Raw genomic sequence first — 59,222 nt, 5'->3', positions numbered from 1 at the left:
AAATTGTTAACACCTGACATTTTCGACAGCAAGTCTTTTGCTGCTGATTTTTGCGCTTGTGGCTCGAGCTTCTTCAAGAGCTTGTCAAGTTGTTTCTCTGTCGCTTTATCCAGCAACTCAGGCGTCCACTGCTTTTTTCCCAGAGAGTTGACGAGACTCAAGTTTTGCTTGACTTTTTCCCGCTTTCTCATTGCTGGTGACGGTGTGTCTAAGACGTCTAAAATTTCATTCAGTTCTGACATAACTTTTATTAGAGAGGAAAACTTGCAGTAGACGTACAAAAAACTTACGTACAACATTACCAACAAGAGTTCAAGTATCATTTTTATTAATGCATTTTCGTGATCAAGGCCAAGCTGAATGCAAACAGACTGTTTGAAACAGAAAATTTTGACATTTTGAAAACACTGAGACTATGTGTGTGAGATGCAAATAAATTTTTGAAGCATCCTGCGAGACTCAAAACATCCGTGGTTTAACATGGTCGGGATGCCACACTTTGGTGAGCAATTCTTGCTTGCAAACCGCCCCAGGACTGCTTCCATGTGCAAAGGTGAACCCACCTTGAGCTTGAAGTCGCTTGTCATCATCAACACTCAGCGCAATTTTGTTCAGCTTTTCGGTGAAAATCTCGTGTTTTCGACTGGTAAATCTCAGTTGCGTGCGATACAAATTTTGACAGGTCTGCAGGCTGTTCAAATAGTCTGCGAACGTGATCTGTTTCTTGACGACACACTTTTTTGTACCTTTTGCCTTCTTTTGCACGTATCCTTCGAGTGTCTTGTACGCATACATTTTTGACCTCAATGCAACAAATTCGATCATGATTTTGCCATCAAGTTCATCCTTCATTAAGCACAATTTTTTCTTGTTTTTGCCAATAGGCAAGGGACGTTTGTCTTCGGGACTGTAATTCGATGTGTCAAACCTTGATTCAACGTCACCTGCGATATCTTTATAGACATCGTCTGTTTTGATGTGGTAGACGAAACTATCTGTGTCCATGTAGCAAAGCTCTGCGCCTGCACCAAACTTCGGCTTGATGTAGTCGTAGTGAAACTCATACATCGTGAGTTTGCTCAAGTCCAAGATGGAGAGGCCGAGGTAGACAGGTTTGTTCATGACGACCTTCACTTTGTTCATTTCCATTGCCACAAATTTCTTGTCAAATCTTGATGTGCTGTGATAGTTTGGAGCTGATGCGAGCTTCTTGCGCCTCCATTCCGTTGTCACCAGTTTTATGTCACGGTGCTTGCGAACGTTCTCCATGGTCTTGCCAAAGACGCTATTATTCATCAGCTTAAAAATGTCTTTCTCAAAGTCATTTTTGGCATCCTTTCGCAGCTTTGTGTTCATGTCAATGTAGGGTTTCAGCCAAGCACTTTGCTTGAACTCAATGACTCGGTGCACCTTGGTGAGAACCAATCCATGCTGCAGTGCCTGCCGCAATTTGCGAATGTGCAGCACGTATTTTTCCTTGTCAAACACATTGCACGTCAACTTTTCACAGTCGTTGTTCAGACGCATCTTTTCAGGCAAGAATGGAAGGTTGTTGTGGAGTTTGTGCAGCTTCGGGTAGTGGACATCCACTTCAAGAAAATAGCCATCATCTCCATTTTTATAATTTTCTATAAAAGCTTGAGTAAAATTTTCGAGGTCTTCACGCCACTTAAAGCCGTGTGTTGGCAGCTTTTGTGACATGGCACCTCCGTACAGATTGTTGGCATCGATGTACAGCAGATACGAGATCAACAGGTTGACATCAAACAATTCCCCCATGTACGGATTGTTCGCCTTAGCATGGCGTTTGATTGCTTGGCAAATACCACCTCTGAGCCCCTTTTCAACCATCAGTAGCATGTCGATGTCTGTGAGAAGCTCGAGCACTTAACCAGTCACTTTTAGAGCTGCTTGCCATGCGAGGCCTGGAGCAGTGTAAAAATACGCTGGATCAAGCTCGTAGATGTTTTGACAAGTGTCTCGAAAATTTTCAAAAACGTCTGCTAAAAGAAGCGTGTCGCTCATCACGTAGAGATCGTGGTACTCTCCAAGGTTTTTGATGTTGAAAGCCTTCCACACCTTTTGAGCATGCTTGTAGTCGTTTTCGGTGATGTTTTCAAGGTTCAAGCTGTTGTAAAATTGTGCTTTTGGAGGAAGTGCTGTCTCTTCAAAACGCTCCCACGCATCCATGTATTCGTAGGGGTAAACACCCTTACGCAGCAAAAGTCTAAAGTGCTCGTCATTGCCCTTTGCATGCTTGAATGTGTTGGAAAATTTCTTCTTTATGGGATGCTCATTCAGTTCCACCGTCTTGTAAGAGCAGTAACAGGTTTGGCACTTGAATTGCGCCTTGTACTCTGAGTCAATCTCGATGAGTTCCATGTTTGATTTGCAGTCGTTGCAGCTGACACTTTCACTGTTGGTTCCAGCTAAATTATCCACAAGGCTTGACAGTGAGCTTTGCATAAACCTGCAGCTGTCGATGAACTTGATTTTGCAGGTCGTGTTGATTTCCACTTCTTTCATTTGGTTGGTTTTCTTGTTCTTCTTCATCTGCTTCAGCGGTTCGCCGTCTTTTCCTTGAAATGTGACGGATTGCTTGATGGAGAAGCTGATGTATTTTTCGCTGTTTTCACCCAGACATTCAAACTCGTGGCTTTTGAATTCCCTGGCCAGTTGCCTGATGATGATGTGATCGTCATACCGTGAGCGATTGTGCATGACCACCGGAATCTCGTTGGTGATGCGATATTTTAGGTTGCACGAACTGTGTGCAGCTCCTCGATACTGACCAGTGTAGTGATAGTGATCTCGAACTTTGCGCATTGTGATGTCTTTGTTGTTCTTCTTGAAAAGCCCATTGCAAATGAAGCATCTTTTTGCAGACTTGTGGGCTTCTTTCTCTTCGTGTGTCAACGGGATCATCTTCTTCTGTGGATGTCTGATAGCTCTATTGACTTGATCTCTCAGTCCCTTGCAAAACCTTTCCATGCAGTCTTTTCCACGATAGCAGTCGGATGATTCTTCAACTTCTCCATGTGCAAATTTGGTTATGAAGGCATATCCTGAAGCCACATGCTTGCTGACGTCTCTGGTGTGTGATTTTTCAGGGTCTCCATCACAACCTTGAACAGGTTCCAAGATACATTCTGTGTCTGCATAGATGACAAATGGCATTCTGAGCGACTTTTGCCCATCTTCGTGTTTGAGGACTGTTCCTTCTTTGGGCATGACAATCTCGCAAAAATCATGGTCCATGCACACTTTCATGTGATTGTCTCGTGTCTCTTGACTGCGGAATCCGTGCATGCAGTTTCGACAGTAGTGATCACCTTGATGTCTAGATGATAAGCCGCGCATGAGCGCAGAGTATCTTTTAATGGCAACGTAGTGCTTTTTCCCTCTTCGTTGAATGATTAGCACATCTGCCACCTTTTTACGTGTCGTGTTGTGTTTCGAAACATATACCTGTCTGACCTGAAAATCTTCTTCAGAAAAGTGGACATTCAACGCCACGTTGGGGTTTTGCCTTTCAAACTTTTTCCAGTGTGCGCTTGATGCCACTCCAATTGTACTGTTTAACAAACGGTTCGAGCTTCGAGATGCGTTGAGGATCGTTTTTGATTTCGTTGTGGTGCAGTGCTGCAATGACGGCCCATTTGAAGCACTGCTCGTCTTCATTTTTGGGATTGATGATGCAGTGCTTTTTTTGCAGCCATTCGGGTGTCTTGAACCATGATCTACCTCTCATAAGGTCAATCATGTGGCAGTGATACGTCATTTCCGTGATTCGCTTGAAGATGTAGTCGCTTTTTTTGAGTTTCTCCGATGTCAATTCAAAGCGTTTTAGCAGGCTTTTATACATCTCTTCGATCAATTCTTCGATGTCACTTTCTTCCATAATTGTGACAGCTTCACTCCATATTGGTTTTGTGAACTTGTCGGAAGGATTTTCCTTGTGCACAAACTCCACCACGAGATTCAGTTGAATCTTCCAATTCTGTCTAGTGTTTTGCAAGTCTGTGATGACTTTCTCCACATGTTGTTTCTGTTGATCCAGGTACTGTTCAATACTCACCAGTTGACCTTCTGGTGTTCCTTCACTTCGGAAATGTCGATAATTACCATCAAATCCACCTTCCGTTTCAACAGCACTGTGATCCACTTCTTCCACTTGTTCTTCTTCCACAGCAGCGTCTTCGACAGTCTTCCTCAAGGCTTGACCGTAACCAAGCCTCTCCTTAGCCTTGTGGTATAATAAAGAAGCAGTTTCACGCACACTCTGCAGTCTCTCTGCGAGTGCATCGCGTGTTGCTGCCACTGGTGCAGATACAGCCTCATAGAGACTGCTAATCATGCTTCTCAAGTAAGAAGTCATTTTATTATATGTTGGAAAATTTTCTAACGCACTGGACATTTTATTTTATGTTGTGACCCCAACCAGGGTGATAACATTGCGTTCGTACGAGAGTACTGCAGCACAGCGGTAATTGCCCGCGGTATTGACCCTTTGCGCAGAGGATCAATATAGCGAGGAAACAGTGCTGCGCTAGACCCTTGAAATTAGGGTTTGACTCAAAAAACGGTGAGTGCGCCAGAGAGCTCCACTTTCATTGTGTGTGGATAAAAGTATATCACATTTGATATTCGTGCGCATTTTAAAACATTCGTGTTTCCGTTACGGGACGCCGCTTACGCGGACACACAGACAGACGACGTCTATTATTAAAGAGAAGTTGCTAGTCCGTGGAAGAATTCACGGGGTTGCCCGTCCTTTAAATTAACCCGTTGCAACAAAGTGGACAAAAATATATCGCATTTGGTGTTCGTGCGCATTTTAAAAATTTCGTGTTTCCGTTACAGGACCCGGCTTTCGCGGACACACAGGCAGAATACGGCTAATCTCGGATCCGGCTTAATCACTGACGGTAATTTTCTGCGCATGCCCGATTTACTGGAGTGAAAACAAACTCTCTCGGAGCAGTTTAAAATAGTGAGGTGTCTTACCACTGGACGACAAACACAGATGTGGCTATAAAAAATAGTCGGTTTGACTTTTAAAGTCATGTCACTGACTGTGTTGAGATACCTGTTGTTTTCTGGCCTTTCGACACAAGGGAAAATACCATGAACCTTTTGGGACTCTTTTGTGAATCCAGCACGAACAGCAGTCTCAATTTTAAATAACAAAGTCCCTATGTGACTAAATGACTCATAAAGCCCAGCCATACATGTGCAGTGGGCAGAAAGAACATTAACATTTTTATGTCCACAATGATCCAGGGTATGTGAGGATCCTCATTTACTCTTTGAGAAGGCATAACTTCTGCCTTCAGTGAAATAAATGGCCATGTTTTGTCTTTCTTAAGTCAAGTAACCATAACGGAGCACAAAAACATATTTTTACATATTTTGTATATATTTTGTAAATACATGTTTTTATTCTTCTACAAAAGGTATGTTTAAACTGTCACAAAATTCTTTCATTGTAACTTCATATGCGTCTTCCCGTATTTCTCCCATTATATCACCAGGAGCAACTTCTCGAATGAAGTCCAAAACTGTTTTAGGGTAAGCATACTGGGCCTCACACGGACCCATCTCTTTTCTGTACATACATCTTGCCCATAAACAATAATGAAAATAACGAATTTGTTTATTTATTTTCCTCTTTTTTTCCTCGAAGAAATAGAGTCTTCTAGGCTGCTAACAAAGAGTGTGCCATTATAACTAGAAAAGTTAACAAAATAATTTTAATAAAAAATAAATAAAAAAAATTATGATATATTTATAGCTACTTACCCACAGTCACTCATCTCCGTTAACATACTTCTTTTTTTTCTTTCAAGTACAGGTTTTTCGTGATTTTTGCTTCTAGAGTTTGTTTTTGTTTTACCCATACTCAACTGTGTATAATTGCGAATGTGAGCGAACACGTGCAGCATAAACAGAAGATGTGAAAAAAACCTGTTAACAAATAGTCGTTACCATAGTGATCAATTATTATGCAGAAGTATAAGATTTCTGTGAGAAACTTAAAAGGTCTTTTTTACAGTGTTAAATTTTTAAGAGAGTATCACTTACGTTTTAAATCTCTTAGAGAGCACGCTTAGCGTGAAGAGGAATGTTTGATCTAAAAAAGCTTATTTTTTATTTCTTGAGAATGAGTAGAACGCAAGTTATGGTGAGTTTTCTGACAATTAGTCTGATAGCTCTATTGACTTGATCTCTCAGTCCCTTGCAAAACCTTTCCATGCAGTCTTTTCCACGATAGCAGTCGGATGATTCTTCAACTTCTCCATGTGCAAATTTGGTTATGAAGGCATATCCTGAAGCCACATGCTTGCTGACGTCTCTGGTGTGTGATTTTTCAGGGTCTCCATCACAACCTTGAACAGGTTCCAAGATACATTCTGTGTCTGCATAGATGACAAATGGCATTCTGAGCGACTTTTGCCCATCTTCGTGTTTGAGGACTGTTCCTTCTTTGGGCATGACAATCTCGCAAAAATCATGGTCCATGCACACTTTCATGTGATTGTCTCGTGTCTCTTGACTGCGGAATCCGTGCATGCAGTTTCGACAGTAGTGATCACCTTGATGTCTAGATGATAAGCCGCGCATGAGCGCAGAGTATCTTTTAATGGCAACGTAGTGCTTTTTCCCTCTTCGTTGAATGATTAGCACATCTGCCACCTTTTTACGTGTCGTGTTGTGTTTCGAAACATATACCTGTCTGACCTGAAAATCTTCTTCAGAAAAGTGGACATTCAACGCCACGTTGGGGTTTTGCCTTTCAAACTTTTTCCAGTGTGCGCTTGATGCCACTCCAATTGTACTGTTTAACAAACGGTTCGAGCTTCGAGATGCGTTGAGGATCGTTTTTGATTTCGTTGTGGTGCAGTGCTGCAATGACGGCCCATTTGAAGCACTGCTCGTCTTCATTTTTGGGATTGATGATGCAGTGCTTTTTTTGCAGCCATTCGGGTGTCTTGAACCATGATCTACCTCTCATAAGGTCAATCATGTGGCAGTGATACGTCATTTCCGTGATTCGCTTGAAGATGTAGTCGCTTTTTTTGAGTTTCTCCGATGTCAATTCAAAGCGTTTTAGCAGGCTTTTATACATCTCTTCGATCAATTCTTCGATGTCACTTTCTTCCATAATTGTGACAGCTTCACTCCATATTGGTTTTGTGAACTTGTCGGAAGGATTTTCCTTGTGCACAAACTCCACCACGAGATTCAGTTGAATCTTCCAATTCTGTCTAGTGTTTTGCAAGTCTGTGATGACTTTCTCCACATGTTGTTTCTGTTGATCCAGGTACTGTTCAATACTCACCAGTTGACCTTCTGGTGTTCCTTCACTTCGGAAATGTCGATAATTACCATCAAATCCACCTTCCGTTTCAACAGCACTGTGATCCACTTCTTCCACTTGTTCTTCTTCCACAGCAGCGTCTTCGACAGTCTTCCTCAAGGCTTGACCGTAACCAAGCCTCTCCTTAGCCTTGTGGTATAATAAAGAAGCAGTTTCACGCACACTCTGCAGTCTCTCTGCGAGTGCATCGCGTGTTGCTGCCACTGGTGCAGATACAGCCTCATAGAGACTGCTAATCATGCTTCTCAAGTAAGAAGTCATTTTATTATATGTTGGAAAATTTTCTAACGCACTGGACATTTTATTTTATGTTGTGACCCCAACCAGGGTGATAACATTGCGTTCGTACGAGAGTACTGCAGCACAGCGGTAATTGCCCGCGGTATTGACCCTTTGCGCAGAGGATCAATATAGCGAGGAAACAGTGCTGCGCTAGACCCTTGAAATTAGGGTTTGACTCAAAAAACGGTGAGTGCGCCAGAGAGCTCCACTTTCATTGTGTGTGGATAAAAGTATATCACATTTGATATTCGTGCGCATTTTAAAACATTCGTGTTTCCGTTACGGGACGCCGCTTACGCGGACACACAGACAGACGACGTCTATTATTAAAGAGAAGTTGCTAGCCCGTGGAAGAATTCACGGGGTTGCCCGTCCTTTAAATTAACCCGTTGCAACAAAGTGGACAAAAATATATCGCATTTGGTGTTCGTGCGCATTTTAAAAATTTCGTGTTTCCGTTACAGGACCCAGCTTTCGCGGACACACAGGCAGAATACGGCTAATCTCGGATCCGGCTTAATCACTGACGGTAATTTTCTGCGCATGCCCGATTTACTGGAGTGAAAACAAACTCTCTCGGAGCAGTTTAAAATAGTGAGGTGTCTTACCACTGGACGACAAACACAGATGTGGCTATAAAAAATAGCCGGTTTGACTTTTAAAGTCATGTCACTGACTGTGTTGAGATACCTGTTGTTTTCTGGCCTTTCGACACAAGGGAAAATACCATGAACCTTTTGGGACTCTTTTGTGAATCCAGCACGAACAGCAGTCTCAATTTTAAAGGGGAACTCCAGTAAAAATCACTTTTTTCTTTTTTGTTTTATACGTACTCAGAAAAGCATAAGAAATCAAAAAAAACTTACTTCACTTGTTTTCCTTATTTAAAATCGTTGTACTAGCCTTCGCATATTCAATTTTTTTCTTATAAAAAAACAGACAGGCGCGATTTCATTTAGGACTGGACCCGATTATAAACAATGACATCACATCGTGCAGAAAGTTTAAGCGAGCGCAGAGAACGTTCATGTTAAGACCTCTGGCTTACATTTAAATCGCTTTTTGTATGTAAATTACGTTTAAATCTTTAAAAAATGGTTAGTTGCTCTGCGTTTGGATGTACCAATCGATCAGAAAAGTGTAAAGAAGTCAGTTTTCACAGAATCCCGTCTGTGAAAAAGAAAGAACTCAGACAAAAATGGCTAAACAAAATACGTCGTACAGGTGATCTACCAAGCGATCGAAGTTTTTATATTTGTTCGTCGCACTTCACAGATAGTTCTTTTAAAAGGGATCTCCAGGTAATAATCTTCCATATTAAAATATTGCCACTTCGTAAAAATGCCATTTTAGCTAGTCAACGCGATCAAAGTTTCTCATTTCTTCTTCATTTCATTATTTGTACTTATATCCACAACACAACCAAATAACGTTTTCTACATATTTATATTATAAAAGAACATTATACCAATTTCCAATACAAAGTTATCTAGTTAGACATGTATCTTTCGTAGCGCTCGTAAGTTTCTATTCTTTGTTTTTCAAAAAAGAAGCTTTTTGATGGAAGGACCTGCCGAATATTTTCAGGGGGTAAATGTGCCCATTTTATTAGCATCATTTCATCGGCGCTACTTCTAATCTTTGTTTATTTAGGCTGAACTTACTGGTATCAAAAGAAAGAGACAGCTGACCGAGGATGCTGTTCCAACAATTTTTTCTTTTAGTAAGCCTGAAAATTCAAGAGAATCGACATCAAAAAGATTGGAAACTTTCGCTAAAAAACAAGTGTGTTTTTAAAATTTATGCTATTGCCAAAATGTGAGTTGTGCCTGTCTTTTTTCTTGGAAGTTATTCTGATCATTTTTTTTCTAGTGTGTTGCAAAGGCTTTAAGTGTGGAGGATGATGTTGACCTTGAAGTATACGCTGAACAAGAAATAATTTCATTGGTTAAGGAACAAGGCGTTAGTGCAATTGTGGAAACGGTAGAGAAATCGGTTGGTGCCAATACTTTTACCAGGTCCGTTAGAACACAATGTGATCCCTTAGAGGCAATTCATCCTGAGATACAACCAACGAAGGATGTTTTAAAAGTGAAATTTACTCTTCCGCACGGACGATGTAAGTCTACTAACACCGACCTATCCTTTCCTCCGCAAGCTGACGTGACATTCTTGCTGAATGCAAATATGGAAAGTGATCATGATATCGTCTCTGGTGATGAGTGCCCTTCTGATGATTCTTTATACTCACCGCAATTACAAATTCACATCGACGACAGTTATGATGAAAATATCAGCGAAGAAGAGTCTTTTGACACTGCTGAATGTAACCCAGGGCTCAAAAGCGACGCACAATTTCTTGTTTTCTGGTCTTGTCTGTTGACATTATTTCAAGTTTGTTTCACGTGTTTACAAAAAACGTGCATTACTCGTGTGGTAAAACGTGGAACTCTTATCATTGTTACTAGTATTTGTCCAAATAAACATGTTTTCAGCTGGCAGTCTCAACCTATCGTAAATGGAAGAGCAGCAGGGAACTTATTACTTTCTGCAGCCATATTGTATTCCGGAAACACATACGCCCGCATTGCCGAAATGATGAGTATTTTGAGGCTTCAGTTTATCTCTAAGTCCACCTTCTATGATATTCAAAGGTCCGTTCTTTTTCCAAAATTAAACACTTTTTATAAAAAATATCGAAATAACATTTATTCTGAGTGCGCTGCGAAAGAAGGGAATTTGATTGGTGATGGGCGAAGTGACTCTCCAGGTTACAGTGCAAAGTATGGTACGTACACTCTAATGAGCGTAGACATCAATAAAATCATCGACTTTCAAGTTGTTCATGTTAGAACTGCAGGGAATTCTAGTCGAATGGAGAAGTGGGGATTAGTAACGCTACTAAATAAGCTGCGTGACCACAAAGTGACAGTTTCAGCATTAACAACAGATCGCCATGTTCAAATCCGCGCATTCATGAAGAAAGAACATCCTGAGATAAACCACCAGTTCGACGTTTGGCACTTTGGAAAAAGCTTGAAAAAAAGCTTGACTGCTGCTGCGAAGCGCAAAGAATGTCTTGAGCTGATACCTTGGATCAAATCCATTATAAATCATTTATGGTGGTGCTGCGCTTCATGCGACAAAAATGAAAACGTTTTACGTGAAAGGTGGCTTAGCATTCTTTATCATATTCGTGGAATCCACTCTTGGCAAGGCAATGAATATTTCCATGAATGTGCGCACCCCACATTAGACCAGCAACGCAAATGGTTAAAGTTGAATTCACCTGCATATGAAGCAGTGGAGACTATTGTGCAAAATAAAAAAACTCTTGCCGACATGAACTATTTGGCGCACTTTTGCCATACGGGAAGCCTAGAGGTATTCCATTCTTTGCTTACCAAATATTGCCCGAAACGTATTCATTTCAGCATGGAAGGTATGATCGCGCGCACGCAGCTGGCTGTCCTTGATTTTAACTCGGGGACTAATTGTGAACAGGCTGTTACCAAAAAAGGAGTACTCCGCTATAAACAAGTCTTTTCACGAGTAACACAATCCTGGGTCGTAAAAAAAATTACCGAGAAGAAAGAAAAGGCGTATTTAGCAGAATTAATGACGGCTACTTTGGAACCAATCGACAACGAAAAAGATAAGTTACCACAAACAGGAGAAATTGCTGAAAGAATAACAGAGGTTGAAAAACCCGACAAAAGCGATGCCATTAAAGCCATCAGGACAAGATTTAAAACGTGACTTTTTTATTTTTTTATTTTTATTCAACTTTCTTTGAATAAAACATATTTTTCATATTCTGCCGGATATTTTCTTCGAATTGCCCATACTACACAAGAAGGAATCACTCTTCTCACCCCTTTTCCCAATCGACTGTGTATCCACCAAGTGAACTGTTTATAACCAGCGTAACGATAAGATCTATATAGAAAAATAAGGGAGGCATTATTGTCAGTTTTTTACCTTCTTTTTCTCGGACAAAAGAAGGGCTTGGAAACGAGGTTGAGCTACTTACTCATTTTTTAATTCTAAAGTGTCTCCTCTCAAATCATGCAATGCAGATAACGCAGTTTCTAAAACAGCTTTTGTCAAAACAACCACTTGAAAATCAGCAGCTTCTGTAACGCATTTATGACCTATGATAAGAGTGATTTTCAATTATACAATATTTATACCCCCGTTTTACTAACTTATCATTTCCACACGAACCTTATTCGATCTTTCGATCACGCATTTCAATGTTCTCCATCACGGAGAAAATGTAACATTACATAAGATTTCTTTGCATTTGTGTGCAAAAAAAAGCGCATGCGGAGGAATTAGATTGTTGAACCGTGAAATAAAAATAAATTGGCTTGTGAAGTAAAAAAAAAGTGATGAAAGATTATTTTATTGAAGCAAAAGATAAAGTTTTTGACGAAAAGAATGTAAAAGAAAAGCGATGAAATATATTTTTTATTTGTTTAAAAAGGAAAATTTCGCTTAGAAAAAAATTATATTTGCAGTATATATCCTACCTACCTTGGAAAAACTCATCAGGAATTTCGTTTGACTCGACACAGCACACGCTTTCAGTATCGGTTTCCATTGCTCTACAATTTCCACATTCACACCAATTTGCATTACCCGTACGTGGCTCTGCATCAGTAAAAGAAACCTCGTCATTTTCTACACCGTTACTAACTTCTTCCTCGTCAGACACAAGAGGTTCAAATTCGTATGGCTGTAGCTTTGTAAAGTCTTTTTCATGAAGAGAATTATCCGATTCTGAGCTTTCTAAGTTATATTCTTCGTCATTATTACAAGACATCTTATCAACGAACAATGTAAACAGTAAGTAAACAAAACTTTTAGAAGGCGTGCTGCTGAGCTCACGGACTTTTTGCACGATGTGACGTATGCTAATTTATTCGGACCTAGTCCTCTCGACTTTACGCGACCTTGCAAATTTATTTGAAATTGAAGATGTTTACGGACGCGATTAAGGTATAAATAAAGATTTTTAACGATTGTAAAAGGTTTATTTTGACATATTTATGTATTGTCTTATAAAAATAACATTTTTTTCAAATATTTTTTTTTCACTGGAGTGCCCCTTTAAATAACAAAGTCCCTATGTGACTAAATGACTCATAAAGCCCAGCCATACATGTGCAGTGGGCAGAAAGAACATTAACATTTTTATGTCCACAATGATCCAGGGTATGTGAGGATCCTCATTTACTCTTTGAGAAGGCATAACTTCTGCCTTCAGTGAAATAAATGGCCATGTTTTGTCTTTCTTAAGTCAAGTAACCATAACGGAGCACAAAAACATATTTTTACATATTTTGTATATATTTTGTAAATACATGTTTTTATTCTTCTACAAAAGGTATGTTTAAACTGTCACAAAATTCTTTCATTGTAACTTCATATGCGTCTTCCCGTATTTCTCCCGTTATATCACCAGGAGCAACTTCTCGAATGAAGTCCAAAACTGTTTTAGGGTAAGCATACTGGGCCTCACACGGACCCATCTCTTTTCTGTACATACATCTTGCCCATAAACAATAATGAAAATAACGAATTTGTTTATTTATTTTCCTCTTTTTTTCCTCGAAGAAATAGAGTCTTCTAGGCTGCTAACAAAGAGTGTGCCATTATAACTAGAAAAGTTAACAAAATAATTTTAATAAAAAATAAATAAAAAAAATTATGATATATTTATAGCTACTTACCCACAGTCACTCATCTCCGTTAACATACTTCTTTTTTTTCTTTCAAGTACAGGTTTTTCGTGATTTTTGCTTCTAGAGTTTGTTTTTGTTTTACCCATACTCAACTGTGTATAATTGCGAATGTGAGCGAACACGTGCAGCATAAACAGAAGATGTGAAAAAAACCTGTTAACAAATAGTCCTTACCATAGTGATCAATTATTATGCAGAAGTATAAGATTTCTGTGAGAAACTTAAAAGGTCTTTTTTACAGTGTTAAATTTTTAAGAGAGTATCACTTACGTTTTAAATCTCTTAGAGAGCACGCTTAGCGTGAAGAGGAATGTTTGATCTAAAAAAGCTTATTTTTTATTTCTTGAGAATGAATAGAACGCAAGTTATGGTGAGTTTTCTGACAATTAGAGATAAAAAATTGTGAAAATTTTTAATACTAAATAACTCCAAAACTCAAAAACATTATGAAAAAATTAAAAAAGCGTTTTTAGATCAATATCTTGTGATCACAAAAAAGCAAACAGCAAACTTGAGAAATTAGTAGTTTTGTAAAAGAGATCGCATTTGTAGGAGAGGGGTCTTTTTTTTCCGTGTCTATTAAACTTTCAAATTTTATTTTTTCTTAATAGTTTTTATACCATTATATAGGTAATCATACAGGCCTTCTAAAAATATATACATTAATATATCAAAATAAAGTTTGGGTGAATTATTAGCATTTTAAAATATCACACCTTTTTTGTATACTCACGCCTTAATTTATGAGTAGAAAGGTCAAACGAAAAACGCAAAATCATGGCTGAGAGAAGAAGTGTAATATTGTTGATCACAATTATATCGCCAAGTTTAAATATACAGCATCTCTTCTGTGGCAGTTTATAATGGCGTGCATTTTTAAAACACTTTCTCGTATAAAAACATAAGAACCATAATTTATTGTCGAATAATAATTGAACTCGCATAAATTTAGAAAGACATTTCGTTTTATTAAAATAAAACACTTTGTCCCACATATAACTCCATATTTTTAAGAAATGTCTTTGGGACGTCGCGTGTTTAATGAGGTATTCCATACATATTGAACTTGTGTACTTTGCGCATTGCTGTCGGACAGAGAAGCTAGGAATAGCTTGCTTGATTCGCACCTATAAAGCTAGAGGCAGTAAACATACATTTTGAGACCAGCGCTGTTTCCGACGTTCTGCGATAAGTCGGGAACGAAGTTTCTTTTCGGATTCTGCACTACAATGTAACCCGATTTTTCGGGTTATGCGCATGCGCATGAGAATAGTATAAATGCACGTGTTGTATCCTCGGCCAAGCCTCGGTCTTTGGTCGCGTGGAAAGCATCGCAAACTTTAACTGTCATTAATATTAATTGATGCAATTTTCGTTTTATGTACCGCACCGGCGCAAATAATCAAGAAAATGTCGGCGTGAAGAAGAACAGACGGACATCGACAACTGTAAAGTGACTAGCTTCACGGTTTTCTTTCTTGGAAAATACGCACAAAAGATGCAATCCACATTTGGCCGTGGATACCGAGAAAGTTTTTAATCCAATTGCTGGTCACAAGTCGGTCGATGTCAAGTGCAAAGATCTGTGATGAATATGAAATATGTTTTATAAAATATGTCATGCGATGTACCACTCTACCAATACCTCTAAATATAACAAGTTACTCCAATACTGTTGTTTTTTCTGTTCTAATTTATTGTTAGGAAGATGTGAAAAGAACAAAACGTGTCTCAACTTATTGTCTTATTGAATTAGACCTGGTTTCTATCTTTTCCTAATATTTTATTAATATTCTTGTAACATATCTTGTTTTTAGCTCGTTAAAAATGTCTCTATTTTTTCCTAAAACCTTTAAAAATAAGTCACGTTGGATTAAATGATAAAAAACATTTTAGGTGCGTGCCTAGTGTGATGTAGTTTAGTGTGATGCCTTTTTCCCGCCATATTTGCTGCATTTGTTTTTACGGTTTTGTTGTGATCTAAGAAAGTTATTGTTTTCTTAGCCAATAGAATTTCTCATGTTTAATTTATTCTTAGAATTCTATTGTGTTTGTTGCTAGACGTAACCAAAATAAATGTTTTTTATATTTTTGCTTTTCAGGAGATTTTCAACTTCTAACGATGATTGTCGAACCAAGATGGAAGTTAGTTCATAGTAAATATGAATCAAAAAGTTTAGGAAAAACTGATAAAGATAAAAAAAAGTTAAAGAACTATAGAACACTATGGAAAACTCATTTTGAGAACATCATTCTTTCTGATCTCACGGAAAGAAATTTTGAAGAAAGCAGAATTTTTGACGATGTTTTAGAAGTTTTTATGCCTGATGAAGCCAATTTTAAGTGCAATGAATGTGGAAAAAACTGGATGTCGGCTAAAGCATTGCTTATATTTAGCATTTACCTGGATGGTAAAGTTTTAACCATAGAAAAAGAAGAAATCGGTCAGAAATGCAATCACTGTAGAAATCATTACGAACTTCCTATGTTTAATCTTCAGCTCATGCAAGACATCTTAGAAGAATTGTTGACTATAATTTTAGAGCAGTTGTATGGTATACTTGATCATGGTATGGTCATAAACTTTGCACCAAGAAGAAAAGGTAGAAATGGGAATGGACCGCACGTTAAGAACCTATGTGAAGCTTGCCAGAATGGTATTTCGCATATGAAAAGTAAAAGAAGGCGGCGTCGAGGAAGAAAAGAAGAAAGTGACCTTGCCTCGGGTATAGCAACCTTGCAGTTAGAAGAAGACTAGCTGAATCAAATATTGCTGGTTGTCTCTGTTCAAAGAATAAATATCAAATAAATACTGTTTCAGTCACCTATAAATTGATTTTCATATAAAATATAAATGTGTAAATATGTATACCGTATTCTCCCCGATTGTACAGCAACGCGTCAAATAATTGAACTTCAAAATTTTAGGTGGGAATATAGCGAGAATTTTTTTTTCTTATTTCTATATTGACTTGTGTGTTTACCCACGAATATATGCAGCAATGTGGGACTATTAGAGAGGCAGGAATGAATTTTAAAATCAAATAAATGTGAAAGTATAAGTAGAGAGGTGGTAATATCAGAGAATACGGTATGTGAGTTGCAAAATACCTAAAGATGGATAAATATATAGTTATATACCTGGTAGTGATCTTTTTTTATGGGGGAAATGATACTCCTTTAAAAATATATATATATATAAACATTTTCACTGCTATAGATTTGCATGGTAATTTCTTCACAAAACGTCACAAGTTTGACCACTATAGAGGCAGTTGTACTTAGTGTATAAATTTGAATATTTACAAATTTTAGAGATGTGCATATTATACATGGATAGCCTCACAAATTTCGAGGGATATGCCCTGTTTATTATTTCCAAGAGGGGTCATTTTGAGCTATGCAGACCCAATTAGGATCTGCACTCTACCAGACAACTCCTTGCAACATCCAACGGCCCACACAGTGTGCCATCTCCTGCATTTCCTTCACATGGCTGGGGTTAACCCGGGGCTATGGTAACATTCAATTGCCCATATTAAATACAAGGTGCGAGAGTCATAATAACCACTAAGCTAGAACACTATCACAGTTTTAACTAATTTTGGCCAACAAGCCAACCTATATCGAACATAGCCAAGGAGCCAATAAACCAACATTAGCCAACAACGAATATTACGTTTTAGTTGCTATAGCTACCCCCATGATTACAGCAAATTAATTTCAGACGGGCCAACAAATCCAAAATCAAAATCTTAAAGTCTCCTATTATTAAAATTTTAATTATTTTGCTGATGAGCAGCGTATACATAAAAATTACTGAATCGGATTTGCCTGAGAGTAACATGTCTATTTAATCATAGTAATACTCCCTTATATGAATGCAAATCAAGCAAAAAGAATTTGAGAAATGCTAGTTAACTGTCTATACCCAACTTGCTAATATAGCTAGCTATAGCTAACGAAGTCTATTCACGGTATTGGTGGCATGCTGTTGTGGGAAACTAGCTAGCTAGCTATTATAGGTATCTAGCCTGGCTATAGGACACAAGCTTTCAGCTTTTATAAATATTAATTTGAATGAAATATTTCTAGCCACTACCTGCTGGTTCTTGTTCACTCTCAACGCCTTCTCTACTAAGCGACCTAACATATTGTCTGAACAGAAATCCTTTTCCTTTATCTTGCTTGGAAGGCATCTCACCAGAACTCAGCTGTCCTTCACAATTGGCCTTTCAGTTTCTAAAACACCATGTGCTTTTGTTAAGAAACACTCGGAACACCAGGTGGTTTGTTGATTTTTTGTTCTGTGGTCTGTAAAATATACACTAAGGTAGAAAAAAATGTTGTGTTTTAAGGTCAGTGGATTCGCATCAAGTAAATAAACTGAGCAGGAATTTTTTTTCAAAAACCTGGGAATCAAGTAAAAACCCGGGTTTTCATGAATATGAAAACTCAGGTTTTCGCTTATAACTCGAGTTCCCAGCAAGCAAGAACACAGGTCTTCTTTAATAAATGTGACAGATGGCTGCCATAGCTAAATATTCATCTTCCCTTAAGTTCAACACGTGTCAGCATGTGCTGAAGTTACATATTATTAGAATCTATTCAATTTTTTTAAAAGAACATTCGGTATTTCTTTGAAGTTGCACTTTTGGGCGAAAACTCAGAGAGATAAATATCAAAACTTTTTGATAATTGTCGCTCTGACTATCGCACTGAAATTGGGCGATAAGAGCAAAAAAAGTGTCGCTCTGCAATTTTCACCACTGCGAAAAAAGATCAATGGGTCACAAAACCCCGAGAGATAAGAGGAATTCGCACTGATGGTAATCCAGCTTAAAGCCATATTCAGCAGAACTAATTAATTATTCATGAATTTTAATTTAAAGAGGAATTGTTGAGGCTAAATAATTTTGGTGAAAGATAATGTATTATAGCTATAAAATCGTGGCAAGTGTGTTATAAAAGAAAAGTTACCTTTCCTAACTGATTATGTAAAAAATAATTTGCTGCCACTTTTAAAGATATTTTCCAAGCTGTTTTTCAGGGAAAAAGAGAAAATAAATAAATTTTGTTTTTATTGTTCATCAATTTTTAGGTTTATTATTTTTCTTTTAAAATTGTTTTTATAGAGAAATGAAGTTTATGTAAGTTAGCTATAATTTACAGTTTCAATAATAATCAAAAATTGAATTTTAAAATTTTAGAATATTCAATGATTTTGTTCCCCTATATTACTCAGTCCTCTTCAAAGTTTAGATTATTGCTAATGGCGGAAATCTTTAAGCCACAGGGCTTCTTGTTCCTTTTGCGTCGTACTATAAGAGTGCCAAGTTCGACTTAATTTCGACAAGTCATTGAAAAGTATTTCCACAAAACCGGACCGAATAGGGGTAACAGGAGAATTCTGAGCGAGAAGGAAATTTTGTGGGAAATAAACTTAGCGTATAACTTACCAATCAGATTTTTTACATAGCGAAAATTAGCAAGAATTTTATTTTTGTAAAAACCACTAAATCCGCTAAATTTTCTTTCCTTAAAGAAATTCGCTTTTTTCAAGGTATCGCAGGTTTTCAATAAAATGCAGTGTCATCTAAAAAGACTTCCCAGAATGCAGTGCCGGGTAAACCTTGGGTTTTATTATCTTTAGCAAGACAAAATATGAATTGAACAAAAATAGAAAATTTACTCAAGTCTAAGACTGACATTTTAGTGAAAAAAAATTATATATCTATATAAAAATATAATGATAAATAGAAATTGGTAATATGACATGTTAATATATCAATACCCATAGATCAGTATAAGCCAAACATTACATTCAAACAGAAAAAGTATAGTGTCGGGGAAATAAATTACATAAATTGTCGTGATCTGATTGGCTAATTTCCTCTAATTATCTCCTCATCTAATACATACCCAAATATAGATTCGATTACTGCTCGTCGATGACAGCTGTAGCTGTCGAAACGTAGCTTAGAATAAACTCGCTTGTTGTTTTTGTTCAAGACATGATAATTATATATTATTCAATAACATATCCTATATATAAAAAACGTTGGCCATTTTACATCCAACACTAAGCCTTCAAAAAACCATGAGATCATATTTTACGGAACGGAATATCTTAGCATTTATAAAACACCCATAAAGAATGCTAGACTTTATTACGCCACCGCGAAAAAATAAAAACAATACACACGCAACAAGTACGCCATCTTTGTCATATCTCTCATTTGCTTTCCACGAACCAAGCCACCCACAATAACGCATGTATCAACAAGACTCTAAGAATGTTTCTACAGAGAAGAATGTTGCCATATTGCTATCGTTCCATCTGCGCCACCTGTTGTAAGAAGTTGTTTCTTCAAGTTGTACGACAAACTATGAACAGCACCTAGACGTTGGAAAATATATCAATACAAGTCGGTTACCCGGGGAAAAGCCCACGGTGTCGCCGATCTTTATATATCGCATTTAGTGTTTTCGTAACACGACATTTTTCTCGCAGAGAGAGAGAGAGACAGACAGACAAAAAACAGCTATTATTATACAGACGTTGAGGAAAGAAACTTTTCGAGAATACGACAATATTTCCATAGTTTATTAAATCTCGGAGGAAAAAAGTGTCTTTCTTCCAAGATAACATTTGTCTATTATACAGCATTGCGTGCGTCTGGCTACTTGCAATACCATTGTGCGTGACCTCAATCTTATTACGTCAGAGATGCCTGTAGCATCACACCCACCATGCGCCCGCTTACAATCTTTTCAACGAAGTATACGGAATGATCAAGTTTTTAGGTGCAAAAACGATCAAGAAAAAACAAAAGTGAGAAAAGTTTTTTTAGTTATCGCGCCGGAATAAACTTCACGGTTAAACAATTTTAACGCGACAGTTTTTTCTGAAAATACAGGAAAACAATTTCCAAATGTCGCCTACTGCCTTTTTTTGATATCTTTTTCCATTGATGCGCCATTTTAACGATGTGAGTCAAGGGCTTTTCGTCTGTAAATTTGTTACATTTAAGTTGGAATAAATAGCGATAGTGTAAAAGTTTCGGTACGTGAAAAAAGCCATTTAGCATTATGGGTAAAAACCTAACCGATTTGACTTTGCTTATTTTCGAGCTAGACACACGTAATCTGGAAGCACACACTAGATAAACCGTGCCGAGAAATCTCACAGATGTATAGCCTACTTTACTTATCCTCGAGTAAGCATTTTATTAATTAGTCCAGTGGCGGTTTTATCTATTATAACAACAAGCGCAGTAGACAGGATAGACACTCAAGAGTTTGAAACGTCACAAAATAATTTTTTTAAAACAGCGCATTTGAACTAACTGTGCTGAAAATGGCGGGAACAATTAGCACGTGTTACATAAACACTTTTTTTGTTTTCATTTTCTTCGTACAAAATTACGTCATACCGTGGTGAGATTGAAGTCGTGTCAAACATTTGTCCTTCATCAGATCCCATACGATAACGTCACCAGATTCTCCACCTGCAACAACAATATGGCCATCCCAGCATGCACATCTAAAATCAAAGCAGTGCGGCTTGAACATGGACATCACCGGATAAATTACATTCCTAATTGTGTTTCTTTAATTTTCGCGCATTTAATTTCCATTCTTGTACTGGCCAGATTTGTGTACGGTGGTCTTCAATCACAACTGAGGTAAAAACTCGATTCTCAATGAAATTCTGGTGGAAATTTTAACATGAGATATGAGTGGAAAATTCACGCTTGGCTGAAACTTGCCTGGAAAAGGTTTTATTCGGCGCTTTGTCGTTGTAACGCAAAATGCGCAGGCTCATTTTGCGAGCGCAAGAATATGAAATTGATTTCCATTAGTAAATTAATAAAGATTAGCGCGCAGGAAGATTTTAAACAAAAAGAAAAACCTCTGCAAAATTTTCGATCTGACATTGCTAAATCTCTTACCTGAAAGAAAACCCAGAAAAGAGGTCTGGAATTAAAAAGAAAAGGAAACCAAATAATGTCGAAGAATTGGTTAGAGAAAAAAGTTTGATGCTGTCGGGAAATTAAATGTCATTCTACTTTACTGTTTTGAATATGCAAACAAACAATAAACAGAAATATTTTTTCCTTCATTTTGATTGGTCAAAATATTAAAGCGAAGGCAATCTAGGCGAAAAAGTCGGATTAGTTTAATATCGCGCGCAAAAGTATACCAGCTTGAGACAAGTTAAGCAAATAAAGTTTCGTGGAAAAAAGGATTAAACCAAGGTTTCCATTCATTTTGCAATTAGGTTAAGGATATTTAGAAGAATTTAATGAAAATGTAACTTAGAATCTCGAGAATCAAGGAATTGAACAAGAAGGACAAATTGGATTGATCAATATGAATATTTTGGATTATATTCCAGAGAAGAAAACTCATTAAAAAAATTAAGTTTCACAACTGGATGTTTCCTAAAACATTTAAGGGACCTTAAGATTTTTTACAAGAAATCGGGGAATTTTAGGATCTTTGCGAGGTGTAGGAACCCTGAAATTAGCTGGTGATTTATTCCACGAACAACCGAATATAAGAATGATATTTTTAAGGCATTATTAGTAGATAGTCTTACCTTATTCCCTCGCCTAAACATTTGCAATACACTTCAACCTCTGTGTTAACATCAATCACTCTTATATGCTCGTCCAAACTGCACGTTAAAATTCGGCTACCGTCTAAATAGTGAAAATAATTTGTAAAAATGGAAACAAAGCGGTGTGAGGAAAACGTTGAATTTTGGGGTAGCCAATTGAAACAGTAAATCAGAATACAAAAACGAAAAACACCTAACAAAGTTGTGAATCAACAAACGATTAAGCCTGTTTCACACTGCTGAAGCAACAAACGCTTAAGCCTGTTTCAAACTGCTGAATCAACAAAGTTGACAATCATCAAATTAGCTATGACGGTAGAAAGACTCCTTTGTTTTTGTAAGGAACCCAATTCATTGCTTTACTTCAGCGTTCTGGTTTTCTAAGTTGGTGTATGGAGTCTAACACCTATGGTAAAAATTATAGTATAAAACGTACCTGGACTGAATAACACTTCTGTAACAGAGTCAGTATGCACTAAAAATTAAAAGGTTACGTAATCACAAGAATCTAAACTCGGATTGGCGGACATTAAATTATGCATTCACACTTAGTTTTTAATTGGCTTAACACTATTCGGTCCGGGGTTTTTCGAACATACTATGACCGGGGGGGGGGGGGGGGGGGCGGATTCCAATAATACAAGCATGCGCAATAACGTAAAATAACCCCTGAATCGACGTAAAAATATGCTCCGGGGCTTCTCTCGAAAAGTTAAGTAAACGTTTTTAGGAATCTATTTTATTAAATATAAATATGAAAAAAAAAATGAATAATTTCTTATAGTTGACAGTTCACAGTTGACAGAAAATAGTAGTGATTTTATATTTATGTGGACGATCCCGTTGATTTCGAGGGATGTACCCTCTCAATTCTTTCAGGAAAAAAAAGAACGTTCTAAGTGTATGAAGCTCCAATTTTAGCTATCGAAACCTTTGAGATTTCTATCCAGCTAGAAACCGGCCTGTTGTGGGGATCGAAACCACGACTCCTTGGACACGAGTCAAGCGCTTTACCTACTGAGCTAACGGTTCGAAATTAGTTCGTAGTTTTTATCTACTATCTTTTACTCGTCTTCTTTTAAAAAAGTTTCGTGGCACACCTATGTTTTTTGTTCATTGAATCCATTTTACTGTGAATATATTTTCCCTCGAGCGGGAAATTCAAACTTGAGCAAAAAAATGCTTCCCAGCTTTTTCGCTCGTGCGGTATATACAGTTGCATGAAAACCTCTCTTAAAGTGTGCATGGTGGAGAGTGTTAAATCAATATTCACAATTAAATATTTAATTTCCTTGTTTTTAGGAAATATATTCTAAATCTACCAATTGTTTTTACTTAAGTTTCACACTGGACGATTCTACTTATCCAAGGGTTTTACATCACACATTTTATTTCCAGATAGTTCCTCTTGAATGCCGTCTTAAGCAAAGTAAAAAAGCAAAAAAGCTGAATTCGTACCAAAAAACTTTTACTCTGATGGCATAGTTTAGCAATTTTATTTCCGATACCAACCCAGTAGAAATATTCTTAGAACAAAAAAGGCAAGAAAATTTTTGTCTCTCCAAGGCTCATTCGCACAGAAACTTCATCATATAAACCAACCTTTCGACGAGTTACGTCATTAGACAATTTAACATTTTTTATTTAGCCTGGGAATGGAGTAATAACTAGACGGCGACATCTGAGCACGTGTGATGAGTTTCGTTGCTTTTCTTACAAGATCAAAGCTAGCTTTTGTTGCGAACCGGTTGGCTTCACCAGAGTTGTTTTTACACGTGTGTATTGTTTTTGTATTCACTGTGTCAAATGTTATTTTTCTGACTTCATTTTAAAAATGTTGCGCAAACATTAGTATCGTACAAAGTTTAAACGTTATTAACACGTCACAATTAACAACGACGTTATGACGGCACAGAAAATAGTGTTCCGATGTCAGATTGATGTGTAATTAACGTATAATAATTCGGGGGAAACACGTAATGTTTTTATATTTTTTTATTTTTATCGAGCACCCGCGAGTTTATTCCACACGCCAAACGTGTCATTTCGATTGCTTGTGCACATTTCTCTACTGTTCTACGCTCAATAGATCTATTGTTTTTTACCAAAATCCCAGCCTTATATTCTTATAAAGCATATTCTTACACAAGAAAAGCGTGTACCAGTTGATACATTCGTTGCTTCTACTTACTGCAGGTTAAATTTTAAGGCATTACATTACTAGTGTACATACCCCCTGATAATCGAGTTGCCGCACATCTCTACATGTATCTTAAATAGTTAAAGTCAGGGGGCAGAATTTAATTCCATAACTCTATCAATAGACTAAATATCGCTTACATGAATGTTGGAAAACCAGCATTAGTAAATCAGCATTCCATAGTGTAACTGTACCTGAAAAGTAAAGCATAGAATACACTATCAAAAATCCCACTATAAAAAATTCATACTAAGGATATAATGGAGGCAAATAGCAAATTAATTATTACATTGGTGTGGATAATTACGAGATATTTGCAAAGTCTTAAAATATAGATGAATGTCTTTATATAACGGAATTACTGCAAAGATAACTGACGATTGCCACATTGACGCTAAAAATCACAACAAGTTGACTCTGTCACTCAACAAATTTGATTCTGATTTAACATTTTTTAAAAGTAAAACGGTAGTTTTTTTCGTTTCTGCGTTTCAAGCTCGAGTTAACACTCAACCTAAAATATACTTCCTCTGAGATTAACGCCCAGCTAAAATATACTCCCTTTGGAATTAACGCCCAGCTAAAATATACTTCCTCCGGAATTAACGACCAGGTAAAGCTAAACTACAAAGTACCTTACCAAACGCCACCTTATTCAAATAAATATTTTCTGAATACAGCTTTAGTATATATGCGATGCAAGTAAAATATCTCTAGAAACGAATCCCCCCACCCACACGTTTCCTTGAGCACACGCCCAGATAAAAAAAAGGTCGCACAATTAAACAGGGCGTCCGTTTTTTAGCATTCACGATATGCTAACTAAAAATTCAAAGTTTCATGTACACACAGCAACATCTTTTGTATACACTCCGAAATAGTTAAAACGGCAGAAGTAAACCTCACGCAGGAAAAGAATTTCTAAGCTGTGCAAAAAAAACACATTCCAGTGGCAAAATATTTATGTTATGAAGGAAAACAGAGAAATGAATGGCCACTGCAAAACTCTAACAGCAGGGTACTACTAACGCTAATCTCCTAAACAATTAGAGTATAATGCGCTTAATTAACCCTGTACGTATTTTTAAGGCTAAGCTCCTTTCTAAGCCTAGCCTTTGTATATCTTCCAGTAGACAAATCGACCTAAGAACCGCTTAAAATCGCAAGAGAAAAAAGACTCTTTATAAAAAAAATTTCATTCTCTGCGCAGGAGCACACAAAGGGTGACATGAATGCCACAAATTAGGCGCAAATAAAACTCCACCGCAGACGTTTTTTTGTTAGCAGTGTTTGCTAGCCTAAAGAATGCATGTCTTATTAATGTGAGATAGTTAAATAAGAAGTTGATTGAAAGTGGATTATATATTATCTCAAAGCAATGCGAATTACCTAGCAGAGGGAGGAGCAAGCATTTCACTCGCTATTTACACTAATCTATATTTATTAATTCTAAATATTTTAGCAAAATTTTACCATAGTATAAAGTTTGTGTGGAATGTCTCACGAAGGTTTCATGGTACATTTTACAGTACGGTTTGTTCGTTTGTTTGTTCTTCTGTTGTGCGGGGTAATATAGGACCTATTAACGTTATCAACCTGTTCTTACTGGGAAATTAAAGCCATGTTCCTTGCGTTGACCTTATTGTGTTTCGGTCATGTAATAATTCCATACTTTCGTAAAGTATAATTTTTTTAAAATAATATATATTAGTTACTAATATGTTCGTCTTCACAGAATTTATAGAATCTTTTTGTTGAAACAACTTTTGAAAGATGATTAAAATTTGACTTCAAAGTTGGCTGTTTGAAACGTTCTCATAAAAGAAACTAATATATTTTTTTTTTCTAGTTCTAATAATCTTTTGCGATTTTTTTTGTTTCCTTCGTAAACTTACTTTTCGTATAGGTGGTAGAATAAAAATTTGAAAGATTTTTTCTGTTTGCTATTCAATTTTTATTTTAAGCAACATTTGTTCCTTCACACGCGATTAATTTGAAATGTAAAAACACGCAAATAAACAAATAGATAAGTAGAACCAACAAAGAGTGAAAAAAAGGAAAAAGAAGGCTTTTAAAGAAAAGAAAACAATTGCAGGTTTTTTTATACTTGCATGAAAATATAAATGTTGTTGAGCTCAAGCAAGATGAAGGTTTTTTATAGCTAGTGCATGGTTAACGTTGTAAATACCTTTTTTATATTTTTATTTACAGGTCGATTCAAGCCGTTCTTTGTCAGCATGCAACACGAGGGGAAAATTAAAAATTGTGATTTTTAGGGAAAAAAAGGTTGCATGGCCTGCGAGCTGGATAAAAACTTCTGATATCATAAAGAAATTCACGATGAGCCATCGTTGGAATATTTAAGCTTTTCTTTACGAGTCTTTATAATTATTTATAATTAAACTCTGAACTGCGAGAAAGTCTTTGGAAATTTAAATCTTTTTTTTTAGGTTAACGTCTACAAACGAATAATCATTAGGTATTTTTTTTGACGTTTCGTGAATACAAAGCCTTGCAAATCTCAGAATGTCAACTCTGAAGGCTAATGTGTTTCTTAAACCTCTTAATCTTCCAAATGTACTAAGAAGATAAATAGATTTTTTCTTTTCTAATTATGGATAGGTGCAACAGCGCGAGCTAAAAAAAAAGTGTTAATTATCTTGGCTCCCTTTTCGGTTATTTGCGTTAAAACCGCTTAAACCATATAGGCGTACGCCTTTTCGCCCGGAGGTGCAGATAGCAACATCGCGTACAATAACCTACCTTATAGGTAAAAAACAGTCGGCAAAAAGTGACTAAATTTTGCCTTAGTGACTAATATTTTTTGCCAACTAAAATTTTCTTCGACTTTTTCATTACCGACCAAACTATTTTGCCGACATTTTTTTTCCGAATTAACTTTTTTCCGACCACCTTTTTGCCGTTTTTCTTTCTTCTTGTTAATTTTTATCAGTTTTATGCAATTATTCTTTGTTAGTGACTAAATTCTAAAATTTTGTCAACAAAAAGTGACTAAATACAAAAATTTAGTCGGCAAAAAGTGTCTAAATTTTGTCCAAGTAACTAATATTTTTGCTGACTTTTTATTTTTGCCGACAAATTTTTTTTGCCGACTTTTTTTTAACGATAAGGTAACTGTCTATACAAATAAACAAACAATTATACACAAGACATTAAAGATGGTACTCTCACAGTTGGGTAACAAAAAAACACATTTCGTCATTCAAGTGTTAATGATAATGACACGTGTAAAAGTCGGCACTAAGAAGATGTGTGAACACCACATAACAAGTCAGCATTAGTATTCAGAAAAGTTCGGCTCTGCTTATTTCATTATTAACTTGTTTACTAAAACCGATTTCTGTGCGCAAGAAAAAAAGATTTCATTTGATATAGATATTTAGTGTTAAGCTCTTGTGTCGGTCTTGTGATTTTTAACGTTTCCCGAGTTGTCTTGTTTAGCCGCACATTCTTATTATGCAAAAATGTTTTAGAAGACATAGAAAACCGTTGACATTCGCCAGTGCGTTTCCAAATGCAATGTGAAGGCTAAATACACATGATGGACTCCTGAAATGGTTATCGAAATATTGCCTTGCTTTAACATAGCAACTCATTGAATACTGCAGAGCTCCTTTTCGACAATGTAACGATAAGAGAAGAAACTACCTCACGTAAAGAGACTATATATATGCATCAATATATATTCACATACGTATTTGATTTTAGCAAACAAACGAAACATGACTAACACGAGTGCTGTGCAACAACTTCACAAATCCACCACATGTCGTCTGGACAACTACAGTATAATCTACATGTCCATCTATTGTTTCATCATCGCAACAGGGATTATCGGAAACAGCACCGTCCTTTACATATTTCGCCCGTACACGAAACGAGCTCGTAAGAGTTACGAGGTTTTAATATGGTACTTGAGTTTATTCGACGTGATATCGTGCGTTATCGCGATAAACGAAGTTTACGAGAATTTAACGTGCCACGAAGACTGGCCGTTTGGATGGTTCGGCTGCAAAACTATATATTCGTGCTACTACATATCGATAAATATTTCTATTTGTATACTACTGATCATAACATTGGATCGATATCGCTGTATCGTAACGCCGTTTCGAAAGAAACTTACGCCAACGTTTATTCACACATCCGTGTTCGTATCGATAATTATATCGTTCGCATTACAATGGTACCAGTTCAAAGCGCTACACATTAAACCTCACGGCGTATACAACCACGAACGATGCGTACAGAATAAAGGGGTATACACGTATACCGTACCGCGTGTAGCAACTTTACTGTTTCGTGACTTAATCTACATTACGGTGTTTTCGACAACAACTTTAACGGTGTATCGCTCTTTTCAGAGGCGTAAAAGACGTAGCTTGACTTATCAAAAGTGCGATAAAAACAAAGGACAAAACAAAAATATATTTTTCATGTTGTTTATCATGGGATGCACGTTCGCTGTACTGGTTCTACCATACGACATATGGGACTGCGCTATGTTGATTTCACGGATGCTTCCTCAATCCCATCACATCAACATGACGTAAGTTCATTCTCGTGTTGTTTTATGTTCCAGAATTTATATCCTGTGTAGAACTGCTGAAGACTGTAACGAGCGTGATAACAAGGACTTCATATCACCTGTCTTTATAATTATCTCAGACTGGTCTTCCATAAAATTACGCTGCTTATCATGTCATTCACATATTTAATTGTTCACACATTCATTTATTTATTTATTTTATTAATTTTTTTTATTAACTCATTCATTCAATAATTTTCTTACTCATTTACTCACTTTTTTATCCATTACTTTATTTATTTACTCGTTAACTGATTCATTTATACACCGTTTTTATTCATTCATTCATTTATTCCATAATTCTCATTTTTCTCGCTTTTTAGAACTGGATTGCAACACATGGACACCGCACTATCCATGCTCCAAATGTGCAACAGTGTCTCCAACTGTTTCATATACGCAAAAATGCATCGACACTTCAAATCACAAATCGTCAAGCATTTTTACAAAGAAGCAGAAAAAAATCCCCAATTACTAACGCAACCTAGTGTGGGCAACAGAAACAGCCAAAATACCGAAATTGAAAGTTGTTTCTACTAGCTGCAGGGCCACATTCATGAATTATAGATGAGTCGCCCACAGCTGTGCGTACTTAACATCGTTTCATCGGATGGCTCAAGTACTAAGCTCATTATTTATTCATTACATCTATTGCAGCTGAATCTATAGCTAAGGTTTAATTCTAGGTAAATCCATTTGGTATCTTTACAGATTTTAGAACTCATCTATCAAGGTAGAGTTCTACGACAAGAAAGAATCGACGTTTTAGCAATAATATTGTTTCACGCCGGTTCCATGAATTAGCTTCAGCAATTGTGAATACAGTGGTGTTGGTCTCCTTCGTACACAACCGTGTCGAATTCTATGATGCTCTTCCAGAAAAAAACTTTTTAAAAACAGCATAAAAAACCCTTTTTAGATATCCATCTGAAGTTGAGAAACGCGATTTAATTTGACAAAGTAAAATCTATGCTTCTTCTTTAGGGAAGTTTTTATCAAATAGGATAATTATTAAACAACTTTTAGTCCAATGTTTGTAACTTTTTGTTAGTCCCGTTTTAAACGGTTGCAAACTACCCCTTACCGTGATGAGCCCGGGCGTTTGAATTTTACCTTAGATTGGGCACTTACTCGCCACCTGTGCAATATATTAAGTGAAAATTTATTATTTTCACACAACATCCAAAATTTCCTTAAAAGAAAGTACGTTTCTTGATACCTTGTTACACGATAAACGGATGTCGTGTGTTCACATCTTTGGCTACCAGAAAGTGGAGGGCGCGTGTAGTGTTTTGAACAAATGGGCGTGCCTAATCAAGAAGGGCGTTGGAAAATATTTTTGTCACTTTTTCCTTTTTTTATTTCTTTATCAAAACAAGCACGAAACAAAATACTTAACTTCGGGAAATATTGACAAAAATTTTGCGGAATTTTTTTTTTGCGAATTTGGTCACCAAAAAAATACTTTCATTGTTTATTATTGCGAATGCGATATCGAGTCAATGTTTTGCGATCTTTTGTGTTTGCATGAAAGCGCTTTCCAAGACAAACTTGGGTGAGCAATAAAGAAATGAAGTTTTGGTCTATATTGCAGGATTTGGGCTACGAAAATTTTTCACGGGACCTATTATTTGCGAATAGGCTAAATTTCGCCTCGCAATAATTAATGCTTTATGAAATTAGCCTGCGAATGACAAATGCGATTTTGTACAGATACGATACAATTACTTTCGAAAAATTAGATCTATTTAAACTCGTGTTTGCGGTGTTTGAAAAATTCGTAAAAGTTTATTACTGTAAAGAGTAAGGTCAATCGTGGACCGCAAATTTGCCAATTAGAAATAATGTATTGCCGTTATAAGACAAAATGTATGAAAAGTAGTCAGGTATAGATTTTTTAGTTTTTTTTTGCAAAAATTCTGATTTCGTAGAACCGCGAAGATTTTCTCCCGCAAAATGCAAAAATTTTACGGTGCAGCTAATTCGCAAAAAATTTCTTCTGCAAACACTTTCTTTTATAACAGTATTCTTCAGTATTTTATAAACACCACTATAAGGAGAGTGTTGGAAACGGCATAAATCAACTTTTTAGTAAAGCAACAAATAAATAAGGTAATTCTTGTTGCAAGCGCATACTTTGACATAAAATCGAGATTTTTAAGCACCCGCCATTATGGAATACATTACGCTTTTTTATCAAGTTTTATTTTGTCAGGAATTTCGCAGGTTCGAGTGAAGAGATCCACACAACAGTCTCTGACCAGCAAATATTTAAAGAAGCAAAATTAAAGAAGCAAGAATGTTTTGTACAGCCTAAATTCTTAAAAACATCTAGGAGAAGTTGTTAAGTTCAGTTTGCTACAATTTCTAAAAACAACAAAAACAATATTTTCATGCTAAGTAAAGGGAAAACCTTTCTGGTTTTCTTTTTGTTTGCTCCTGATCGCCCTTTCTTCGCGCTGTTTACAAGAGTTTAAAGAAAAATTCTTGACGCGTTGCATTAACACGTGACTTACTAAATAAACCCACTAAATAGACCAGACATATAAAAGAGGCACAGGCTTCATAGAAGTTCTATAAAAAATGATCTTGATCATTAGCCTTCAAAATAAAAGATTTTCCATTACACAATTAAACTTAAGTTTGGTGTCTAACTAGAACTAACTTAATAATTTAGATATAAACAAAGATCTTTTCTTTCGCATTATCAGAAAAAATAGATAACTTAACCAAAATTTTACCACCACCAACAACAAAACGTTTTAAAGGTAACAAGAAACCCTGGGGGCTCTAAGAATTTCCGCGCGCTACCAAAATATTTGATGAAAACCTGCTAATTCGTTGTGTTATTGTGCCAAACATTCGAAGGGGTTTGGTGCATGAACCTCTGAAGATAAAGCACACCAGTGACATTATATCTTACAACAAACGCAAACAAAACGAAACGTGTCATTAAACTCACATTTTAAAAGAAATTGCTAACAAAAAATACAGCCCATCATTCATGGTTGAAAGTCTTGCGATTGAAACGTTTATGGTCTTAAACGGCATTAGTTGACAAAAATCAAAATTTTGATGTGACCAACATTTTCAGCATACTTTTTTTATTAACTGTGTCAATTGTTGTCGAAAATAAAGCAGTTTTAATTTTCGGATAAATTTTGGCCTAAAATGACATTTCAGGTGGCAAAAAATCAAAATTTTGATGCCACCATCATGTTCAGTATACTTTTTTATTAACTGTGCCAAATTTTGTCGAAAATAAAGTAGTTTAAATTTTTGGACCAATTTTGGCCTAAAATGACATTTCAGGTGGCAAAAAACCAAAATTTTGATGTCACCATCATGTTCAGCATACTTTATTTGTTAACTGTGCCAAATTTTGTTGAAAATAAAGTAGTTCTAATTTTTGGACCAATTTTGGCCTAAAATGACATTTAGGTGACAAAAATCAAAATTATTATGTCACCATTATGTTCAGCATACTTTTTTTGTTAACTGTGCCAAATTTTGTCGAAAACAAATACCAATTTTAGCCTGAAACGTCAATACGAGACTTCCCAGTAGTTAAGGAGCTTGGGTACGAAGTTTACATCTGTGACGGAGCAACGTGAAATCCCAGGGTCGATTTTTTCTCAAAAAATGCTCCGAAAGAAAAAAACGACGGTTTTAAAGAATTTCCTATGCCTTCGGGCGGGGAAATTCAAAAATCATGCTTTAACCTTTTACTGACCATTAAATAAAAAAATATTTCTTGACATCTCTGACTACTTGATTAAGAGTATGATTCTCAAAAGCTATAGACCCTAAAAAGTCATGTATGTCATTTTGAGATCTTACGTACCTATGTAGCACGAAAAGAAATTCAGAACAAAATTCTTTCTTACCATCTTTTGTTCCTGACACAAACAGCTTCACAGAATCGTCAACAAATAAATCACAACACAAAACTTCTGTGTCGTGGTCAACCTCACCCTGCAGTAGATAAAATTTTCGCATAAATTTACATTTTCAGGATGGGGATAATTTTAGTGTTTTGTTTTTTGATAGGGAGTTTTCGAAAGGTTTTTTCGTCACTAAAAGAGAATAAGCCGACAAAATAAGACGAACAAATGAGAATGTGAACCAACTCACCAGCAACGATAGAGGCGACTTCTTATTTGAAGCATCTCGACTCCAAATCTACAAGAAACGTATAAGTTTATAACTCGCAAATTCATTACACCTAAAATACCCAGTTCAACGAATTTATGACAACAAATGTAGTACACTTCTATCGCAGAACTTTGGCATTTTTAGGTTTAGTACTTTCGCTATAGCGAGAAATTCTTCCCTTTTCTCCCGCTGATATAATAGCTGAATCGCTCACCAGATGCAAAGGCTTCCCTAAGATAACCAATCTAGCTATTAGATAAAGAATGCAATACATGTTTGCCCCTGTGTCAACTAGTATGTCGGGGTCCATTTTCGCCGCATCAGGAAAAAGGATTATTGTTTTCTTGTACATTTAAGCAGAAATGACATTCGACTAATTTCCAACACTCGTCTTTAGGCTCATAGACATGACATTGTTGCCTTAGATGGCCACATAAATATTCACATAAATGCACTTCATATTACCACCCCCAAGACAGCACTCAAACGTAACTAAACAGAACCAGTTCGAGTTTGATGTACTCACCTTGACAGTAGAATCCCACGATGAAGATATGAGCGTATCTTTCTTCAAACGTAAACAGGTCACTAGGAAAACAAACACATAAAAGATCAGAAAAATAAACGTAGAAATAACAATTGCCACAGTCACAGCAAGGTGTCACTATCTCTTTCGTGCTTTAACAGCATAAGGAAATGACAAAATAGTGTTCGCAAGTAAGAGGATTACTCTCAAACTACTGCATACAATTAATTAGAATAAAAGATAGGTTGAAACGACACGCCCTATTCTTGTCTTTTGGTGAGGTGGGGATGTTTTGTGGGTTGTTTTTGATGTTTAGGGTTGAAGACATTTTTTTCTATCAGTGTTTCATTTTTTCTTGTGTGACATTTAACAAAGAATAAATTTTTAGAAATCATACTATGGTCTGGTGTACTTTTTTTGTTCTCACATCTCTTGCCCTCACGTGTAAATTCTGCGAAGATTTTTTTTTATTTAGCGCTGTGGCTTTTTTAATCCATAACTTTTTGAAAGTATTTTATTTAGGATCCACTGCAAGTTTAAATCATGCCTAGCCAATTAAAATTTTCTTTTGGGATTTTCGGTTTCAGATTGCTGTATATATAAATACTTCTCTGAAATACGTTAGATAATCCCGGGCTGTGTCACCTGGCTAAAAACTTATTTTCTGTCTTAGATTTTCTAACAACTGTAAACTTGCAACAAGAATGTCTTTTTATTGATATTTAGTTGCAACATTTTATTCGCAGGTTCAACAAATTTCAGGAAGATTGGTCAAAATTCTCAAATTTCAAAAGTCGTAACGACACAAAAAAGTCCAGTAATAATAAGAAACCCTTAATCAATTATCAAAGTAAGACATCGTCGCTATAAAAATAATATTTTACTTATCTAAAAATAAGTTTGAAACACCTACCAGCATCGTAGTGCGCATGCGTACCATCAATCACCCGTGAAAATTCGATAGAATATGTATATCTATAAAAAATAAGTTAACAAAATACCAACATTATTTGCTGATAATCCTTTCGCGAGTCCCACTACAAAATAAAAAAAACCAAGCAAGCAATAAGTAAACCAACGAACAAACATAGTAAAAAACAAACAAACAAAAACAAACAAACAAACACACAAACAAACAAACAAACAAATAAAACAAACAAACACACACACAAATAAACAAATAAACAAAAAAAAACAAGTTTATTTTTTCATCTATAAGTCAAACTTACATTTGATTATCCCAACAGCCAATCAAAATATGTTTCTCGTCATCAACCAGCTGACAACAAGATAAAGCCTGAAAAGAAATACGTGCACGATATACATTGCAGTAAATGATGTCAACATAAAAATCCTTAAATCCTTTAAACATTTTAAAGAAAACAATATTATTAGTTGGGCCCTATGTTGCCCAATTCTCCTACGAATTGGAAGAAAAGCGAAAAAACAGCTTTAAACCTTGTATTCTGCTTTCGGAAAGCCTTTACGGGAATTAAGAATTCAAAAATGGCGCTATTCTAGCGGCGGACTTTGAAAATTTAAAAATACTTTGTATGAAAGAAGCATTTATTTTTGTGGACTACAATTTCAGCAAGTGAGGTAGCAAAACTATTGCAAAAGATAGAATCCTGTAGTATTTAGAAAAATGTAAAATAATATATTTAGAAAATTCTTCTGCTGTAAGTTACTAGCTAAAAGTAACACCATTCTCGACTGCCTACCATATCACAGTGTAGCTGCTAAGTATTTGATCTCTTATACTTGTAAAATAGAGGAGAAAGTTATTGATTACCAAGAAAAAATAAATCAGAGGCTCTTATTCGATCAAGGATGGTGTGGTCTTTAATATTTACAAATTTACAAATTTGGAGATTCTGGTTACTCGCATATTTCCTTTTCAAACATTTTCCATAATAATTTAAAGTTTTTTTCAATATGTTGATCATTCGTGCTAAGTTTGATGTTTTGCTATAAAATGAACCAAATCAGTCCTTTCGCCATTTTGTTATGGTAATTTTTGTTCGTTTGTTAATCTTGCAACAAAATCTTGCAACAGAATTGCAACAAAACAGCTTTTTAGGTGTGCAAAGGTATTTTCTTGTCGAAATCTTTTTTTAGCTGTTCAAGAAATTTTAAACATGGTATCTTAACTCCTACATTAGTAAAGTTTATGTATTCCCAACAGTATGTACAATAATCCTGTTTCAATATCCATTTTTATTACGCAAAATACAGAGACAAAATATGCATACTAACATGAAAACCAGGTTAGTTTGGAGACAATTTTAATTTCCCAGTGATGCACATGCAGTTTTTTTACTATTTTATACTATACTATACTAGGTTATATTCATTATTATTTCTCAAATTAACAAGTGAACTAATTATGGGCGATTTGTGAAAGAAATAGAAAATAACATTTACTTATTACAAATTGGGTACCAATCAGAAATAAAAAAAACGTCCCATTGCATTTACATTCTCTAGCAAAATAGTTCGCCATATTCAGCCAGCGCATTTGTAGATATAACCCCTGAATCTTGTCCTATGTTATTTCGTTCTGCAAATGTAGCTAGTCAATTCTTTTTTTGTTTCAGAAAAAAAGCCCTAAGGATATTTTAGATTTTATAATAATTTTTTTTTATTTATATTTTGTTTCAACTATTACAACAAGTTTTCAGCATATCTTTTTATACATTGTCGTTTTATTTTCGTCAATAAAAGTGATATAAGTTTCTATTCTATCATTTTAGTCGCTAAATTCCAACCTGTTAAGGCTGTTTTATTTAAGTTAGATAATACTCGGTTAATAATATCTACACTTATCTAGTTTCAACACCTGAAAAGTTAACTTTCACTTCCTCAAAACAAAGATCGTGCAATAAAAAGCTAGGCTACTTCGTGAAAAATGTGCACAAGGAGAAGTATAAAAAAAAATATGTTGGTTGCTACTCTAGCTGCAGAACTGATTTCGATAAGGAAAGTTGGTTCATATTCATAAAAAATGGCCTAAAATGACGGATCTTACTTATACCTTAATGAAAATATGGGAAGTTAGCTGCTCTATTTTCATCTAGGTAAGGTACATCATTATAGCAGACATTGCAATAAAAAGGAGAATGAAATAAAACATAGGCAAAATGTTTTTACAGCTCTTAGAGCTAGGTTCTCACTTGGGTTAAAGTGACTAGAAAAAACTGCCCTAAAATATCAACCCACGTTAACTTCTAGTGAGTACCAAGCTTTAATGAAAATCGTAAAAAGACAGTAAGTACATACCATATTTGAGAGGTTCATACTTCTAATTTGTTCTTCTTTTTGTACTGAGTACATTTTAAGTTGTGTGTCTAAAAAAATTATTGTACGTCATCAAGCTGATTGTTAAATCAAAATCAAAGCAATTATTTTGATCAATAGGATAGACCAGATGAAAAATAAACAGAGTAAAAAAGGTTTTAGAACTTTATTATCCCCAAAAAATTTTTCCAAGTAGAATCATATTGTTTAGAATGTGAGGGCTAGCACAAAACAACGTTTTTAGGAACAAACAACAAAAACTACCATCACAAACATCTAATCACGGAATACAATTTTCTGATGCAAATCTAAGAAAATAATACCGTCCATACCTTGAGATACAGACAGTATGAAATCTTCATTTTCTGAGATAGCCATGCCATCCACTGGCCTGAAAGAAATGATGTAATTGGAAATAATGTAGTTGGGGCCAATGGGATTATACAATGACTTGAGTCAAGGGAAACCGATGAAACAAAAAAAAAAACCCTTTGAGTTGATCTAACAAAAAACAAGCAATTTCATACCACAGCAGAGGAAGGAAGAATAAACTTGCTTGTTAATGACACGATGTTTATATTATTCAAAGAACCCCATTTTCAATTTGTTGTATCACATTGAATCTTATCGCGACATTTTTTAAAATTTAACGACACGCTTGTTGTATCACATTGAATCTTATCGCGACATTTTTTAAAATTTAACGACACGCTCACCTAGACCAACAACCAACTTGTGTCGTAAAAAATCACCATCATAATCTGGCGACGCCTTCAAAGGAGAAACTAGAAAGAACTATAAACGTAATATAGTAAGAAGAAATACTTACCCCTTGTGAAGTTTAGCAGAAGATTTGAGTATTGTGTTGGCCACCCATTGCAATGAGTTTCCAGTTACTTCGACCACAGCTAGACCGTCTAATTTTGCTGCAACAACAATGAATTAAAGTTTATAGAAGCAAGAACAGTTTAACAAGAAGAATATAATACATAAATTAACAGTTACAACACCTTGTCATATATATACAGGTTTTTTAAATGCTTTATATTATCTGATTTTCTGTGACTTTTTTTTAACATTTATCTGGTATTAAAGGGGATAAAAACTTTTTTGAAGAAAAATCAGTAATGACAGAGGCGAGATATTTTTTCCAGGGGTAAAGTATCTAAAATTTCATTCCTTTATAAGTCATACATAAATAGAGAGTGTATATGGAGTTTTTTAAGTCTTTATATAGAACTTGAATATTTAGTGAAGTATTGTATTTATTATTTGGTACAGACTGGAATTTGACAAAAAGTACCGTCTTTCACCTGTGACGTCATACTGAAAGTGATGATGCTATGGCTGAAAATTTATTTGCAATTTTATTAGGATGAAACTAACCACTGGCCAAGTTTTACGTTCTAACTCTCAGCTGTTTTACTACCCCCTCCCCCCACTTCCCGCGTTTACCGAGCTAAAAAAACCTGGCCTTAATAGAGTTAACAAAGAGCAACAATACAAAACGTTTTACAAGAGTCGTCCCAACACTACATCTAAACGCCAGAGGATTACAAAGACCGTTTAACACTTACAGTCCAGCTCAGCAATAGGAATACTTTCAGGGTATGTTTCGTCATCAATTGGTGCATGTTGAGTTGGTAGTGGAAGTACTGCTGTTTTATCCTAAATAAAATGAACACGTTAAAAGTGATTGCGAAGGAGAGAGAAAATAAGTAAATTGAACACAAAAGCATCAAAAACAAAGGTAAAAAAAAACTTTAATATTAGGTGACGAATTTAAGTTACGGCGAGGGGAATATTAATATATAATAAAATAAGAAGCGAACATGGAATTTTATACAATCACGTAAATGTTTGAGTAAGAATAACCCAAGTACCTCAATGACAACGTCACAAATTATTTTCAACAATGTTTAGAATTATTTTAAAATATAAGTTCATTTGTCACTATTTTTATAACTTCACTAACGTTAATTTTACATCAACAACATTAATGTTACGACATGAACAACATTAATGTTACGACATCAACAACATTAATTTTACGCCATCAACAACATTAATGTTACGACATCAACAACATTAATGTTACGACATCAACAACATTAATGTTACGCCAACAACAACGTTAATGTTAATTCATCATCATCGTTTGCATTCACATGTAGAAGTACAGAGAAGACAAAAATCACAAGAAACTTACTTGACGTTTCGGATGTGGCTTCGTAAACAACTGCTTTGGTGTCTGTCCAAACTCAAGGATCTGTGCCTCATAGCATTTTCGTTCATTTTCATTTTCGATGCTAAATCAATAAAAATAATAAAACATGTCAACAATGATAACATGTAATGAATTGCTATTGTTTTGGATAATCCTTCACAAAGAATAACTTTTTTTAAGAAGCTCCTATTGAAAGGGATACCGGGAACAATATATCTAATTTTTGGTTGTGTATAGTTGTGCCACTGAAATTACTACAGGAATGAATTAGTATGTCACATCCTTAAAGCAATGACTGATGCTTCGTTCCCAACAAATGACAAAAACAACTCCACTCTTTTTTTCATATGCTTTTTCATAAGTCTTACGCTCAATATTCTTAAGACATTGCCAATTTGAGTTTAAAATATACCTAAAGCCTAATTCCAAAACTAATTTTCATGGTCTTGTATTGCATCGGATATGACCTCTGCAGTGGACTCTTCTCCCCTCATTATACTTGTTGCCATGGTTACATTGTTGTACATTATAAGATTATTTTATTCAAAATGTTCCTTTTTCTTATCATTAGCCTCATTTATTTTTTCTTATGTGCTCCTTTGTGTAACAGTATCCTTCCCGCACTTGATTTGGAAAGAAATAAAAGAAAGAGAGAAAAATCCTCAGGCTTGCAAATATGCTTATTAAATGCTTATTTCTTTTAAGAATCTGAGATTAAGTGTATGATTATAAGCTTTATGTTTATAAAAAAAAGGGTGCACGCATTTTATACCTTCTTAATATAACAGCAAAGTTTTCTATAGGTTGATTTTCCTGCATTAACATTACACAATATGCGTAAACCATTTTACACAGGGGTAACTGCGATTCCGGGACTAAATTGCATAATCCTTGTTTGCACTATTTTAAGTCCCCCATTAAATGAGATTGAAATTGGTGGAGCAGAATAATTGCAAAAGAAATTTAAATTTAGAAATTTTAAATTTTATAATATTTCCGTTTATGAACCAAAGTTTCCATGATTCTTTCCTTAATGCGTAACAGTTGCACATTTTACAAAAATGATTGAAAGAATTAGTATGATCTAAGACACAAGAAGAGCATATATCTCAGCATATGAATTTTTACAATAGTTTCCCTAATTTTTTCGAATTCTCCAACACCCATCCTTACCTTACTCTCCAGAACGCGAAAAGATATACCAACAATATTTTAACTTTTTGATTCACAAAAAACATCAAATTTAATAGGAGCAACTTCTTAGCAAAAACAGGGTACAAGTTAAGAAAAAAAATTAAAAAACCCAAAAACTTTAAAAAAAAGTACTGATTGATTGCAAAAAAAAAAAAAGCACGATTTTGCGAATCCATAACACTTCAAACCAAAACGTTTTAATAGTAATTCTACCAACCTGTCTAAATCGATTGCTCCTTCATATGTTAAGTAATAATAGACTGAAAAAATAAAATAATATTACACAACAAATAGTAAAGAACATAATTTTAGGACATATAATTTTCCTGATGCAATTTTAAAATAAATTCAAAAAGAAATAAACAAATTCTTTTATTTTTACTAATTACCATTATCTGCTTTCCATGCTTCTTCACCAGTCTGCTTGTAACCAAAGATTAAATCGATCCAGTTGTGAATTTCTTGTGACACAAAATCACATTCTAACGCCTGCCTACACTTAGCAATGAAATCTGCTGCTCCTGAAGTGAAATCATAAAGTAGAAAATAAATAAATAAATAAATAAATAAATAAATAAATAAATAAATAAATAAATAAATAAATAAATAAATAAATAAATAAATAAATAAATAAATAAATAAATAAATAAATAAATAAATAAATAAATAAATAAATAAATAAATAAATAAATAAATAAATAAATAAATAAATAAATAAATAACAAAGAAAATGCTTTGAATGTATTTTTAACAAGTATGAAAGGCCTGCTGAATTTTGGTTTGGGACCATCCAATGTAACTTCTACATGGAGACTTTCACATGTACTGAATTAATTCCCTGCTCAGGGTTTCTTCTCTTCTTTGCGATAAACCCTTTAAAAGAGCCTGGATTAGAGTGATAGAATGAAATAAACAACCAAAAAATAAAATCTGTTTTTTTTTTCGCAATTTCCAAAATTAAGGTAATGGATTACTTACTTACTCCAACTTATTCTTGCTGATATGAGATTGTATTTCTACTCTGAAATGTCCTCATATTTTTCTAACTGATTTGATTAAAAAAAAATCTTCATAACAAAGGACGATAGGAATATTGATTATCATAGCTAATATTGTTATTATATTTCATTTTTATGAAAAAATTGACATTTGACATAAATTTTTATTTCAGCATTTTCTCGTATCTTTAAATCCAAACAAACCTCAATGGAGATAAATGCAAATCATATATTTACATAAAAAAGGGGTTAGGTATTTTTGTTCCAACACAATCCTTAAATTCAAACAAAACTGAACTGCGATAAAAGAAATTGACATAACTTAAAAAAAGTAGGAGTACAATATAACAATTTGAATAGATGGGTGTATTTCATATTCTTGTTCCAACACAGCTTTCACTCCATCCTAATATAGTCCTTCACCAGAATAATTACAACCAGGAATAATATACGAACAAAGAGATTGGAAATTGATATTTGTTATAAGACAGAAAAAAGAAACACATAAGTTGAACAGAATTAGCCTTACCATTAGCCCATGGTGGAAGGTGAACATCATTTACGCGGTTACCATCTTGTTTTACACCCAAATGTAAATTGTGTGAGTTGCAAAGAAAATTCCCATCAGAATTGTAAAATTCTGGAATCAACTATAAAAGTAAAAATAAAATACTTATTTATTAAAATATTTACGAAAATAACAACTAACGTATTCTTTTTGATTTTTAAAATGGCAATCTTGCATTCTTTCAAAGAAATTTCAATCAGGAAATCTTTCCAAAAGTAAACAATAAAATATTAAAAATTATCCCTACAGTTCTAAGCAGATTACAATTATCTTTTTTAACCTAATGAAAGTTCGAGTCATACACAGTGTATTTTTTTTTACTAATTAAATTGTCCGAAATTAAAGATAACATCATCACCATCATCATCATCACCCTCGGCTTAACGTCCGTTTTTTCATGCTAGCATGGGTTGAATGAGGTATATTAATGACCCTCTTCGAATCTGATCTAGACTGTGTTAGATCTAAACTCAACCTCCTCTGTATCAAATCTGTCCTATAACCTTTTCATCACTGGAGTAATATTTTATAATATTTTTTTTTTTTTAATTTTGCTACTTTCAAAAAGTCAATTTTCCCAGCAAAGATATTTGCTTGCAAATTTCTGATTATCAAGTATCCACGATTTATCTTAGTTGGCTTTTTATTAAAACCTCAATTTCAAAAAATTACTCTATTATTTCAACTTACTTCTTTAAAATCGGAATGTCCTGTACAGCAGTTATTCCAAGTTGGCAACAAACTGTAAAGTAAACACAGAGTGTAAAGTTTCATGTCGATTGAAGGCTTAAAACCTTACTTGTACTGAATGTTGGCAGAGAAAATAATTGTAGGATTTAATTTTTGGAATTCTCAAAAATCTAATACTACCATGGCATTTATATTTTTGGGATAATATGTTAATGAAAGGATTTAAAAACAAAATATTTTCTGAAAGTTTTTTAAGATACATGTACAACAAGTGCACAAGAGTAAGAAATAGTAGAGAATACTGAAAAGAGTAAACTTTTTGGAAAATTTAGGAATGCAGAGCAATTGCCATTTTTTTCATTTGTTCTTTTTTTTGCACTAAAATAAAATTCTTGAACAAAAGAAATGCCCCCTGTTATCAAAGATTTGTTTTCTTGTGTTTGAAAAAAAATTAAAATAACAATTTTATTTCGAGACTTCTAAATGACTTTTGCCTCAATTCATTTCATTTAAATCCCCATCCAGCAAAAAGGGTTAAAATTTGATTGTAAAGAAAAATAATTAAACTGATAAATTTGGCCACAATCTCTTAAATTTTGTGTACAAGTTTACATGTATTAATTTTGCTCTACAATTAATTCTTTTGTAAATATACATAGGGACAAGGGAACTATGGTTATACCTGTTGAACAATCTGTCAGCTTTATCAAATTTTCCGTTCTGTAAACACAACATGAATTCTGGTGCTAAAAAAAAAAGCATAAAAAATGTGGTTTTCTAAACAGCTTTCTAAAGTTTAGAATAAAAAGTGTTTAAAAAATGGGGTCCACTGAAAACATACAAAACACAATACTTAGAGTCCAAATCTTGATATAACATCTCATATACAGTGTGAATACAGAATAAAACTAGATTTTGTAAATTAAGACTTTTTCTTTGTAGATAGAGTATAAATAATGATTTAAAACAAAAAGCGATAAAAAATTGTATAGTATGAAACAACAAGAAATATTTGAAATCTGTTCTCAGCAAAGAATGCCCACGCGAATGTGCAATGATAAGAGTTATCTAAATCAGCTTCTTATGCATTTCTTAGTCTATTAAAAACTAAAACTATTTTAGACTTACCTACTCTCACAAGGTAATATAATACAAAGCCTGGTGTGGAATAATGTGAGCCATACAGAAATTTCGGTTCAGGCATTCCTTTACATCGTTCCTAAGGAAAATCAAGATTGTTTTGTTGTTTCAGTTCTTTTTCGTTTACCCTAAGAAATTATAATTCAGTTAGAAAAAATAACTACTTTTAATTGCTGCAACCGTTCTTTTCCAAGTGCTCCAATTGGTTTTGAAAGATCACGTAATGTATCTGGATTATCAAGATCTAGAGCAAAAAGGATATATAAACTGTATGTAAAGTCAACCTAAAAACCAGAAAAATATTGAACAGCCTTTACAACAAATGATTTTTTGGTCCTAATTAGTTATATCATTTTCCTTTTTTTACATGTTCCTGTCGACACGAAATTGTTACACTCACCTAATGTTTCGCTAGTGTAATCTTTTATGATCCAAGGAAAGACAGGGTATTGTGTTAAATCATTAAAACTTCGATCTGCTTTGCTAAGAATTAAATAAGTCAATAGTATTATCACAAAATAAGATTTTTCTCTGTTTACTCTGAGAATTTAATCTAAAAAATAAGTATTTGACACAAGGTCATCTATGTTTTTTTGAAAGTTTGCAAATCTTGATTTATAGTTTTAAACATGAATGCAGGATGTAATGAATACGTGGCTATCTTGCAAAAAATTGAATGTCTTTGCAAAAAGATGTCTATTAGTATCAAAATGTATCAATATCTTTTTTAACTGGGAAGGAAATTTTATGCAAGTGAAATGTTGCGATATTACTGATAAACTTTTAAACTTCGTGCTAACTTTAATATAGCTGGCCTAAAACAGCCTTATCGGCAAAAATTTCCCAATGTGACATGTCATTTGCATGCTTTATGCCAACAAACTTGTGTTTCATGTTGGCCATTTACATTTGGTTTTGTTATCGCATGCATTTTGCATATCGCATTTTGTTATCACATTAAAATAAGACAGAAAATTTGAGCAAACTTTGTAACTTCAAGTTACATCCAACTTTTTCCCAATGTAAATCAAGAAAGGCTGTAATACCACTTTATATACCAGTATTGTACAAGAGTCTTGAAAACATTTACAACCAACATACCTGTTCAGATACATCAAATAATCAAAATTTGACAATACACCGTTTTGCCATTTTAATGTCATATTTTCTTGTTTATCCTCAACTAACTGCAGTTCTAAAGAAGATTTATAGGTTCTTAAGAAATACCATGGGTCAACAAATAAAATAAACAAAAAAACAAAAAACAGCAGCCATCACTAAGAATAACAATAACACCAACAACTGAAACAATAACAAACACTAATTAACAGCAAACCAACAGAAATAGCAAAAAGGCAGAAAAATTAACAACAACAACAACATCAAAATAACAGCAACAATAACGCAAATATTACCTTCTTGTCTCAAAATATGATCGTAGAAAATATTCCGCTCATTTTGGTTTGAAAAGATAAAGTAAACGTCTGTATTATTTTCTTTTTGGAATATTTCAATACCCTAAGAAATATTACAAGATAAGAAGTTAGATATTTTTGTGATTTCATAGGTTATGCAAATTAATGAATATTAAGTACAAAACGAAATTTTGACTTACAACATGTCTGAGAAGATATCGACGTTTGGTGATGTATTTTATATTAGATAAATTAATTTTCATGACTGGTTCCTAAATATTCAGTGTTGAAAAATTGATCGTAAAATATTTACGTAAACTCTTTAATAGCTTAAACTTGCTTCTTCTATATATTAATATGTGTATTGTCTCTGTGCAATTTTACAGGCAAAACTAAACGAAATAAAAAGGACAGCCAAACCGTGGATTTATTCCCGACTAGTTTATATCTAATGAGTGTAGTTCCTTAATTAAGTGAATAACGTTATGCGTACCCTTAACCATTTAGGAATAATGTGTACAGAAAAACAAGAAAATCACGATACTAACATACAGGATTTTCATGGCTTTCCCTTTTGTAGAAAAAAACATAATTCACCATCAATATGGTCAACCACTCAAAGGAAAACAGGAAATTGTTTCAGATGTGAAGTATCATGGGATGTTGTTTATCTTATGTAAACAGCAAAGGGGCAGAACAAAATACTAAAGATGATAAACTTTATATAGCCACTGCACAAGCATTCTTTATTTATTTAGATAATAACCTCACATCACCTGAATTAAAAAAACATTGTGCATAATGTTTTTGACAAAATACAGAAAGTATGAAAGAAGCTGTGCTTACAGGTTCTACGTTATTGAATGGTTGGAAGTATAAACGTTTCGAGGTTACAAGTAAACGTCCAGGATTGCAGACTAAAGGAGTGATTTTAGATGCTAAAAAAATAAGTTTAAAACGGTAAAAATTATAAAAGAAAAAATCGTTAACTTTATTTTGGTGTTCCATATGTTATAATGTATGGAAGAAAATGTATGTAAAAGTTACATTTACAGCAATTTTTTGCACTGCTACATGTAATTACTAGTACCAGGTTGGTATCTGGAATAATATCACTGCAATTAAAAAACTCACCGGAAGCTTCGTGAATAATGTTCTCATAAAGATCTTCGATCCTTAAAAAAACAATAATATATTGTATTTGACACTAACATCACCTGTCAATGCTGCATGACATTTATGGTACTACTATTCTGTTTACAGGCCAAAAATTATATACCAAGAATCACAAAACGATATCCCAAGAAGCAGTGTCACCTTATTAAAAAGCTCTATTTGTAATGGAAACTTCTGCCCAGTCATTAGGATCAAAGCATGATCATAAAAACTACTCCTTTTAAATAAATGTGATTATAACCTGATGATTATGTTAAATGGTGCAGAATCACTCAGATAGTGATACATTATATTTGATACACTTCAAATAAAAGACAGAAAAAAACAACAATAATTTTACCAACTGGTGTTAAAATTCAGTCTTGCTTGTCGAGCCTCAACTATTGTTGAGATCTAAGATGAGTAAAAATACAATGGTGGGCAAAGATATAGTACATGGAAATCAGAATAAAATATAATTTTTGAAAATTAACAATTGGATTAGTATCCATTTAACTAATTCTGGCTGGTATCCATTTTTTATCCATTTTTATCCATTAATGATCAAGTGTGTACAGACTACCTTAATTCATGCAAATATAATTTTTATATTGTAATTTAGTATAACAGAGAAAAAAATTATGTAATGAGGCCAAAATATTTTTTATGAGTTCTGTATGGCAAAGATAAACTTTTTAAGAAACCATTCCGAAACTCGAAAAACATGTTGGAAATTTTTTACAACCAACACAATGGCTTATGTGGGGTGCAGCAAACTGTATTAAGTTGACAGTAAATAAATGTTTAATTTCATCAACTTGCTAATGTAACTTACCATGGCAGCTTCTTCGTGAGGATTTAATGTATTGGCTCGCAGTAACTAAATCAGTATGAAGACAGATTTAAAAACATAATTCACATTTTTTTAAAATTTAAAAACTTATTTGGTGGAAAAATCAGTTTATAACAAAAATGCATGGTAATGTCTGTTGTGTAAATTCTTGCAGCTTTAACAAGTTTTTGCAAATAAAAGATATTTATGAAAAGAGAATGTAGAAAATGACCAACCAATGTCAAAACTAAAGTGTGGAATCAGCCATCTTATTTAGCTTTGGCTATGAATTTTATTATCTGCGTCTTCGTAGCCACATATTTTTTTCGAAGAACATTGCATTAATTAATATTATTTTTTTATTAAAAAAAAAAAAAATATATTTTTAACAGTAAAGAAATAGTAATAACTTTAATTTCTTACAAAGGCCTCCATTTTTAGATATGCAATTTTGCAACATTTTTTCTTTTCAGCAGACAACATTTTGAAAATGTTTTTGGCAAAAAAAGCTGAATTCATCAGCTTTAGTATGACAAACCTTTATGGTTTTGTAAGAGGAACGTAATAGGGTTTACTATAAAATATAATTTCAAAATATCACACCTATGATCTTGCTTTGACAGGTAATGTTCTTATCCTGTTGCTCAATACAGTGTATTGAGCAACAGTATTCTGTGCAATTAGTTTTATTTGGGGATGGATGAAAGATGAATTTTAAGATAACAATGAAACAAAAATAAATATGAAAATATCATAAAAAAGTTACAGATTTTTTAAGTAAGAAAAGTTGAAAAAAATTATAACACTTTAAAGTGTATTCTGTATCCTTTGTTTTTGTAATCACAAAAAGTTTCTGATCCAATGTAGTTTGGGTATTCTATAATGTCATTTATATATAGGTATTACATGTAGTGACAAACCTGTTCAATCTGTGGAAGAATACCATTTGTCCCAACGAAATTCAATGAAAATAAATATTTTCGTTTTTCCTGTAAAATAAAATATTTCTAATAGGAAAATTTATCCAAGCTTTTTTGGGGGTCTGAGATGAAGAGGAGGGGGGAGGGGATTGGGGGTTGCTAAAGAGAACCATTTTCTGACAGTGGCGAAAGAGACTTTAAATTAACCCATAACTTGGCACAAATGTTTGCTTGCACACTAGAAGAAAATTGGGATATATAAAATTTTATGGATCAGCGTTTGTTGTTATATCTTGTTATATTTTCCATAAGCGCAAAAATCATAGTCCCGTCAGATTTTTTTAAATAAACGACACAAGGAATAAATTTGTTTACAATATATCAAAAAACAAATTAATTATATGATAGGACATCATTAAACACAAATTGGCAAATTTTGGAATTTTTGCTAATGTCAGCATTTAACCAGAAGGGCAGACATGAAAATGAGGGTAGTATCTTGTGATTACTTTTGAATAAAAGGTTGTTTAGAAGTTAAAAACGTTACACCACCAAATGCCAAACCTCCCTCCCACCCCCTCAGCATTTAAACGGGTCACTCAGACCATAACCTGAGTAGAGTTAAATAAATAAATAATCAAAAATAAAAGGAAAACTGAGATCAATACATTTACGCCATAAAAGATTTTAATTATGCATTATGATGCATGTTTGAAAAAAATTTAATTTTTTTTATCCCTTTTAAAAACTTTGATCCCATTTATATTTTTGATAAGATGTGTGTAGTTGTTATTTTATCATTTGCTTCTGCTTTCACAAAAGAATACAATGTGAAAGCTTTGATAACAAATGATAGAGACAATATAACAACAAATGAGGAAACCTTAACCTGAATGGCTTTAGCATAAAGATCAAGAAATTTTTGCGAAAACATTGAGACGTTTTTAAAAAAAATATATCAAGTTGTTTTGGACTAAATTTGGTGCTTAAAGTGAAGCTATAAGCTGTTTTTTTATATAATATTCTTTCACCCAATCGTTATGCCAACCTGGCTCACAGGGCTTTATGTCTTTTATCAGAACTTACTGTGCAGTGTCAATAAGAGAGAAAAAGCAAGGGAATGTTTGTTGTAAAGTATAACATAAATATTCATAAAAGCCTACCCATGAGGCTGTGAATAAAATCAAATGTTGCTGCATGATCTAGAATTTTTTAAAGTTAATCAGCTCCCACACATTATATAGTCATAGCCAAGTGTTGGTAACAGCCATTACTCATGCACCAAGTTCATGCTGCCATGTTTGGTATTAATAGAAATTGAGATACATTTATGTGCCCAACAGTAATAGTGTGATACAAGTCATCACAACCTTGTCCTCAGCCACAGACCATATCTGGAACTTAGAGTCCCTTGTTTTAAGCTCTTTATATGCTTAAAGTAGTGCAGACTAGAGACGGGTTTGCTGAACTTTCACAAGCATGCATAATGGAGAATATTAGCAGTAGGACAGTAGATCAACATGAACTTAGTGGCCTATTAGTGATGCAACATGTGTATAATAGAAGTCAGAAATTGTCAGAATATGTATTTATCTGTTGTCATAAGGAACAAAATGAGTTTTCATCTTTCGTTATGAATATTTTTACTAATCATTACCTGTTTGTAGATCATTACCCTATTGTTACCCTAACGATGCAAATAAGGGCAAGGAAAAATCGTTTACTGTTACCCTTAGATAAAATGGGGGTGAACGAACCTCTATTTTCCTTGAATAAAAAAATTTCGACTCCAGTTTTCTTAATGTTAACAAATCATAATACAAAAAAATATATATCAGTCTGAGACAAAAGTTCTTACACGTGAGTATTTGTAAGGAGCTACTATATTCCCTTCCTTCATTGAAATACACTAAAATAAAATAAAAATTAGATACAGTTTTAATCAACCTTAAAAGACAAGGACTTCGAAATGCTCTGAAGGTGAAAAATAATACCATTTTGGATTCAATGACAACAACTTCTCCTTTCTGATCAAGCCTAAAAACATTATATTATTATTGCATGCAGGCCTCTAATGAAGCAGGTAATAATCAAATCATAAACATATTACACAAACAAACAAAAATGTAAAAAAATTAAACTAGCAAAAATAAATGCACACCTCGAAAACGCAGAGCCAGACCATTTACCAGCATGGATGACATCTTTATATAAAAACTAAACAAAATAAAGGACCATGTCTTAACATAATAATTACATAAACAGTCAAAGTAACTAGCAAATAAATGGCAATACCTTTAATATAGGATAAGTGGAATCTAGTGGCTCAAACAAGACTGACTTTGAGCAAACTTTTAGTCTTCCTTTTTGTCTCCTACAATAATACAATCAGGTGTTTCATTCAATATGGCAATATCGCTGACAATTGAAAATATTGCAAAGGGTAAAATGAAATACTAATAATGGAGTTTCAAATCATTACCTTGGAGAAACACAATTACAATAAGAGGCATTTTTTTGTACCTGATCATATTATAGACTGTATTTGATGCAATTGTTTAGTTTTAAAAACTGAAAATTTAGAAAATGGACAATAAAATTTGCAAATAGAATTTAAAGTAACGGTTCATAATTTGCATTTTGCGTTTGCCCTGCATGAAATTTAAATTACAAGATGTAATAAGCTGGCAGGCTTGGTCAGGAAATCTGGCCCACTGTATACACATTGACTACTGTTGTATAGATATAACAAAAAGTTGCTCACTTTCTGACAGCCTCATTTTCATTGAGCTGTGATGAATAATAATAAACGCTAAAGTCTTCAAAATAAATTTCGCCAGGAGCTAATAACAGCAGATTAAATCTGAAACAGAAAGAGATATATAGAACTTTGTTTATAATAAACAGACACTTTTAAAGACATTCATAAAAACACAATTTTAGAGTAACATACAAAAATGCAAATAGAAATTGATGGTGTTGCTTAAATTCAGCACAAACCAAAAGTCTTATTATTAACATTTACAATATAAAACAAACATCCTGTCAATTTACAAGGCTTGCCAAAATATCAACAAAAAAGCAAAAAAGGTAAAAAAAGGAAACATTATTGGACCAGTCCCACAATTGTATTGTATTTGGTAAACTAATGACACATGGAGCAACAACTGTTGATTAGATTAACATGCTTTCAAGCATGGAGTTTAAAGTTCACATAATATAAATAAATACCGTTCTGTTGATATATAACTTGAATTGTTTTTCCAAAAATATTTTATTTTATTCTCCATTTTTTCAATTTTATTAGTTGTATATTATACTAAAGCAAAGTATTTACTATACACAAACACACAAATACAATTACCAGGAACAGCAGAATCAGAAAGAGAAGTTTCCTATCAAACAAACATTGTTGTTGGCTTAATTAGACTGGACATCAGATTAGCATTAGAAGGGAATCTAATAAAATTCCCAAAAACCCACCAGAATGCTCTGGCAAACCCTGGACTCTAGGAAAAATCATGTTGATAGCCTACAGATGGATGCACTCCGAAGACCAAGGAACCCCAAAAACCACACTTTTAGAAAATGTAGAATTAAAAGAAGGGAACATGTCCAGATGGCTGCATATTGGTTTATTTTTAACCACAAGAGATTAGGCAACATGGAAAATGTCCAAAATCGACACTTTGAAAAAAAAATACAGCTTCTGAAAGACAAAATTTTAATTTTGAAATCTCGATTTTTTGGGAAATTAACCCTGAGTCTTTCAGACTGAGTTTGCAAATAAGAGTTATTATAGTACATAAACATGAAAGGAAAGCAATAACCTGTTATGTATTCTTAAGTCTATTTTCTGGAAGTTGCATAATCAAAATTGGGAAGTCTCTATGTGGTTTTTGGGGTGTATTTGGAAAAAAATGACATAAATTGAAAACAACAACTCTGCTTGGTAATAAAGATCAAGAATGTATCCAAACACACTTAATACATCAATAAAAGTATAAATTGTCATGTCTCTCTATGTTCTTAACAATGTTGAAATGTTTAACAACTTTTTGTATTCGGAAATATCAAATTTGTTTCCCTTCAGTGGAACTACATTCAAAGGACCAAAAATTACATCAGTTAACTGAAAAGATGATACATCAGAACAGTGGGCAGGGGTGTCTTCTCAGATTGACCAGATCCAATTTTGGGTGTCATGCAATTAATTTCTATAGATTTAACTGGTCCTTCGTCATCATATAAAAAACCTTGAAGGATTTTTCTAACAAATAACATGCTACAGTGCTTCGATTCGTAAATGACACCATACCATGTTCCTACTAAGTCTTCTACTTTGTTGGGAGAAATAAGCGATTCCCAAGTCTTTTTAAACTTCCCTTTAGGTCCCAACTCTTCATTTTCCATGGTATCACCATCATCATCTATGGCAATGGCATCATCATCATCATCATCTTCTAAGGCATCATCATCTTTACTGGAATCATTTGAGTAATCACTTTCTTCACTATCGGAACCATTTTTTTCTACAGGAAACAGACATCTTGGTACCTTTGCAGTGATTGCTGCAGGTAAGATCATTGTAGGCTTCATGCCATCAACTTTACACCTGGATTATAGTACATACAGATTTCATAACTTGAAGACAGTCAGGACATTGCTTGTATTCAACTGCATCACAATTCTGATTTTCTGAGTCTGATTTCTTGAGCATCTGAAGAATCTTTGTTTGTTTCTTCTTTCTTTTCTATAGTTTCTTGCTTTTGTTTAGCTTTTTTTTCTCCATAATTTTTTTGTAACATTTATCACATTTTCGGCTTTCATTGAACCATGTATTTGGGTGACTCTGATGTTTTCTTTTGACAGCCTTGGTTTGACTCTTTGCATGGTCATGACACCAGGTATTCCAGTTATGATGATTCTTTTTCTATGTAGCTCATCTATGATTCCTATGGCATTTTCTTCCTCCAACCATCTTTTTATTTGTAAATTTTCGAATACGCAACACATCTAATATAAGTTTCTCCAAATTTTTTTTATTGACTGCTTACCTGTTTTTATTCTTTAGGAATGCAAATCCTTTCTTGGTTATTGATTATGTTACCATCTAAGCGTTGGTTTATGTTTTCACAGTATTTTATTAATGGGAAAAGGCCAATTTTCAATGCTGCTCGACCCATTGCATTATTCTCCTTGCACCATTGCTTCTTCTAACTGTTTCATATGTGGACTTTCTTGCAACAACAGCTTCAGGTTTTGTAGATGCATTACTCAAAGTGTGTTTACTAACTCTCAAAGCTGTCTATGCAATGGGAAATAGACTTGGGATGTTCGACTATTTTTTTTAATTCAGATTATTATTTTGACAAAAAAAAAAAACTTTTTTAGTTTGGAAGACATCTTCAGTTAATTTAATTTTGTTATTCACAGTTTTTTGATTAATTCATTTTAATTATTTTGTTCACATAGGCATTTTGTTTTACCCTGGTTATTTTATAATAGTGATATTTTTTCTAATTATTGCTATAGTAACATTTTAATGCTGTTTAGTGTAATAAAAGCTTATAAAATAGACTTGTGCATATTTTAAATTAACTGAAGATGTCTTGACGTTCAAGATGTCTTGCAAACTAAAAAAGTTTGTCTTTTTTGTCAAAATAATAATTTCACTGATAGTCATCAGAAACTATGGTTCAATAATTCAGATTAGTATAAATAATATGAAACCAAAATTTACCCATTGCACAGAAAGCTGTTCAGTTTTTTTTCTCTTAGATTACTAAATGTTTTTTTTTCAAATTTTTAATTATTTTTTTTCAAAATCTTTAACAAACCCACATGGTTTTTAGGGTGCACATGACGTTGTTTTTGTGGTACATTGAAGTGTTCTGCAAAATACATTTTAGCAGTGGTACAAGCGAGCAATTTATTATAACCAGCTCATATATAAAAGCAGGTCCTAATTCTAAACCGTATAAAAATTATGGCCAATTTAGTCCATGTGGGTTTTGGGATGCATGACGTAAAAATTGATTAACTTTGACGTGCTAGAATTAAGTAACTATACCTACCAGAAAGAACCTTTTCAAAACCAATAAAAAATATATACATCATCCGTCCCTAGAAAAAGTTATAAGCCCTCCTACTTTCACGTTGGGGTGCATTCGCCTGTAATCGTAGAATAATTACACAATCATAGCCTGTTTTGTAGTTAGCCCTGCCTAGATAGATAGATGTTCAAATTTTTATGGCTAGCCTCGCAAATATTGAGGGATATACTACCCTGTCTAATATTTCCAGGAGGGGGCGTGGGTTTGATGGGGATCCCTGGAGTATTTAATGCTCTTTTTGAGCTATGGAAACTCAATTAGACTCAGCTCTCTGCCAGACAACTCCGTGCAACATCCAACAACCCACACAGTGCGCCATCTCCCCAATTTCCCTCACATGGCTTGGGTTATCCCGGGGCTATGGTAACATTCACTCGCCCATGTTAAATCGCCGTCAAGAGGAAAAAGGTAAAAAAATCGCCTAAATAAAAGATGGTCTATGGAAAATTTTCTAAAAAAGAAAATCAAAATTTGGGTGATGTAGCTAGCTATATAGCTAGTCTAATTTCTAGTTTTCCCTGATTGGCAAAAGTCATTCATTGAATTTATCAACATATCTTTTTTTTATCTTGACTCTCTGTTCTCTTCCAAACAGACAACAACCTATTAATAGTACCAAAAATGCTTTCAAAGGTTTTTATTAGCTAGCTAGCTAACAAAAGATAAAAAGCAAAATTATTTAACATCTTCTATCAAAATTACAGCAGACGATTACTGAAGTTGCGACAAGAAACATGTGTGTTAGGGTTTTTACATTAAGTATTGTCAGTGGAAATTAAAATTTTTATAGCTAGTTAGCTAGCTAGATAGACAAAAAATTGTATCCCCTTCTAAGCCTATATTATATTTGATGTAGCTAGCTATGTACTAGTGTAAAGCCTGTGCTATAGCTATATTATATTTGGCTAGTTTCCAACAGAAATTTAATTGTTATTTTGAAATAGTGACTTAATAAAATATGTAGGTAAGTAATTATAAGTTTTTAGGTGATCTAAAAAAACAAGTTTCACTGTGTTTTCCTACGGTTCTCCGTTTCTCATCGTAATCAAGCTACCATTTTGCAATGGCGGATAACCTATTTACCGATTTTTCTCGGAAATTTATGCTCTCCATCGTTTACTTTATCACCAAAAAAACGTCTATTTTCAAAGCCGAAAAAAAAGTTGCAACTTGCCTGCTAGAACTTTCATACTTGTAAATGATTTGGTCATTTTTTTCTTCCTTGTTAGCTTTGTAGAAACTCTTAAATGCTTGCAGAAAACATTGGACAATAGTTTCCTGTTAAAAAGAGAAAGTACAACACATCGTAAAGTTACCTGCAAAAGCAGGCGTGTAAAATAATAAAAAAAAATCAAATAATAAAAAATAAATAACCTTTAAATATAGCGAACAGCAACCTTCAAGTCAGTACTTACCAATTGGGTTTAATTTTCGGACAAAATCCGCCCCATATAAAAAACGTAGCAAACCCTGGGAACGAGGTCGCCTGTTTTCAGAAAAATTAAACAGGTATTCTCAACTGATTTTAAAATTTAAATCAAATGAATATCCTTACCATTAAATTCAACTTTTTAAATTAATTTTCTATTTTTTTTCTTTAACATTTCTTTTTCCCATCGACAGTTTAAGCCTAGCTTTCGCTACTGCGTATAACAGCAAGCGTTTTTATCTAACTACATATTCTACCTTAACATCATGCGCAATGTGAGTTCTTGTAGCGTTTTATATCACGTTTATGTTAAAAGTGTAGCATAAAATTGGTTGGGCTTCCTCATTTTAAAACCGACGATATTAATGTTTAATCTACGGGTTTTTAAATAAGTTAACATCAGTTCTCGCTTTTACCATTTTTGTCCCTAGAGCTGATCTTTGTCTCTTTCTGATATGTGGCTTGCGCGAAGAAGGTAACGCTAGGATGCATATTAGAAATCCAAAAAAAAGAGCTCTGGGGACGATATTGAATCTGACTGTAAAAGCTGCCAAAAGATATTCTTAAAAAAAATTTAAGGGGTTATTGCAAGCCATAAGTCCCTCAAGCATTTAGTTCTTTCTAGTGCTGAAAATGTATTAAAGTGGGCTACTTTCCTTTGGAAAAACATTTATTTGTAAATTTTTAATAACAATCACAAAAATGTTTTGAACCTTCTTTTTATAACTAATATTTCTGTCCAATGTACACATTTTATTACCCCACTTTTTTGTTGATTTTATATCTGGTTGAAATTTTAAATATCAACAACCAAATTTCAAATCTTTTATTGCGTTAAAGAAGGTTGGGCACAATGTAGAGATAGGGAAATGTTCCTTCTGGCGTAGTTGCGTGCGGGAACACAGTGACGTCACAGCAAGTCCCTGAATATCCAGTACCATCCAGTACCATACAGTGCTTAACCATGGAATTCAAGGGGGTAAAGTCCCTAATAGGCGATGCTGAGTAGGGGTTATTTCCTAATGATCAATGACGTCATTGTATGAACAAAAACGAGTAAAATTCTTGCGCAGAGGGAATTCCCTATAAAGTGTTGACGTCATCAAAAATTACCGCATGCGCAGTAAAGACACGCCAGGTCGAGCAGAAAAAAATCCTCTGAGAAATTGAAATTCTATACAATAAAGAAATGAACACACGCACCGTAAAACAATTACGTGATATCGCGAAAAGCCGTGGGCTTACAGGGTATTATAGGCTACGCAAGGCTGAATTGAATTCTTTATTGGAGACACCCAAACAACCAACTAAACTTGTGACATCAGGGGATATGGATATCTTCGAAAAACAGGAGATGGCCAAGACCTGTCCAACTATGGGGGGGGGGGGGGTAAAATCAGGGAATGGCATAACTGGGTATTGCCACCATTTGAGATGGACATTTTTGAGAAACGGGAGCTGTCAAAAAATCGTTCTGTTGTAAGGGATGGGATGAAGGGATTTTATAATTGTCTTGTGGACGCTGTTCCAAAGCCTATAAAAGAGGGGTCAAGAGAACATATGCGACGATCAAACTTACATTGAAAACATCCAAAATCTCTACAATCAACCGGGGCAAAATTTTACACCTCGGGAACATAAACATGCTCTCCACAGGACATTTCGAACTTTCCGCATAGGAGGGGGCCAACGTTGATGGGTATATAGGGATGGTGCGACCTAACGTGAAAACCTTGTTGGGGACCAGGTAGAAGATATGTGGTCGGCAAAGGTACAGCTGTCACTATGGAATATGTGGAAGAAACAGTCAAATATAGAGGGGGTTAACGATGAGTACATTGAGGTGAAGAACGTCTTCCATAGTAATATGGACTCGGTATTCCAGGGTAGCGACGTGGGCGATGTGCTAGATAGGATGTTTGCTCAAATCAAAACAGGTGTGGAAAATCCGGCATTACCCCAAAGTGGTTTGACAATTAGTCGAATCCTGCACCTCGACGTAGACTTCCACAAATTGAGACTAACAAGAGGTTTATCCTACATCGAACTACCTAAATGGATAGCCTCAAAGAAGGCAATTATTAACCCAAAAAATGAGGATAAGGAGTGCTTCAAGTGGAGTATAATAGCATCCTTACATGACGAGGAGATTGATAAAAGACCCACAAAGGATCGGCAAGCTGAAACCCTACGTGGACCTTTATAACTGGGAGGGTATAGAGTTTCTAACCAGCACCAAGAGCATATACAAATTTGAGGCGAATAACCCCGACATTGAGGTGAATGTCTTGTATATGGCGGAAAAGAAGATCAACATCCTACGCCGATCGTGCGCAACGGACGTACCAAGGTGGTGACCCTATTGCTTATCACAGATGATAAAAAGAGACATTATACGGCCGTCAAAAGTCTATCGAGGAGACTCGCAAGGAGACCTCGAAAAATAGGAATGCAATGTATTTTTGTCTAAACTGCCTGCAGGGCTTTCCAACAGTTGAATCGAGGGATAAGCATTATAGGTATTGCGAGGATCACGAGGCTGTTAAAATTACGATGTCAACAGAGGCCGAAAATAGGCTATACTATAGCGATGGCCAGCAGCAATTCAAGGTACCCATTGCTATCTATGCAGACTTCGAGATTCTACTCATCCCAGTAGAGGATGCAAGAGGTAAAAAAACTAAAAAGCTAAGCAAGCATGTACCATCTGGCTGGTGCACGCATAGTACCTTTGCCTACGGGGATGTACCGGATCCCTTAACAGTATATAGGGGTAGGGACTGTGTGACGAAGTTCGTGAATCACCTGGAGGATGAGGTCAAGAGACTACCTACCCGCAGCAGGACATGCTGCCTCTAACAGAGGTCCTAAAAAGGGAACATGATGAGGCTACGGAATGCCATATCTGTCTGAAACCCTTTGACGACTGTGAGAATAACCGCAAGGTTCGGGATCATTGTCACTATAAATGGTTGTATAGAGGCTACCAAGTCACATACCTGTGATCTTCCGCAATCTTTCAGGGTATCATCTTTGCATACGAGAATTAGGTGAAAAATACGACACTCGGGACATTGGTTGCATCGCCAGAAATACTGAAAAATATATAACTTTCAACGTGAAAATCAAGGTGCCCCTTGGAGGCATGGGATATGGTGATAGGGAAAAGTACAATACAATAGAGATTAGGTTTATCGACAGCTGTCGGTTCATGCCCTCAAGCCTGGATAAATTAGCAAGCAACCTGGATGATGAACAGTGTAAAAATCTCCATTGGTTTTTTAATGAGGATGACACGTTTCAACTCATGCGCAGAAAAGGTGTGTACCCCTATGAGTATATTGATGGATGGCAGCGATTCGAAGAGTCGGAGCTACCCCCAAGAAAGCGTTCTACAGCATGCTGAATATGAAGGGTATCAGCGATGAAGATTATAAATATGCTAAAAAAGTATGGAATGTCATTACCCAAGGCTGATAACGACACCATGGGACACTACCAGGATGTGTACCTCAGAACGGACGTCCTGCTATTGGCCGACGTCTTCAAGACATTTCGAGGCGTGTGCCTAACGAATTATAAGCTTGATCCTGCACACTTACAGCGCACCTGGCTTGGCATGGAAGGCAGTACTGTAATACACCGGAATCAAGCTAGATCTCCTTACAGACCCCGACATGCTATTGATGTTCGAGAAGGGTATAAGAGGGGT

At 34.6% G+C, this 59,222-nt stretch overlaps 4 protein-coding genes across 4 annotated transcripts; 2 read left to right on the top strand and 2 right to left on the bottom strand.

Moving 5' to 3' along the window:
- Positions 1–9,850: 9,850 nt before the first annotated feature.
- Positions 9,851–11,476, top strand: LOC130614086 (uncharacterized). The gene has a single exon (XM_057435482.1). The coding sequence runs from the start codon at positions 9,851–9,853 to the stop codon at positions 11,420–11,422; it is 1,572 nt and encodes a 523-aa protein (XP_057291465.1). The 3' UTR covers positions 11,423–11,476.
- LOC130614087 (P2X purinoceptor 7-like) lies at positions 11,446–12,491 on the bottom strand. The gene is made up of 3 exons (XM_057435483.1): positions 12,203–12,491; positions 11,697–11,817; positions 11,446–11,602 (listed from the first exon to the last, which is right to left on the bottom strand). Exons 1-3 carry the CDS (start codon positions 12,489–12,491, stop codon positions 11,446–11,448), a joined length of 567 nt encoding a protein of 188 aa, XP_057291466.1.
- Positions 12,492–19,082: 6,591 nt separating this feature from the next.
- LOC130613803 (protein FAN-like) lies at positions 19,083–51,289 on the bottom strand. The gene is made up of 37 exons (XM_057435146.1): positions 51,197–51,289; positions 50,730–50,828; positions 50,261–50,339; positions 50,127–50,182; positions 49,960–50,002; positions 49,824–49,874; positions 47,966–48,034; positions 47,049–47,093; positions 46,575–46,627; positions 46,193–46,233; positions 45,905–45,996; positions 45,259–45,330; positions 45,059–45,161; positions 44,745–44,838; positions 44,044–44,126; positions 43,808–43,887; positions 43,632–43,722; positions 43,186–43,249; positions 42,504–42,555; positions 41,775–41,895; positions 40,637–40,768; positions 40,465–40,507; positions 39,036–39,135; positions 38,404–38,494; positions 37,656–37,752; positions 37,159–37,217; positions 36,809–36,876; positions 34,759–34,826; positions 34,443–34,504; positions 33,530–33,591; positions 32,983–33,030; positions 32,736–32,823; positions 24,380–24,433; positions 22,476–22,514; positions 22,019–22,121; positions 20,850–20,959; positions 19,083–19,813 (listed from the first exon to the last, which is right to left on the bottom strand). Exons 1-37 carry the CDS (start codon positions 51,253–51,255, stop codon positions 19,716–19,718), a joined length of 2,769 nt encoding a protein of 922 aa, XP_057291129.1. The 5' UTR covers positions 51,256–51,289; the 3' UTR covers positions 19,083–19,715.
- Positions 25,580–30,256, top strand: LOC130613804 (galanin receptor 2a-like). The gene is made up of 2 exons (XM_057435147.1): positions 25,580–28,809; positions 29,172–30,256. Exons 1-2 carry the CDS (start codon positions 27,983–27,985, stop codon positions 29,386–29,388), a joined length of 1,044 nt encoding a protein of 347 aa, XP_057291130.1. The 5' UTR covers positions 25,580–27,982; the 3' UTR covers positions 29,389–30,256.
- Positions 51,290–59,222: the final 7,933 nt, after the last annotated feature.

The sequence above is a fragment of the Hydractinia symbiolongicarpus genome, chromosome 11 (genome assembly GCF_029227915.1).
Source record: "Hydractinia symbiolongicarpus strain clone_291-10 chromosome 11, HSymV2.1, whole genome shotgun sequence".
NCBI classification, from domain to species: domain Eukaryota; kingdom Metazoa; phylum Cnidaria; class Hydrozoa; order Anthoathecata; family Hydractiniidae; genus Hydractinia; species Hydractinia symbiolongicarpus.
This window is presented reverse-complemented; position numbering and strand designations above follow the sequence as displayed.

What these genes read in the sequence shown, in the direction of transcription:
- LOC130614087 (XM_057435483.1), bottom strand. Translation starts at nt 12,491, where the DNA reads ATGTCTTGTAATAATGACGAAGAATATAACTTAGAAAGCTCAGAATCG. An exon ending in TCCTGATGAGTTTTTCCAAG is followed by an intron (nt 11,818 to 12,202) that starts GTAGGTAGGATA and finishes CTCTTATCATAG; the next exon opens with GTCATAAATGCGTTACAGAA. An exon ending in ACTTTAGAATTAAAAAATGA is followed by an intron (nt 11,603 to 11,696) that starts GTAAGTAGCTCA and finishes TTTTCTATATAG; the next exon opens with ATCTTATCGTTACGCTGGTT.
- LOC130613803 (XM_057435146.1), bottom strand. Translation starts at nt 51,255, where the DNA reads ATGGAGAATAAAATAAAATATTTTTGGAAAAACAATTCAAGTTATATA. An exon ending in TTCTTCCACAGATTGAACAG is followed by an intron (nt 47,094 to 47,965) that starts GTTTGTCACTAC and finishes ATACTGATTTAG; the next exon opens with TTACTGCGAGCCAATACATT. An exon ending in CATTATTCACGAAGCTTCCG is followed by an intron (nt 45,997 to 46,192) that starts GTGAGTTTTTTA and finishes TTATTTTTTTAG; the next exon opens with CATCTAAAATCACTCCTTTA.
- LOC130613804 (XM_057435147.1), top strand. Translation starts at nt 27,983, where the DNA reads ATGACTAACACGAGTGCTGTGCAACAACTTCACAAATCCACCACATGT. An exon ending in TCCCATCACATCAACATGAC is followed by an intron (nt 28,810 to 29,171) that starts GTAAGTTCATTC and finishes CTCGCTTTTTAG; the next exon opens with AACTGGATTGCAACACATGG.
- LOC130614086 (XM_057435482.1), top strand. Translation starts at nt 9,851, where the DNA reads ATGGAAAGTGATCATGATATCGTCTCTGGTGATGAGTGCCCTTCTGAT.